Source organism: Trematomus bernacchii, unplaced genomic scaffold (genome assembly GCF_902827165.1).
Source record: "Trematomus bernacchii unplaced genomic scaffold, fTreBer1.1, whole genome shotgun sequence".
Classification (NCBI taxonomy): domain Eukaryota; kingdom Metazoa; phylum Chordata; class Actinopteri; order Perciformes; family Nototheniidae; genus Trematomus; species Trematomus bernacchii.
Window position 1 is genome coordinate 16896737 of NW_022987593.1, and position 72089 is coordinate 16968825.

Here is a 72089-nt window from a genome sequence, read left to right on the forward strand (position 1 = left end):
CTGAGGCTGTCTGGAAGACCTACTGACTTAGACCTAGAAATGCCAGGTGTAGATGCGTCACAACTTGATGTACATGGGCCAGACATTGACATGCCTTCAGGTAAAGTCAAAGTTCCATTTAAGAAACCAAAGATGAATCTGAGATCTTCAGATTTGGATGTGGATGCTCCCTCAGGCAAGGTTAAAAAGCCAAGATTTAAGGTATTTGGGACATTGCCAAAGAATAAAGATGTGGATCTGAATGCAGGGATGAAAACACCCGAACTAGCTCTGAGATCACCAAAGCTAAAAGGCATCGATGCACCTGATGTGAGTGTACCAAAAATGGATCTTAGAGCTCCAAATTTGGACCTCGACTCTCCAGATTTTGACATTGGTTCCCCCAAGGGGAAATTCTCAATGCCAAAGTTTAACATGCCCAGCTTAGACTTTTCAGGTCCAAAAGGAGGATTTGATGCATCTCTAGACAGACCAGACCTGCCATCAGGTAATCTTGATCTAAATGTGTCTAAGCCAGACATTGATGCACCTTCACTTGATCTGAAAGGTCCAAGGTCAAATCTGAAAATGCCTGATATTGGAAGTCCAAGTTTTAATATGCCAGATTTTGGATTGTCAGGACCAAAGCTAAAAGGGCCTGATGGTAAACTAAGGACTCCTGACTTTGATCTCACAGCCCCTACATTTAAGGGCGCTATTGGCTCTCCAGATTTGAATTTGCCCAAGATGGACCTTAATAAACCTAAACTAGATCTTTCTGGCCCAGACGTCGACTTTGATATGCCCTCGGGTAAATTCAAAGTACCAGCAATGAAGAAACCAAATATTAACTTGAATGCTCCTGACATGCATATTAATGCTCCCAAGTTTGATATGAACACTCCAGATGTCAACATCGGTTCACCCAAAGCAAATTTAAATATGCCAAAATTTAAGATGCCCAAATTTGGTCTTCCAAGCCTGAAAGGACCTGAGATCGATGGCAATTTTGATGGTCCAGACTTCGATATCAATGCACCTAATATCAATCTTAAAGGTCCAAAAGCTGAACTGAAAACACCTGATATGGATATATCTGGTCCTAACCTTCGTGGTGGCTTTAATGCACCAGACTTAAACATGCCAAAGGTTGACCTTAACACCCCGAAACTGAACTTTGACATGCCATCAGGTAAACTGAAAATGCCAGAGCTTCATGCTCCAGACTGGGATGTAAATGCTCCCTCAGGCAAAATGAAAATGCCTAAATTCAATCTTTCAGGTACACTACCAAAGGGACCAAATCTGGACATTGACACTGATCTGAATGCTCCAAAGATAAAGGGTGGATTTGATGCTCCTGACTTGAACTTACCAAAAATGAACCTTAAAGCTCCCAAGTTAGATGTAAATACACCAGATGTAAACATTGGTTCACCCAAAGCAAAATTTAAAATGCCCAAATTCAAAATGCCCAAATTTGGTAAACCAAGCCTCAAAGGACCTGAGATTGGCGGAAACTTTGATGGCCCAGATCTTGATGTTAATGTACCCAATGTCAACCTCAAAGGTCCTAGAGCTGACATGGAAATGCCAGATGTGGATATATCTGGTCCATCTGGAAAATTCAAAATGCCACATTTTAACATGCCAAATGTTGGGCTATCTGGTCCAAAAATAGATGGCCCTAACCTGGACCTGAAAACACCTGATCTAGACATATCTGGCCCTAACTTCAGTGGTGGTTTAAATGCACCAGACATTAACATGCCCAAGGTTGATCTTAAAACCCCCAAACTGGACTTCAACAGCCCAAAGTTGAACTTAGACATGCCATCAGGTAAACTGAAAATGCCAGAGCTTCATGCTCCGGACTGGGACATAAATGCCCCCTCCGGCAAAATGAAAATGCCTAAATTCAATCTTTCGGGAACCCTACCAAAGGGACCAAATATGGACATTGACACTGACTTGGGTTCACCAGATCTGAGTCTGAATGCACCAAAGATAAAGGGTGGATTTAGTGCTCCTGACTTGGACTTACCAGACATGAACCTTAAAGCTCCCAAGTTAAATGTAAAAACTCCAGATTTCAACATTGGTTCACCGAAAACTAAATTTAAAATGCCCAAATTGAAAATGCCTAAATTAAATTTTCCAGGCATAAAGGGACCTGAAATTGACGGAAACTTAGATGGCCCAGACATCGACTTGAATGCACCCAATGTCAACCTCAAAGGTCCTAAAGGTGATATGGAAATGCCAGATCTTGATATATCTGGGAAATTCAAAAAGGCCAATTTTAACATGCCTGATTTTGGTCTTTCTGGTCCAAAAATAGATGGCCCTAATCTGGACCTGAAAACACCTGATCTTGATATATCTGGTCCATCTGGGAAATTCAAAAAGCCAAATTTTAACATGCCTAATTTTGGTCTTTCTGGTCCAAAAATAGATGGCCCTAACCTGGACCTGAAGACACCTGATCTAGACATATCTGGTCCTAACTTCAGTGGTGGTTTAAATGCACCAGACATTAACATGCCCAAGGTTGATCTTAAAGCCCCCAAACTGGACTTCAACAGCCCAAAGTTGAACTTAGACATGCCATCAGGTAAACTGAAAATGCCGGAGCTTCATGCTCCAGACTGGGACATAAATGCCCCCTCCGGCAAATTCAAAATGCCTAAATTAAATTTTCCAGGCATAAAGGGACCTGAATTTGACGGAAACTTGGATGGCCCAGACATCGACTTGAATGCACCCAATGTCAACCTCAAAGGTCCTAAAGGTGATATGGAAATGCCAGATCTTGATATATCTGGGAAATTCAAAAAGCCCAATTTTAACATGCCTAATTTTGGTCTTTCTGGTCCAAAAATAGATGGCCCTAACCTGGACCTGAAAACACCTGATCTAGACATATCTGGCCCTAACTTCAGTGGTGGTTTAAATGCACCAGACATTAACATGCCCAAGGTTGATCTTAAAACCCCCAAACTGGACTTCAACAGCCCAAAGTTGAACTTAGACATGCCATCAGGTAAACTGAAAATGCCAGAGCTTCATGCTCCGGACTGGGACATAAATGCCCCCTCCGGCAAAATGAAAATGCCTAAATTCAATCTTTCGGGAACCCTACCAAAGGGACCAAATATGGACATTGACACTGACTTGGGTTCACCAGATCTGAGTCTGAATGCACCAAAGATAAAGGGTGGATTTAGTGCTCCTGACTTGGACTTACCAGACATGAACCTTAAAGCTCCCAAGTTAAATGTAAAAACTCCAGATTTCAACATTGGTTCACCGAAAACTAAATTTAAAATGCCTAAATTGAAAATGCCTAAATTAAATTTTCCAGGCGTAAAGGGACCTGAAATTGACGGAAACTTAGATGGCCCAGACATCGACTTGAATGCACCCAATGTCAACCTCAAAGGTCCTAAAGGTGATATGGAAATGCCAGATCTTGATATATCTGGGAAATTCAAAAAGGTCAATTTTAACATGCCTGATTTTGGTCTTTCTGGTCCAAAAATAGATGGCCCTAACCTGGACCTGAAAACACCTGATCTTGATATATCTGGTCCATCTGGGAAATTCAAAAAGCCCAATTTTAACATGCCTAATTTTGGTCTTTCTGGTCCAAAAATAGATGGCCCTAACCTGGACCTGAAGACACCTGATCTAGACATATCTGGCCCTAACTTCAGTGGTGGTTTAAATGCACCAGACATTAACATGCCCAAGGTTGATCTTAAAACCCCCAAACTGGACTTCAACAGCCCAAAGTTGAACTTAGACATGCCATCAGGTAAACTGAAAATGCCAGAGCTTCATGCTCCGGACTGGGACATAAATGCCCCCTCCGGCAAAATGAAAATGCCTAAATTCAATCTTTCGGGAACCCTACCAAAGGGACCAAATATGGACATTGACACTGACTTGGGTTCACCAGATCTGAGTCTGAATGCACCAAAGATAAAGGGTGGATTTAGTGCTCCTGACTTGGACTTACCAAACATGAACCTTAAGGCTCCCAAAGCTAAATTTAAAATGCCCAAATTCAAAATGCCTAAATTTGGTAAACCAAGCCTCAAAGGACCTGAGATTGGCGGAAACTTTGATGGCCCAGATCTTGATATTAATGTACCCAATGTCAACCTCAAAGGTCCTAAAGCTGACATGGAAATGCCAGATCTCGATATATCTGGTCCATCTGGGAAATTCAAAAAGCCACATTTTAACATGCCAAATGTTGGGCTTTCTGGTCCAAAGTTGGATGGCCCTAACCTGGGCCTGAAAACACCTGATCTTGATATATCTGGTCCTAACTTCAGTGGAGGTTTAAATGCACCAGACATGAACATGCCCAAGATTGACTTCAACACCCCAAAACTGAACATGCCATCAGGTAAACTGAAAATGCCAGAGCTAAATTCTCCAGACTGGGACATTAGTGCTCCCTCCGGCAAAATGAAAATGCCTAAATTCGATCTTTCAGGCAAATTACCAAAAGGACCAAATATGGACTTTAAAGCTCCCAAAATAGACATGAACACTCCAGATATCAACATTGGTTCACCTAAAGCAAAGCTGAAAATGCCCAAATTAAAAATGCCTAAAGTGAACCTACCAAGCCTACAAGGACCTGATATTGATGGAAACTTTGATGGTCCAGACATTGATATCAATGCACCAGATGTCAACCTAAAAGCGCCCAAAACTGACTTTGAAATGCCGGATGTTGGTTTTGGGAGCCCATCTGGACATTTCAAAAAGCCACATTTGAAAATGCCCGATGTGGGATTTTCCAGTCGAGAGTTCGATGGCCCAGACTTCGACTTTGAATCACCAGATCTTAATGCCAGATTACCAAAGGTTCCAAATTTGAACATAAATTCAGGCCTAAAAACACCAGATCTTAATCTCAAATCTCCAAAATTGAAAGGTGGAATCAATGTCCCCAAATTCGGATTGCCAAACATGGACCTTAAGGCTCCAAAGTTTGATATGGACACTCCAGATCTCAACATTGATGCAAAGTTCAAAACGCCCCAAATCAAGATGCCAAAGGGCCCCAATGTTGACATAAACGGAGGCATACCTGACCTGAATATCCCAAATGTCAGCGGTCCAAATGGAACATTTAAAATGCCAAGTTTAAACACACCAGACATGAATCTTTCAGGACCTAAACTGAAAGGCCCTGGTATTAATATGCCAGACTTAAATCTGCCTGATACCAGTTTCAATGCAATGCGTCCTGATCTAGGAATAGATGGTAACATAGGCCGACCTGACATGAACTTCAATGCCCCGAATTTCAAAGGAAGACTAAGTGGCCCAGACGTTGACATGAACATGCCCTCAGGAAACATCCAGGGTCCTCAGACTGATTTTGATATGGAAGGCAGAAAATTCAAACTTCCTTCTTTCAAGCTGCCTCAGTTTGGAGGTCCAGATCTTAATAGGGAAGGGTGCGATATTGACTTTGATGCATCTCTGAGATCCCCCCTGAATACAAAAATGAACATGAAACCACAACAGTTGATTGGGGATTTCACAGGCCCAAATGTTAGCTCCCCAAACATGCCGAAAGTGGCAATGCGGAATCCCCAAATGCATCTCAAATCTCCAGATTTTAACATGGATGATCCTTCGCTAAATTTTGGAGGACCTTCTAATATGAATCTCAGATCAGAAATCCCAGACATGAGAATGCCTGCACTGGATATAGATGGAGATGTCAGACTTCATCACAATGATAGACAGCTCCCGAGGACCCAAGTTAGGTCCAGCTTCCCTATGGTGGACGCTGGTTTTAACCCCCAGTTTGATTACAATCGTTCAGATCTCAACATTGATGATTTCACGGGAAAAGATCATGTACTTAGAGCCAGAGGTTCGAGATTGGACGGCCAGACACAAGGCAACCATGGACAGGCAATGTTCCCGTCAGGTATTAATCTTGACATGAGGGACCCCAGACAAACCAGAAGAGTTCCTTCTGGTGACATTCAAATACATACAAGGCCTAGATCAATGCAGCAGGTACCTAACACACATATGCCACAGTTCTCTCAGGATCCAAGGTCAATGCAACAGGTACCTAACGCACATATGCCACAGTTCTCTCAGGATCCAAGGTCAATGCAACAGGTAGCTAACGCACATATGCCACAGTTCTCTCAGGATCCAAGGTCAATGCAACAGTTACCTAACGCACGTATGCCACAGTTCTCTCAGGATCCAAGATCAATGCAACAGGTAGTTAATGCACGTATGCCACAGTTCTCTCAGGACCCAAGATCAATGCAACAGTTACCTAATGCACGTATGCCACAGTTCTCTCAGGACCCAAGATCAATGCAACAGGTAGCTAATGCACATTTGCAAAATGTCTCTCAAGATCCAAGATTAATGCAGCAGGTACCTAACGCACGTTTGTCACAGTTCACTCAAAATCCAAGATCAATGCAGCAGGTACCTAAAGCACGTTTGCAAAATGTCTCTCAGGATCAAAGATCAATGCAGCAGGTACCTTACGCACGTTTGCAAAATGTCTCACAGGATCAAAGATCAATGCAGCAGGTACCTAATGCACGTTTGCAAAATGTCTCTCAGGATCAAAGATCAATGCAGCAACTACATCACACACGTATGCCACAGTTCTCTCCAGATCAGAGAATAAGAGTACCTGACGGTTCAGACGGATACTACGTCACTAGTTTCCCGAACCAACCACAAAATCAAAGAATGCCAAATCGCAAATATAACACTCTCGGGGGGCCTAACTTTCGTCCACGAAACGTAGACCTAGAAGTTCTCGGACAAAATGACGTAAAAGGGGGGTCAACTTTCTTTTTTTCCAACCTCATATAGGTGTAAAAAAACAGGTGTTTTCATAAGCTGTTAAACATATTTCTATTGTGTGTTATTTTTGTATATTGGGGTTTATTTATTGTGAGTTCAGCTGTTGATTGTATGATTTATGCATATGTCAAAATGTATGTCTTTTTTTGCATATTTTACGTTTTTTATTTGTGTACAAAGCTTTGTGTAGGTGCTTTGTAATGATCCAGTTTACATTACTCTACAGCATCCTTGCACTTGTTTTATGTTGACGTTTTGTACACCTTTTCTTATTTGTACTATGTTTGTGCTTTTACTTGAAAAGCAGGTGGTCTTTCCATGTACATTGAGTTGAATGAGGCTCCTTAAATCCTAACAATTCCCACCTTTTTTTCATGTTAGATTTTGAAACTCAAGGAGCAATTTGTGGATTTCTGAGAACTATTTTAAGATAAAATGTTATAGGTTTTTTATATATTATATATTAACGAGATATTGAAATAACCAAATATGTGCATATGTTTATATTATACAGTAAACACCCACTTTATTTGTTATTGATTGGGGATGTATAGTTGAGTTTGTATGACCATTTTTTGTTCGACAGAGTTTTTGCTTTAAGGTTTCTGAGCATAAATATAATGAATGTCAATGACAATTATTCAAGATGCCTTTATATACTAAACTGTAAAAAACGGACATAAGCCATTTTATAAGTGACCATGAAGCTATTAAAAGTGTTCCAATGTATCCACCCTTTATCCTTTTGTTATAGCATTGCCCACAAATAATAAACAGAAAGAATGTGAACAGTATTTGTTTCCTAATTCATTTTGGCTTGCTTTGTTAAAAGGGAGCTAACATACTGTATGAGCTGTTTCATAATTAGTGCGACTGCTGTTCAACAGCATTCCACTTTTGTTCTTCAAATCCTTATTCTTCAATTTCTTCTTATTATTATTATTATTATTTCAGTTCTTCCGTACATTTTCAACTACTTCAGCATACTTTCAGATATTGAAACCATTCAAATATTAAAATGTTCAGCTCCTTCAGGACATGTGTAAATATTCAGCTTTAAAAACAAAGGAGGAACCTTCAAATCCTCTTTTACCTAGACCATGTGCACAATGCTACTCCTTCCACCTACTTTCAGCTATAGAGACTTCATTCCAACTTTAAAATGTGACACATCTTTCTGACATTATCCATATTACAAAACTTTCAAATCAGATTTATAGTTTTTGAAATATTTAACTTAGTTTGGAGCTTGGTAAAGAGGGCTTCTTCAGATTTTAACATTAGTGTGTATTGCGCCGCTCGTTAAGTCTTAAGTTGATCTCAAAACAGAGTGCAGGAGAGCCTGAAATTCGCCTACACATTTATTTAAACCTACCTTTTGTCCTTACGTTTAGTCCTTCTGCATCACCTTGTAGTCATTTTGCATACATTTGTAGTCATTTTGCATACATGTGTAGTCCTTTTGCATCACCTTGTGGTCATTTTGCATACATTTGTAGTCATTTTGCATCACCTTGGGGTCATTTTGCATACATTTGTAATCATTTTCCATCACCTTGGGGTCATTTTGCATTCATTTCTAGTCCTTTTGCATCACCTTGTGGTCATTTTGCATACATTTGTAATCATTTTCCATCACCTTGGGGTCATTTTGCATTCATTTCTAGTCCTTTTGCATCACCTTGTAGTCCTTTTGCATACATTATAGTCATTTTGAATCTCTCTGTAGTCATTTTGCATTCATTTGTAGTCCTTTTGCATCACATTGTAATCATTTTTCATCAATTATTAGTCTTAGATAAATGTTAATCTTCTAGAATGAAACATATTTCAGTGCCAAATTTAATTTCATAGACTTTCAAAAAGCTCCATCCCAAATACCTCGACATTGTATTTAAGTACAGAACCCGAGTAAATGTAGTATAAACACACACATACAACACAAGATCAGCAAAAATATATACTTTTTAATCCACTTAATGTTTTTTTCTGCAAATGTGTGAATTTGATCTCAGAGTTTTTAATAAACACTTTAATCTCAGAGAATGTTTTCCTTTTTGACGGTAAATGTAAAACTTTAATCTCGTAAAATCAAACCTGTGTCTGTGTGTGTGAGTTTGGTTTGTTGTTTCAGTATTTATTCAGATACAATTACACACAGATGATCCTTAAATAAAAAGCTCTTTCCAGAGTTAATGGGGAGTAGAGACATTTCCTCTGTGATCCCCGCTCCTCCCTTCCGGTTTTCTTCCAGAATCATCCTGGTTTCCTGTCGGTCTTAATCTGCACGTTACTAGATCTGACCTCAGTCCAACAACCGCATTACCGTATTATTTAGTCCCAACAGAGAGGTGCATGGAGGACGTATTTCTGTGTTGTACCCTGAAGGCAGCATATTATGCTTAACAGCGGTGTGTTATCGAGTATTAATAATCTCTGAACTGTCCGAAACGATCAATCAGAATCTAGTATTCAACTCACTCGTGTAATAAAGTTTATTAATATATAAATCCCTTACCCATCCCTAAGAACTCTTCATCCCTGGCCAGCAGATAACTCCCAGCACCATACTTTATTTGATGCAGTGCATACTTTTGAGAATTTCAAATGTATTCTTGTCTGTTCTATATAGTGTGCATTTAGATTTAGACATTTTACAGTGAATATGGATATTATTGCTTTAATCTTTATTTCTCTTCTATTTTACTCTATATTTTTTCTGATTTATTCTATTTAGTTTTTTTATTCCATTTTGTATTTTATTCTATTTTAAGATTATTTTGATTCTGTACAATGACTCCATGCTGCTGTGACAACCCAATTTCCCAATTTGGGATGAATAAAGCATCCATCCATCCATCCATCCATCCATCCATCCATCCATCCATCCATCCATCCATCCATCCATCCATAAATCCATCCATTTTGAAACTCTACATCAGATTGTCCTGATATTCTCTGAATGACTAGATGGGGTGTCCTGCTATCACCCTGGAGTGAAAATAGTCTTTGATTGACTTCGAATGACTCTTTGATTATGGACAGTTGCCATTAAATAATAATCAAAATATAGATGGACAATAGATCTAATTTGGGTTATAAGGAAAACACAGACCCTCATCACCGAGGTCACAATATCAATAGCCTATAGGCAAAACACAGAAGATCAACAAAAGATATGACATAAAATGAACTTACCAAAGCTGAAGTAGATGGTCAACTTCATTCATTTTCTTTCCGTTTTACTGATTTTAATCGCTATACGCTGCTCTCTCTCATCTCCTCTTCACTACAGGGTGAAAACTACACTTTTCGCGTCACACGTACTTACAGCCAATCAGCTCTCTGAATTATGAGATGACGTTTGGTAGGTATGTCAGCACAGTGCCCCTATGTTGATTATTTTTTTGCCGCACACATTGAATAGAAAAAGACTCTGAGCATGCGCAGTGTAGTTTTTACAGCACCCATTCACAGTGAGAGGGGCTAGATCGGGGCTAGATCGGGGCTAGATCGGGGCTAGATCGGGGCTTGACTCACATCGCGGCTCAATAGGTACACTGTAGACACTAATTAGAAGAACGCAGACTAAAACAGCAATGTACAGACGAATCAGATGATTAAACATGATCTTAAAATGTATTTTTTTTGCCTTTATTTGCATTTTTTTGGAATTCTTATTTGAACTACTTTCTGCTGACACTAGGTGGGGCTGTGCCCCACCTAGTGTCAGAGGCTGGCTTGACCGCAGTGGGGAACTGATGTTCAGGAAGGAGCTGTTCACTTTCAACGACTTTACTATCGTTGAAAGTGAAAGTTTTAAGTCAGACTGCCAGACACCATTTTACAGCTCGAAGGAGCAGGAGGAGGACAGCAACAGGGTGAGTGTTAACCAGTGGCGTCGCCTGGCCTGCCCCGAATGTTTTTTCTGTAGCCCCGGACAATTCTCCCTCAGGGGTGCACATAACTGGTACGCAGGTACGCAAGCGCGGCACAAATCTGAATTGCGTAATGTCACTTGTGTCACTACGCGCCTTTGTGTACCTCAACACATCAAAACAAAACACATATTTCGTCTATACGTGTTTCTTGTCAACACTCAATGTAAACTACTTGACATGTCAAAAAAACCAAAGACATTAAGCAGCTACGTTGCCGTTTCGTTCCCTGCTAAAAAAATCTTCGGACTTTCTATGACTGATTGAACTGGTGCTGGCCGAGCCGCGCAGGACATAACCGACGGACCTGTGAAGCTTTACACAAGAGGCAGAGAGGCTTAGATCACTGGACGACAGAGTTCACCGTGTGCACAGACAGGGTTAACGTCGGTATCAACAACAGAATTGTGCCAAAACTCCGCCAACTGGCTGCAGTGGGAGACTCCCCTGTGCACATTCTGTGCCCCGCCCACACACTGGAGAACTGCGCAAAATCAGCTGATCACAACGTTCACGCTCTGTGGTCAAGCTGCTGCAGTTTTATTTACAACAAAGTGGAGTAAAACACACAGTTGCAAACTTACTCAGGGTGTTAATGGAAGAGTTTGAAATTAGACAGAGGTGGAAGAAGTACTCAGATCTTGTGTAGGAATACTCTGTTACAGTAAAAGTCCTGCATTCAAAATGTTGCTCAAGTAAAATTAGAAAAGTATTATCAAAATATAGTTGAAGTACCAGAAGTAAAAGTAGTCATTGTACAGATTGGTCCATTTCAGAATAATATATATGATATGTACGGTGGCCCTGAAGTGCAAGACACCACAGCATTTCACAAAACACTACAGCATTTCAGAAAACACAACAGCTTTTCTCAGTGGTGTAGTGGGCGTTGGACGCGGGGGTACGCCGTACCCCCACTTATTTGGAGCATGATCTTTTTTTCAATTGTCTAATAAATATAAAATCATTGCCAGTGTTATCATTTGCAAGTGTGTATTTGTTGTAATAATGACAAAAACATAATACATTTCACAGTAATTATAATAAAAAATAAGAACGATTTCCTTAAAAAATTATGATATGTATATATTTAGCCTCACAATATAGACATTTTTAAACGCTAACTTTGTAAATAATGTTGCATGGCAAATGTAACGACACACATGGCCTGATTTGCATATTGGAACTTTATGTGTGCACAAGAACACATTTATATGTAAAATGAACACTTATCACAACATAATGTGGGCTCGCAGGCTGATAAACTAGGATATCAGAGGCCTGTACTACGAAGCTGGTTCAACCTAACCTGGATATGTTTGAGTTAGCCGGTTGGCCCAATCCAAAACATACGCGCTCTCGCTAAGCTGTACTACGACGCTGGTTATCAAGTGGATCGCTCAAGCCAGCCGTGTCCTATCTAGTTAGGTGCGCGTTCACATGAAAGGGGTGGTATTTGGAGCATTCGACCAATCACAAACATGGACAAGCGTACTGACAGCGCAGCGTCATACTTCCTGAATGAAAAGTGAACTTTAATATTAGTCAAATATGAAGAAGTTAAACTTTAAACATCCATGACTTAAACACTTTATCCAGGATAAAAGCCACATAGCTGCACCTGCAAGGTGAATACAGCTGGTAAAAGAAAAAGCGTTAGAATGCGTACATTAACTAAAATTAATTACATTTGACTCGAGTGTTTCGTCAACTTAATGTGTTGCTTAAAATAATACTTCTGCATACAGTATGTGACACTGTGAGTGTTGCATGGCCAGATACGGCTCAAGAAGCTGACTCAAACAAGGAAATATATGATACATTATGATGTGATATGATATGAATGATAATGGGACACATCGACGTCTGCACTCACAGTGCCACGGACTGTACTTAATGTTACTCTGATCCGGTTACTTATGTTGTGGCAGATATTTAAGTAAGCTTTCTTAACGCTAATGTTATAATAGTCAGATTGCTCTGAAGATGGGAGGGGATATTCTATTAATTTTCACGTTCACACAGTCAGTTGATTTTTGCCGGCCGTCTTTCCTGCAACGGCAGTTTTTCTGTATTTCCTCTATCCTGTAATATGACTTGATAGCTTTAAACTCCGCACACGGAGCTCTGATTGGTCAGCAGGCGGTGCTTTCACTGAGTTGATCTCTTAGCCTGCAACCTAACCTCCTCCCGAGGAGGTTAGCCGCTCAGCATAAGTTACCATGGAGATCTAGCCCGCTAAAAAGAGAACCAGCATCGTAGGACCGGAAAGCCCGAGTTTTCCCTGAAGTCAGCCGGCTAAGCGAAAATCCGGCTTCGTAGTACAGGCCTCTGATCTCGGTGGGTCTTAACTTAGCTTGATACAGACCTCAGTCAGTATATACTATTTCTAAGCAAATTCCTACTATAATATGTATATTATATATTATAAGTGTAGATACATTCGCTCACATTATAAATGATGGTCAGGTTGCATTTTTCTGGAACTTTTTAACAAGGTTAATATAAAATATTAAAGTGTGGTGGGCAAATACGTTGTGTTGATCCGTGGCGCGCTAGTAACGCGCAGGACCCGAGTGATATTTGCTGTTAGGACTCGGGTTTGAGTCCAGCATGAACTTTTTTGTTATTTTCATGTCGATGGACACTGAATATTACGTTTGAATAGAGGATTCCTAATATTGTTTGCCGAGACTAATATCCCATCAGCATTTTAAAGTCTAAATATCCCTGCACATGCAGCAATGACATTTCTGCTGCTATCTTTGCAAAACGAGTTAACAGTCACATCTTATCTGGATGAGTGCTGCAGAATACCGTTTTTATAAGAGATAAATGTGTGTGTAGTCTTTCATATTAAACATGATCGCTGGTAGATAGCCACAGAAGTAGGGATGTCCCGATCACCTTTTTTTGCTCCCGATCCGATTCCGATCATTTGATTTTGACAATCTGCCGATACCGATTTTTCCCGATCCGATCTTTATGCAATGCATTAAGAGAAAAAAAAGGTAACAGATAACGGCTGGTCATCCAACGCGATCAATTCAGCTATCTTGGCTGTTATTTTTTTGGCCTTTTCACTGTTCTGGGGCAGTTTCTCTTTCCTTTTAAAAGTCTCTGAAAGTGTCGGTTGTTTCAGTGCCGTTACCTGAGTGGCCGCTGTGTACTCGTTGTGTTGTTGTTGGTGTTTGTATTAGATTGGTCGTGTTGAACGTAGCTCTGTTCTTTCCACCACGCGGAACCTCCGCCTTGCAAACATTGCATCTGGCTGTTACACTGCCTTCGCTTTCAATTTTATAATACTTCCAAACTCCTGACATTTTCTCTGTCCCGACTCCCGAGGCACCAGCTGAACGTAGCCTCTTGTTAGCTTACTGCTACTATTAGACACTGCGCCCTGCCCACTCTGTAGCCAGATTTGAGAGAAATAAGCAACCAGGTCTATGAAAACAAGCCCAAAAGAAGCAACACATACATGATGTTGTGTAATTTTAAACCAAAACTAAGGCCTCAGGATGACTTTAAGACGTGAACATGGTCATTTTTGTTTTGTAACATTAAATAAAAAAAAAAAAATGTATAAAAAAAAAAAAAAACAAAAAAAAAAATCCCGATCCCCAATTTTTTTCTCCCGATTCCGATCTTTTGAAAATCACGTGATCGGCTCCGATCCCCGATCACGTGATCGGATCGGGACATCTCTACACAGAAGTGTTAACACAGTTTAACCTGGGTGGATCACAGTTTAACATGGGCGGGTCCCAGTTCCCTGGGCGGATCGCAGTTTACCTGAGCGGGTCACAGTTTAACACAGATGAAGACTTCTCCACGTCGCTTTCAAACTGTGAGTAAACACCGTGTGCTTCACTTGGAGGCTGTCTGAAGGTGTACACAGGTCTCAGGTGGACTTGGTATCACATTAAGAACGATATTCAGTAATAAGTCCGGCAACAATAGCTGGTTTAAATGATTTATTGGAGCTCGCAATGTTTTGAACAGACATCCCCAGTCAACTCGTTTTTCTTTTTGTAGTCCTCGCTGTTCGCGTCCGGATATCGCCATCGTAACCACAACCTCACACACTGGTATTGAATGTGCATCAAAGTCTTCCTACCGACCCAAATATACCAACAGATTTATGTAAACGACAGAAGAAGCCTTCGAAATGTGTATTTCAGTCGAAGGCCACGCCCCCCACATATGTGCCCCAGTTGATCGGGAAACCAGTTAATCCGGAACACCTGTTGAGATGTGGCGGAGGAAACAAGAGGTGTGTGTGTGAGAAGCAGCGCTGTCTGTTTATTTGCAATGTAGGCTAGGCCTAATCAGAATAATTTCAAGTCCAGATTCAATCTTGTTTGCAGTAGGCTATATTTTTCGTTTTGTTTGTTTAATAAGTTAATTTCAGGACAACTTTGGGAATTTTGTTTGTTTGTTATGAGTTTTAAATAGATTTTGAAAGTGGAGATAGAGAGAGAGAGAGAGAAGCAGCGCTGTCTGCTTAGTTGCAATACTGTAGTTTATGCAATTTAGGCCTATAAATTGTTTATGTAATTTATGTACCAGTGTGTCCATGGTTTTGTGTGTGTGTGTGTGTTGAGCACAGCGCCGTCTGCTTTTTGCAGTACAGTAACTAAAGTAGGACTAAGCCTGGTAGTTTCTGTGGACCTGTCTGCCCGTTTTGTGAGTGCACTGCGCGCGTCCCCCCAGTAAAAAAATCCCCACTACACCACTGGCTTTTCTGTAGTGTTCTCATGCAGTGAGTTGAAACTCTGATGTTAAACCGCAGCCGATGAAGACAGAGTCGTAGTAGGTTTGACCGTTTAACTCAGTGTTTACATCAGAGTTTCAACACACTGCATGAGAACACTACAGTGAAAAAGCATTGCCTCTAGGATGTTCCTTGTGGATGGAAGCAGATTACATTTGGAGAAATACGAGAAAACACTACAGCATTTCACAAAACGCCACAGCATTTGAGAAAACGCTACAGCATTTCAGAAAATGCCAAAGCATTTCAGAAAACACTACAGCATTTCAGAAAACTCTACAGCATTTCAGAAAACGCCACAGCATTTCAGAAAATGCTACAGCTATTCAGAAAACGCCACAGCATTTCAGAAAATGCCAAAGCATTTCAGAAAACACTACAGCATTTCAGAAAACGCCACAGCATTTCACAAACACTACAGCATTTCACAAAATGCCACAGCATTTCACAAACGCTACAGCATTTCAGAAAACACTACAGCATTTCAGAAAACGCCACAGTATTTCAGAAAACACTACAGCATTTCACAAAACACTACAGCATTTCACAAAACACTACAGCATTTCACAAAACACCACAGCATTTCACAAAACGCCGCAGCATTTCACAAAACGCTGCAGCATTTCAGAAAACACCACAGCATTTCACAAAACGCTACAGCATTTCAGAAAACGCTACAGCATTTCAGAAAACGCTACAGCATTTCAGAAAACACTACAGCATTTCACAAAACACTACAGCATTTCACAAAACGCTGCAGCATTTCAGAAAACACTATAGCATTTCACAAAACGCTGCAGCATTTCACAAAACGCTGCAGCATTTCACAAAACACTACAGCATTTCAGAAAACACTACAGCATTTCAGAAAACACTACAGCATTTCAGAAAACACTACAGCATTTCACAAAACGCCACAGTATTTCAGAAAACACTACAGCATTTCACAAAACACTACAGCATTTCAGAAAACGCTACAGCATTTCAGAAAACACCACAGCATTTCACATTGGACAGAAAGGGTATTCCTTTAGGGAGAACACTTCTTGTTTGTGATTGGACAGAGCCAGCCAGAGAAGCACTGCTGTGATTGTTTGTTTTTGCTGCCAGTCAAGAAATGACGCTTCGTGATTGGTCAGCACCCGACAGCGCAACACATCAGCCGTTAGCTGTTAGCACACACTCAGAGCTCACAGCTCCTCATGTACTGTGTATGTGCCTGTGCTGTATGTGCTGTGTATGTACCTGTGTATGTGCCTGTACTGTGTCTGTGGGTGTACTGTGTATGTGCGTGTGGGGAGTGTTGCAGTTACCCAGGGGGCAAAACCCCATTTTTTCGGAAATCAGACATGGAATGTTGTAAAAGGTTGTCCACCAGAAATGATATCTAGGACCTTCAAGGATCACAACCTGGGTGGACAACCCGGTCAACTAGCTACTGGAAAGCTACAGTGAGGGTCCAAACAATGCAACCCCTATATGAAAAAAAGTCAAAAATTCTGGCTGGATCAGATGCCATCATTCTCTTTCTGATTGAATATCTCTGTGACAGTTCATGGTAAAGACAAACTGAGCCAACCGATTGAAAGAGCAGAACATAAGCTTTCAGGTGATGCCTTGGTTAAGCATGTTCTCAATAAGGCCACTAGATGAAACTGTGCCTTTTTTGTCTCTCCAAAGCGAAATCCATTTCAAGCAATGCACTTGTGGTCCTCTGGATTATTTGCTGTGTTCAAAATGGGTGTTACGTCCCCACTAAGGTCTAGGGGACCTGGAGACATTAACACACAACAACCAATAATATGAGAGTCAGCGTAAAGGTTTGACAAAAGGTTTATTTTTGTCAACCTAGAAAACTGAACAGAAAATACTCTGTGTGTGAGGAGGAGGAGGAGGAGTCGAAGGATTGTGCCAAACAAAAGAAACAAGCATAACAAAACCAGGCCTATCTCTACGTCTATCCTTTGAAACCAAAACTCAAACAAAAACCCTCACTAACTAAACTACTCAGAATAGGACAAAACAGAATACATGGGTGGCAACAATCCGCTTACCTAGTGTGTCTTAACATTAGTTATCTACGTGATGAGAAGTGTACAGGGTACCCCAGACTTACCTAACTCCTCCACCTCTCAACACACACTTTCAACATAGGTCATACAAAACAAAGCGAAATATTGTCGTTGCAAGGCAGTAAATTGCAGGCTCCTCCATCAGCAATCAACCCAGAGTGAGAGAGCGAGAAGACTTCCTGGGTGCCTCCTTTATGGTCGGCCCTGGCTGCTGATAGGCCAGCTTAGGGTGAGAGGATCCAATCAGCCATCAGACTCTGGTGCACAGGCAGGTCCTGATCAGCTGCTGATTAGCTGTGCAGAAGACTGAGGCTGCGTTTCACTTCTCTTATTTTTCATTTCCTCGCTCCTCGGTCTCGGTCTCACCGGAAGTTGATTTGTCTGCGCCATCTTGAGTAGCGTCCCAATGGCCTTATTTTTGCCGGAGGACCGAGGAGCGAGGAGCGAGGAGCGAGGAGCGATAATGGAGGAGCTATAATCGAGGAACCACCAGACCATCCTTCGATGAAATCCTCAGAGACTCGCCCCGCCCCCTTACTGTGTATCGCTCACTTATTGGACGGTGCAGCGCATGCACTGATCTGATGCTTGAGAGCAGAGTTTCCCAGCGGAGTGAAGAAAACATGAAACTCACGGGACTCACTCCTCAGTTCATACTGTGTTTTGTTTCAATTCATGCATCATTCAGTTACAAATATGTGATATATCTGAACAACAAAGTGGACAAAAATCATTTCATTCATTTATTGGAAACATTTTCGTGATCGCTTTTTTCGTTTTACATTTTCATTTATTGTCATTTCCATTCAGTCAGTCATTAAGTGCTATTTAACATGTTAATTTGCTACATATCCACACAAACAAACTAAGTGTGCAATCCAATGAATGTTAATCTAACTGGGTTTTGATAGATAACATATCTCTTTTTCTTCTCTCAATTCTTTTATTTCTATTGTGCACTCTAATCAATATTAATCAAACTAATATTCGTTTATACATTTTAAGAATGGCGTTTATCTTTTTTGAGAATTAGTTCTTATTTGATTTTATTTATTTGGGTCTACAACAGATGATACAAATGTTTGTGTCAGTAAATGTGTACTAACAGAAGCGGGGGTGTTTGTGAAAATAACGGGGACAGAGCTGGCTGCTGTCAGACGATCAGCTGTGCAGCGTCATCACAAACGGACGTCGCTTCACGTGACGCTCCGGAGGAAAGGACGTCCCATTGCTCTTAAAACTAATTTCCCTGCTTCTCGTGGTTTCCTTGCATCTCTCCATGCTTCCCTGGTGGGAGGGACTAGTCGCAGGGAAACGACGCAAGTGAGGGACGCAAGGAATCCATTTAACCAAAGTGAAACGCAGCCAGGGAGAAGAGAGAAAAGCAGGAGGGAAGGAGAACCACACAAGTACAGCCTGCCTGGCACGTAACAATGGGTAATAATTATAATAATAATAATACATTTGATTTATATAGCGCTTTTCCTGGTGCTCAAAGCGCTTAACAAGCAAAGTAAAGAAGAAAAATAACAACAAAAGTAAAAGGTGCTAAACTAGGTGGAATAAGGGTGAGGGGTTAGTGGATTAGGAGTTGAAGGCAAGAGTGAAAAGGTGAGTTTTGAGGGATTGTTTGAATGATGTGAGAGTGTTGGCAGATTGGAGTAAATATACTTAAAAGATTATTTCTATATAACATATTGAAGGGTTTACGTTAATATACAGAAGGTTTACTGCCGATGCTAATTTGAATTGATTCAATGTTTACAGATTTTCCAGCAAGTGAGAGGATTTTAAGCTAGCTAGCTAGCCAGCACTGTTACTGTAAACTACAATTCTTTAATAATTTGTAAATCAGTTTTACAGTGTTAACATTTAACAACCTATTAATAATGCATACCCACTTAACGGGAAGAAACTCAGTTAACAGACCATAATAACAATTTTTACCTAAACGGAACACAATTCCAACACCAAGCGTCTAAATCGTCTACAATGAAAACGCTACATTAGTGGCAATTTTTTACTTCATGCTATGAACAAACGACATGTCATATGAAAGCTGAGATTCCACATATTCCATTGGTATAAGTCTCATCACTGTACGACCAAAACTCACTGAGCTAGCAACCAGGAAAGAGCAACAAACAACTTCACTTTAAGCTAGGTGGAATAAGGGTGAAATTTGAGGTTTCAAAGGTTGTGTTCAAGGGCATAACAACGCTGCTAAAGGTTAATGCAATGTCTCTGTGTCACTTTGAAATGAGGTGTATCATTGCTTTGATAACAAGATTATTCATATACCCCTTTTTGTTGTGAAAAATACTCATTCATTCTGGGCATGTCATTTTCGAGTCTGAGGCCTGAAAAATAGGCCCTGTGTTTAAGAGGTTAAGTAGCAAGAGGAAAGGATATAGTGAGTACTAAGTATTAAGACAGACTGTACTGCATATGCTTAAAATATTGTAATTTCTATAAACTTTCTATTGTAATCAGTCAATTGTATCCACTACTTAATTATTACAGTGGTATTGGCCTGTCAAAAATAGTAATCTAAGCCTGTAGCAAGATTACAAGCCAGCCGAAGAAACGTGTGGCAGACATTGCTATGGCACTGAAGCATTAACCATGTAAGAAGAGCTGTGAAGACAAAACCTCTGACTACAAAAAGTGTCTTATATGTCAAGAACACTCTACGATAGACCTGTACTGTATTAATCCATCAACAATTTCAAAGTTTATAAAAGCCATGAATGCTAGACAAGACGAGGTCTTTCACTATGCGTCTGCAGAAGAAAAATGGTTTGAAGACAGAACACCAAAGTTGCACCGGAAATGTCGAGGATTCCTTGTGAAATCATTGTGTGACCGGTACCGAGAAATTCTGAGGGAGCTTGGTATCAAAACGGCAGATCAGTACCGATCGACTACACTGAAATTGAAGCTGCAGCAACACTTTGCTGGACGTGTTTCAATCCTTGACCAGACCTGTGGTTCAGGCTTCATATGTGCATCAGCTGTACCCCTCGGTGATGCCCTTGAGAAGCTGAGGCGACTAGAAGCAGACCATAAGGAGGACGAGAAATACCATGCATTGCGGCAAGCTGCAAAGATTCTTCGAACAGACTGTGTGAATTGCAAGAGGCAAACTCATGAGAAGCATTCAACTGAGATATCCTTCAAATCTGCTAATGACATGGTTCCTGACTCACTCTTCAACTTCACAGCCATGCTGCTTAATGACAAGATAGTGGAACTCAATGATGATGGAAGAGTCATTGTTGATCAGCCAACAGCAGAGAAAGCCATCATTATGTCACAGCACGTCCTCCGGCATGTTTCTGGTGTATCAACACCTTTGGGCATAGCCACTACCTACCACTTATTCAACCAGACACGTAGTAAATCACTCACTATGATGAATAACAGATTGGGGCTTGGGATCAGTTATGAACGTATGCAGCGTCAGCTCACAGCACAAATTGAGAAGGTCATGCAGCAGGTTGAAACTGATGGTGTTTACGTCCCAGAGACCATGATGGAAAAACAGCGAGATCCCCCATGTGTCTGCCATGAACAATCTGGACTGGAAGATGAAGACACTGGGGGGTGGGAGTTTTAATGCCACCACTGCAATCATAATTGAAAACCAAAAGATTGTGCGGGTCCAGGATGGTGCCAGACTCCCCACTTCTACCTTGGACAGAAAGAAGACTCTCTCTGATGTTACTGACCTACCTGCTCCCATGTGTCACGTCTCCGCTAAAGACAGGCAGAGGTCCAGGTCATTGAGCATATTGAGAAGCTAGAGAGTCTGGATACTTCCTCAGATGGCACAGCTGAAGACCTGTTACTTATGTGGCGCCTAGCAAGAATGGTTACAACTTCAGAGTTGCTGGATGCTCCTCCAGATGCAGAAGCAGGACTGCCTGGCTGTTTGCAAGATCATCAGGGATGCAGGTGCAGAGGATATTCTTGTTGCAGCTGGTCTGTGTCAGGAAGGGACTGCCAAGAAGATGTTTGGTGAGAAGGCTGACTACTACCAAACCATGCATGTTCTCAGGATCCTCAGTGGGGCCATGTGGCGCTTGTACTGGCAAGCATTTGAGGCATGTGCAGCAGACAGAGAAACACAACACTGGCAGTCAGAAGTAGAACATGTTGTGAAGATGTTGTTTGAGAAAGATACCACTGCTACTGAGAAGTTAGAGATCATCCAGATGTCACGTCCACAGATATCAATCCTACAAGAACAGGTGTTACTTTTCCAGGAATCTCTGAATGAGCACCCAACTGCAGTTTTCTGGTCAATCTTTCTGGAGATGTCAGACATTCTCCACAGGTTCATCTACTACCAGCGAGAAGGTAACTGGGCAGGACATTTCTGTGAATCAGCACGAATGCTACCTTACCTCACTGCAGCAGGACACTACAAATATGGGCAGCAGTCTTTGCCTCTATTTGGCTGAGATGAAGAAACTGCCAGAGACAGCCACATAGGCACATGAAGCACTGATGGCAGATGCATTTGTTGGAAGGAGAGCAGATGGAAACCACAATGGTGTCTCTCCTGACATGCTTCTGGAGCAGACATATAATGCAGATGCCAAGGAGGCAAGTGGTCTGGATGGTATTACACTCAACCGTGCTGCCAGGATGAAGTGGGTCTACACAAAACCACTCACTGCAGCTATCTCTGCAGAGCTCAAGTCTATGCTGCACCTCCATTCCTCCAGCCCCCACCATGAATCTGGTTGGAGTCATGTCAACAGGGATGCAGAGATGGTAGTCAAGGTCATGGCAGCAGTAGAGACCAACCCATTCACGACAGCCACACCATCCCTGATTAATATATCAACTGGTGAGTGCGCAGATCCCACAGTCAAAGACAACCTGACAAGTGTGAAAGCAGTTGGTTTGAAGGCATTGTCAGAGTCACTGTCCAGTGACCAGAAGAAGACAAGTGTTGTAAAGCTAAACACCTTCCATACACAAAACAGGATGAAACCAAAGAAGTCTGGCGGGAAAACCTCTGCACCTGGCAAGAGCAATGAAGTCACTGCCCTTCTGCGCATGACCCAGATCATTGTCAGTGGTGGAGAACTCAACATTGTTGACTTCATAAGCCGCGTTCACACCGGAGTACTTTTCACCGTACTTTTCGCGTTTAGTTCCGTTAGTACCCCTTATGTCGCGTTCACACCAAAAAGAGCACTTAATCTCGGGAACTTTTACCCCCATTTTTAGTGCCCGCTGAGAGATGGTACTTTCCTGGGGGAAAAAAGTGCCCCAGTTCTGATTGGCTGGGCGAATTGCAAACCACGCCCCGTACAACTCTGAAATGTTTTGTAGAGCCGCCATTTTATTATCCTGGCATTAGCATTATTAGCATTAGCATTTGCCCAGTGCACAAACGCAGAGAGACTAACTTATGGCAACACAAAATAAAACATGGGAGCGGTGGAGATGAGGAGGTGTCTGCGTTCTGGCGATTTACTCGGAAGGCTTCAGTAGAAGCTGCTGGGAGTCCCAGCTGCTTCTACTGAAGCCAGTCCCCAACTCCGGGGACTTCCGGCCGGGGACTCCGGGTGGCAGTATACGCCGTGAAGTTGTTTGCGGCCTGCCAGTAAACCCAAAGCAGAAGAAGACGAAGTGACGTCAGCGGCTCATTTGCGTAATCTTCCCTCAGGGAAAAGTACTCCGGTGTGAACGCGATCTGTACTAAAAGCCCTGGGGTAATAAGTGCTGGGGCACTGAGTGCCGGCACTAAATACGGCAAAGTACTTGGTGTGAACGCGCCTATAGGCAACCACGAGTGCAGTGACCTTCCCCCATCCCTCTTCCAGGAAGATGGCAGTATGAGAATAGGGACCAAGGCAAGCCTTGTGAAGATCTTGAAAGAGAAGACCAAAGTAAGCAGCATCCCTGATCTGCCCCAAGACTGACTTTTTTTTCAAGACAGCAGTAGTCGTAGATGCCATGTCCACCATACGACACTGGTCTTTCCACACAGGGGAAGGATTTGGAGTGATCGCTGAGCGATACAGGCACCTGCTGCTGAATGATGTGCCTCCTGGCACTGACATCATACACTTCTGTTGTGACAGATACAGTACAACCAGCCTCAAGTCAGCTGAGCAGGAACAGAGATATGCCAGATCCAAACCAGCGAAAGTGTATGAAGTCAGTGAGCAGTACACAGCTCAGGATCCAAAGAAGTTTGTTGCAGTGTTTGCTAACAAAGCAAACCTGCTGAGCTTCATTTGTGTGAAGTGGTGTGAGGATGAACAACTTGAACCTGGTCTTGGCCCCACTCATCTCTACCTGGGTGGTGGATTCAAGGAAGAGATGATGAGTGTGGTGCTCACAGCAGGGTCTGTTATGGATGTTCCTGCTCTTGAATCAACACAGCAGGAGGCTGACACTAGGATCTTCCACCACACTCTCTACAGCAGTGGTTCCCAAACGGTGTGCCGCGGCACACTGGTGTGCCGTGAGGCAAGTCCGGGTGTGCCGTGGGATTTTGTGACAACCATACGTTATTATTGCAATATACAACTACACAAAAATTATTATTTTTTAATTTACTATATCAGTACTTTGTATGCACTCATTTCATAATACAGAGGCAAACTCTATACCTAAAAACAATTCTTTAAAAAAATCCTCACAGAACCCCATATTTCGCTGTTAACGCAGTTGCAGGTGGGAATTATAAGACCGTGACACATCGAAGGCTGAAGGACAACATTAAAACAGAGAAACACGCAAGAGGGAAAATGGAGCGCTTTCTTGTGCGGAGCAAACTACCAACCACCAGTGCAGAGACTGCCGACAAGCCACCACCGAAAGAAAAGAGGAAAAAAACTGTCAGCAGACAGTATCATGAAAGTTACCTGTCTTATGGCTTCAGTGGCGAGCGGCAGATTTTCCCTACAAATAGACGAACCTACTGACATAAGTGGGGCTGCCCAACTTCTGGCAAACGTCAGATATGTTGATGCTGACTAGGGATGCCAGAAACTGACCATGATCAAATTCGAAAATCGGACAGCCCTGGCGAATATTACTCGATTATTCGTCGCACCCCCCCCCCCCCGCGGGAGAGAAAAAAAAGTCTTCTCGCAGAGCTTGCATTTTACTTCATTTGCACTTGTCACTTCTCTTCTTTGAACGTGCCGCTTTGTTCATCTTTAGTTGTGTTGTTCTCACTGTTCTGTATATCGCCAATTGCACGTGTGGCGGAGAGAGGGGGGGGGGGGGGGGGGGGGGTCGGTGTGTAGCAGCAGTCTGCACTCTTCCTCCAAGTTTACAGTAAAACAAACTGGTGGTGTGACCAATGGCCATTTACAATTATTAATACTATTACTATTAGCATTAGTTTATATTTTGGTTGAAACTAAGCCAGAAAAAAAAAAGAAAAACATAAATAATAATAAAAATATATATAAATAAAATCGAATTTTAAAAATAATTTTCGATTATGGAGACTGTAACGAATATTCGAAAAATCGAATAATCGCTGGCATCCCTAATGCTGACTCTATCAAAGAGACGTTTTTCTTTTGCGAAGAAATGGAAAGCCATACTACGGGAGAAGAAATATTCAGGGTAACTAATAACTATTTAAAAGAGAACAGTCTGACCTGGAATATGTGCGTTAGTCTTTGCACAGATGGTGCGGCAAGCATGACGGGAAGAGTGAAAGGATTTATTGCTAAGGTGAGAGCACAAAACCCACATATCGTGACAAACCACTGCATTTTGCATAGCGAGGCATTAGTTGCCAAAACCATGCCCCCGGAGTTGACTGAGGTGCTGAATCAGGCTGTGCAGATGGTGAATTACATCAAATCAAGGCCCCTGAAATCTCGCCTCTTCTCCCAGCTGTGCGCCGAGATGGGAGCCGACCACCAAAGCCTGATCCTCCACAATTTTTAATTTTGTGACCTCACTGGTTTAAATGAGTGTGTTGCTGCTTTGATGAAGCCTAATTTGATAAAGTTTCAAATTAATTTCTGAAATATTTCATTAATAAATATTTCATGAGTAATATAGTTGTCTTTGTCACATTTTATTTGGCATTAGTAAATAATTATGCACATTTACAGATATTTTACATGATATGAGTGATAACACGTGTTTTAGGGCTATTTTGCACAATAGGTGTGCCTTGAGATTTTTACTTGTCCTTTGGTGTGCCTTGGGCACAAAAAGTTTGGGAACCACTGCTCTACAGTGTCCAGAATGAGGAAGTTGACAGAGTTGTCATAGATGCCAATGACACCGACATCATTACCACATGCCTGTACTATGGTGCAACGCACCTCAGCGATCTAACAGAGCTGTGGGTGAGAACAGGCCAGAATGCATACCTGCCTATACATAAAATGGTTGTGGCGCTGGGACCTTCACAGTGTTGTGCCATGCCCTTCATCCACAGTCTGAGTGGTAGAGATACCACTAGTTATCCATATTTCACTGGCAAGAAGGCATGGTTCAAGAGCAGCATGAGTCTGGACATACCTGCACTTGAAGATTGGTGAGAACCCTGCCGATGCCATAACAGATGACCTCCTCAATCAGGCACGAGACCTCACCATCACTGTGTATACATCCAAAGCTGATCACTTTGAGGGTTCTGATCTGGGCAAACTGAGAGCATACAAGTTCCTGAACAACAAATCAACGTTCCTAAAGCTACTAGGAGCTTGCATTTCTGCTGCACCTGAAAAGAGCTGCGGCAACCATCATTGACAAGAACGCACACATCGCCAAGCCAGAAATCCCCCCATGCACAGAATTTGGATGGTCTCTGGACAATGGACATGTAGTTCCGGTACCATCTACAAAGCCAGCTTGGCCTGTGTCAATGAACAAGACAATCTCATGTGGATGTCTCAAGGGCTGTCAGAAGAACTGTTCCTGTGCAAAGAATGCAGTTCCATGCTACATAGGGTGCCGTTGCCAAGGACTGGCAACCAAATGCAGAAGCATACACACTGCCACACTTGAGAGCAGTGACAGCAGCTGTGACTCAGAAAATGAATAGAAAGCAAAAAGCTTTCTGGGACACTACCATGAATACCACCATGTGTACATTGAAAACATTTGTACTGTATATTCAGTGTATATTACTTTATCCCCCTTTCTTCTTAAAACATTCACATTTTTCTATTTCTGGGCCATGTGAATGATTATTTTGTGTTCAACTTCTGATTATTGTGTCATATCTGTTGATTTGTAGTTAATAACTAAGAAAAGAGTATGTGAAAGTGAAATAAATGTTTTGCCACCAGGAATTTTGTTTATTTCATGATCAAAATAGGATATTTTTCACAAAAACAAAGACATTGATTTGTACAAATAATAAAAGGGTATTGATTTGACATTAAGTTGAACTTAATGTCAACTTCCAGATACGATTAACTCAGTTTGCCTTGTCCTATAACATAGAAAACCTTAAATTAAAGGGTTTTGCAAAGAAAGTGGCGGCCATTTTGAATTTCGCTGCCTGTAGCTTTCCAGTCTGTAAACTGAAAAATCTGTAAACATTGAATCAATTCAACTTAGCATCGGCAGCAAACCTTGTGTATATTAATGTAAACCCTTCAATATGTTATATATAAATAATCTTTTAAGTATATTTACCAATTTTGAACACAGCAAACAATCCAGAGGACCACAAATGCATTGCTTGAAATGGATTTTGCTTTGGAGAGACAAAAAAGGCACAGTTTCATCGAGTGGCCTTATTGAGAACAGGCTTAACCAAGGCATCACCTGAAAGCTTATTTTCTGCTCTTTCAATAGGTTGGCTCAGTTTGTCTTTACCATGAACTGTCACAGAGATATTCAATCAGAAAGAGAATGATGGCATCTGATCCAGCCAGAATTTTTGACTTTTTTTCATATATGGGTTGCATTGTTTGGACCCTCACTGTAGCTTTCCAGTAGCTAGTTGACCGGGTTGTCCACCCAGGTTGTGATCCTTGAAGGTCCTAGATATCATTTCTGGTGGACAACCTTTTACAACATTCCATGTCTGTAAAATGACTTTGCCCCCTGGGTAAGTAGAAAATTCTACTCTAGCGCCCGGTACCTTAATGGGAAACCCTAAATGTTTGAGCACCCTCTATCAAACGTCAAGCTACCCCACAGCACCCCCAAAAGAAAATCTCTGGCGCCGCCACTGTGGGCTAAGCCCCGAATGTTTCCAGGTCCAGGAAACGCCCCTAGTGTTAACACCAGGATCTGCTTTTTAACACATTCATTATTTAGTGGGAATGGTGATACAGCATTCCAACTATCTGTTATGCTACGCACAAAATTCTTTATTATTCCGCCGGGTTATTTTGCACCTCTTCTTCTCCCACATTCCACATCGCAGAAACTCCGTTCAAACATCAAAACGTTCAGCTCGGTCAGGAATTGATGGCTATTACTTTTATCATTCATAACTTTCATAATTCCAGAGATATATCCCATAATTCATCACATTTTAACATGGAAGTCAATGGAGAAACTCTTCAGACTTGAACAATCTTCATGCAACTTCAACTGCTAACTGCTCCTTCATACTTTCACTCAGAAACCTCATTCCAACTTTAAAATGTTAGACATCTTTCTGACATTATTCATGTAACACAACTTTTAAATCTGATTCTTACTTTTAGAGATATTAAACATTGTTCAGACCTTGGTAAAGAGGCCTTCTTCAGATATTAGAGTGCGTGATGTCACAGCTGGAGTAGAGGACAGATTTAATTTTGCCTTCATATTTTCTTTTAAACCTGCCATAATTCCCAAACCCTACATTCCTGAGACATCATTTTTCATGAGAAACGTAGGAAAACATCTCGTAGCTTGAACAATTAAAAAACATTAAGCAAAAATAATTAAACAAAATGCCTCTTGAGGGCATGAAGTGACACAAACTTTCAACATGTCTCCAGCCCGGGGCACTGCCGCAACATCTTGCAGGAAACAGTGTCTGAGGGCATGTTCATTTAATAAACTATGAATGTTTTATATCCATGTAACGGGAAGAAACTCATCTAACTGATCTTTTTTTTCAAAAGAAAACCCACAATGCTAACACTGAGCCTCTGAATTAGCAACGAGCGAAAAATGCTAATAGATTACTGCACCAAAAATCACTCACAAAACCTTATTATTTATCTTTTCTCTACATCCATGACATCGTTTCACATCGTGAGGTGACACAGAATCGATGGGTACCCTCATTATCACTGAATTATACGAAATGGCGACATTATAAGCAAAAACGGACATCAAAACAGGTGACGCTAGGTAGCTAAAAATGCTAACATTTTTACCTTGGCTCTGTAGTCTCTCCAAAGTGGTCTTCAATGGCATTAAAACGATAAAAACGCTGCTGAAGTTAATCCATAGGTTAATCCAATGTGTCTGTGTCCCTTTGAAATGATTTCTGATAATCCATAAGCATTAAAACTGCTTTTCCGTTTCCAGATGTCAAAGCTAGAGATAGGTTCGCTCTGATGCAAAACTGCATGTGCGAAGCCCCCACCTTTTCTTTTCACAATGAAAAGTGTGGGGGACTCCCCCTTTGATTCTATTGGCTCTAACGGTCAGAAAGAGGTGTCAACCATCAAAATTGAGCAAGGGGGGGCCAGAGATATGGAAAATCCACCCAAATGACCCCAGAAGTGGTTTCTTTTTGCTAAATCTCTCTAAAAAGGTCAAATGTCACTTGTTTTGCATCAATCTTGATACAGGGTACTTATTATATGTTGTACTTTGGATTCCTAAAGCTTTTAGTCTACCTTACCATCATCCAAGGGTAGTTTTCACTATAAGTAAAAAAGATTTTTTGGACGGACACTATAATTTACAGTTTTTTACTATGTAAAATCTGAATTTTCTTTAACCTGTTAAGCACCAAGCCTGTTTTTCATGTTTCAGGCTCGAAAATGACATGCCCAAAACAAATGACTACAACTTAACTTCTAAAAGGGTTATATGAATAATTTCTTTTATCAAAGCAAGGTTGCATCTGTGAGTTGGATGTAGAAGTGTCAGAATCAATATAGATGTTTTTTATTTTAAAGAAAATTCAGATTTTACATAGTAAAAAACTATAAATTATAGTGTCCGTCCAAAAATTCTTTTTTACTTATAGTGAAAACTACCCTTGGATGATGGGTTAGTAGACTAAAAGCTTCAGGAATCCAAAGTACAACATATATTAAGTACCCTGTATCAAGATTGATGCAAAACAAGTGACATTTGACCTTTTTAGAGAGGTTTATCCAAAACCACCCCACCTCTGAGGTGATTTGGGTGAAAATGTTTTTTTTTCTATATCTCTGGCCCCCCTTGGTCGATTTTGATGGTTGACACCTCTTTCTGACCGTTAGAGCCAATAGAATCGAAGGGGGAGTCCCCCACACACACACGTTGTGAAGAGAAGAGGTGGAGGCTTCGCGCATGTAATTTTGCAGCAGAGTGGACCGATCTCTCGCTCTGACATTTGGAAACGAAAAAGCAGTTTTATTGCTTATGGATTATCAGAAATCATTTCAAAGAGGACACAGACACATTGGATTAACTTATGGATTAACTGCAGCATCGTTTTTTTATCGTTTTAATGCCATTGAAGACCAGTTTTGACCAAGTTAAGCCATGTTAGCGTTTCTAGCTACCTAGCTCCACATGTTATGATGTACGCTTTCGTTTATAGCGTCGCAAATGTTTATCACTGAGTGTTGAGGTGGGCACCCCCAGATTCTGTGTCTCCAGGTGATGCTAATCGATGGGTTGGCTGTGCATCTAGGATAAGTAATAAGGGAGTTATGAGTGAGTTTAGGTGCAGAGATAGGTTACATTTTTTCGCTCGTGGCTAATTCAGAGGCTGAGTGTTAGCATTGTGTTTTTTTTTTTGGATTTAAAAAAAAAAAAGATCAGTTAGCTGAGTTTCTTCCCGTTACATGGATATAAAACATTCATAGTTTATTAAATATTAAGATTCCTTAGACGTTGTTTCCTGCAAATGACGTGTTTATCTGCCCGGTACCGGGGGGGCGGTGCGTAACAGGTTAAAATAAAAAACATCTATATTGATTCTGACTTTTCTACATCCAACTCACAGGTTTATCATTACTTTGAGAAAAAAGATTATTAATTTAACCCTTTTAGAAGGGAAGATATGGTCATTTGTTCTGGGAATGTCATTTTCGAGCCTGAGACCTGAAAAACAGGCTCAGAGCTTAACAGGTTAAACCCCATTGTAATTTCAGCCTCATCTTTCCCCACCACAGCAGCCACACACCTTTAGTTAATCTGCCAAAAAGGCCACATTATGAACCCGAAAGTACACAAAAAGTACGCATCCCTCGCCAAAAAACACGATGTTGTCGTAATTGATAGGAAAATGGTCAAAACACCACCAGACTTCAGATGACAGTTAATGGTCCAGCCCTCAACATGTCTCTTGCCCCTTTCACACCAACGCGTTTTCAGCGCCGGCTCGGAGCTAGAGCCTGAAAAGTACCGGTTTTTCGTGTTCACACCGCAGTGGCGCCGCCTCATAGCTCCAGAATGCGGTTCACTTCCAGCTCCAAAAAATTGTCGGTCTAGAAGCAAGAGCTTCGGAGCTAAGAGGCGGCGTCGCTTACGTCTCTCTTACGTCGAGGCGTGCAGGAAACTAAACCCACCTCCCCTGAACATGGGTCGACTGAAGAGTCTCGTCATGCCTGCCTACAAGCAGTAGCGCTGAGCAAAGTGACTAGAAGGCAATCACACACTTATAAAAAAAAACACACTTTATAAAGTCAGGCAACACTAACCAGGCTTCGTGTGATTCTGTTTATTTGTACCTTACTTTGACCATCCGTTCGCTGTTATTGATCATTGTGGAGAGCAGGCAGACGTTTTGTTTTTTATTATAGCAGCTATCGGATGGAATCAATACATGGGCTGCACAGGTTGTCATGTCCGACTATCACAAGTAGAATCATAATGAAAAATACGCCGGTAAAATGTGCCTGTAGAAAACGGCTTAGCAAGTAGTCAGTTTAGCTTCGGTTGCTATGCAAACATCACCCATGTTATACCAGAGAAACTTTCATAACAGCGTTGTGATGCCAAACAGCGTCAATTCAGACTGACACACATTCACTTAAGGGGAACTGGGGATATGTATCAGCTGCTTGTGTGACAGTCAGACAGTGAATACTTTAGAGCCGTGTGAGCTAACCCGGAGCTAACGGGAGAATAAACTCCCGTGGAAGAGCAGCCAGCACTGCAGCGGTCGGTAAATGCCGCTGAAACACATTAATAAACAATGAACCACGGCACTCTGGAGAAAAGTATAAGGTTGGAGAAGTCGTTATTTAATTTAATCTGTCTTCGTATGATTAAAAGCAACACGATCATCGACCCGACGCAGTCCCCCGTTGTTGTTGTGAGCTCCGTTGGGGAGAAAATCAGCGATGTAAACGGTGACGTCATGACGCAGCAGCTCTGGGCAGTGTGAACAGAGCGGGAGCAGAAAAGGGAAACCGGAGCTGAACCAGAAAAGCTCTAGCTCGGAGTTAGAAAGGGAAAAGCGCTGGTGTGAAAGCCGCATATGTGCCATTAGTGAGTTTTCCTCAAAAGCTGGTGCCATGGCATCCCTTGCAATAAAACACGATATTGCTATAACTCCTATGAAAATTGTCAAAAAGTGCTAAAACTTCACATGTGTGCTAACAGTCCAGCCGTGAAGACATCTACGGGACAGTTTTGAGATTTCTTCAAATGCCGTTGCCATGGCAACACAATGCTCGCCATGAAACACGGTTTTCTCTTAACTTCAGTGAAAATGCTCCAAACGGCCCAAACCTTCACAGGTTTGGTAACGATGCAGCCATCAACACATCTAAGCGTATTATGGGGTGTCATCAAATACCGTTGCCATGGCGACAGATAATTCGCCATCAAGTTAGTTCGATAGTTTGCAGTTCAAATATTCTGCTGCTTTTCCAAGCCTTTTTACTTTCTTTTCTTCTCTCATCATACATTCAAGCCCCCAGTGTTCATGTATCATTTCAATCTAAATTCTTCACTTTCTTCTTACACATTACATTTCAGCATAGCAGTTTAGCGTCAGCTTTTCAGCATAAAGCATTCCCACTAGCAATTTCTTCAGGAATTGCATTCTCTAGTTTACTCTGTTATACTGGATGTCAGAAAATAACTTCTTGGTCAAAAATCAGCGTCCTAGAGTCCAACGAGACTTCTGCAAGTGTTGTAAACTGTTTTTATTTCCTGTTTTCTGATTCATCAAAGCAACATAACATGTGACAGTCCAGCACAGTCAAAATGGAGAGCGGCCTGTCTGAAGTCTGACTGATTTGATGTATTTTAACCAAGTTTATTATTATGATGATTTTGATTGAAACAAGCGTGTTATTATAATGTGTATGTGTGTGTCTCCAGTGTTACTGGTTTATCTCTCAGACTGGAGAAGATGAGTGATTTCAAAGATGAGGAAGAGGACAAATCTCCAGTCTCCAGCTGTCTGTCTCTGAAGAGTGACTGGTCTAAAGAGGATCCTATAAACTTCAGTAATGAACCTGGACCCTCAGACACAAAGTAAGAGTCTGTTTCTACTGTAAACTGACCTGAACAGGATTCAGTTTTTATACAATCTAATATATTAAACTGTTCTTTAATGATATCATGTGAGCAGTTTGTAAAGGAAAAACGCATTAGAGTACAGTAAGCTAACATTATCTAATGATATTCAATATGAAATTATATTATCATTGTATCTGTGGCATAAAATGGTCTTAAATAGCAAACATGTTGATTTAATACTAACTAAAAACTAAATATATCGTCCAAAACATTATTTAACTACTTGGGTATGTTTATGATATGTATTTTTAAGATGTTTATTAATAATAGTAATAACACGGCAGCTGGTTGTGTTTAGCATTAGCAGATAAAACAGAGTTTTGTGTGATTACATGTAGAGTCAATGCAGAGACCCAGATCCGTGCCTGGCAACACAAATTAAGTGAAGATGTTAAATTCATGTCACCTGCGTATTCGTGCAGCGTGACACATTCCATCTTGAGTGTAAAGTTTGTGACGCTCTGTTACAAAAACCTGTCAGTGTTGAGATTCTGCTCCTGTTGTCTCTGACGGTCTGATGGAAAACGTAGATCTACGGTACCTCATAATAAATCAGGGTTATTAATGTACCAGAGACCGTCTGGTACTAATAATCAGAATCAGAACCAGAATCAGAATACCTTTATTAATCCCACAGAGGGGAAATGTACATTGTTACAGCAGAAAAAGAGCCAGACAGCTTAATGTTACATAATGTTACATGCATTAAAAAGTATTAAAGTTAAACAGAAAAAAAAGTTACACAATTTACAAAATACACATCCTGTAACAGTTCTTAGGATTTAGCAGCCAGGTATATATTGCACAGTTATTAACGGCATATATATATATATATATATTGCACATATTGCACACAGTTGGTTGATATTTAACAGCAAGGGGTGATATAGTCTGTGTTGTTGTGTGTGTGGGGGAGGGTCAACTAGGGGCTGTGCTGGTTGTATAGTCTGACCGCTGCAGGAAGGAAGGACCTGCGGTATCTCTCCGTGAGACAGCGGGGGTGCAGAAGCCTGTTGCTGAAGGAGCTGCACAATACAGTCACTGCTGTACTTATGACTACATGAAGTTATTCTGAGTGTTGATGGAGCAACTACAATGTTAGTCTAGTTTTAATCAAACCGATCTCATTCAGAAAACAAACATTTTAAGTGTTGCTCATTGTGTTGGAGATAGACCTCACAAAGCATTAACTCAGCCTTTTTACAAATCAGTATCATTACGTTGTTATTTAGGCATCCTTTCCATATGTTTATTGCAATTAAAAAGCAAATTCTACGTAAATTGGGTTTATAATAATACAGCTGTGTGTGTCTTAGAAGAAGAAGAAGAGTGTTCTTCTGGGTGATGTCATGAATCCAGACAAGATGCCCTGTGGTTTTATAATAATGTGAAGTGTAAACTATCTACCTGATCACAAAGATATATTATATAGAGATATAGACCTTTTTAAAATGTCAAACTAGAATTTGCCCCCTTGTTGTACAATTGGGGATAATCAGCTCCACTAATGTAAAGTGCTGTAAAGGATGTGTTCATCTCCACAGAAGGAAGAGGAAAAGTCGTGTTCCTGTGGAGGAGCAGCTCTCCAGCTGTGCTCTGTGTCAGGACGTCCTGAAGGATCCAGTCTCTACCAGCTGTGGACACTGGTTCTGCAGACAGTGCATCACCTCATACTGGGAGCAGCGACCTCCATCAGGAGACTCCTCCTGTCCCCAGTGTGGGAAAAGACCCAGATCCAGAGCTGGACTGCAGACAGCCAGTCAGACCAGCTCTGTACGAGGTAAGAGGCCGAACACATGCAGCGTCTTATTCCTCTTCCTGGTTAATTTGTTTTTTGATTAAGTAAACTGTTGTAGAGATAGACATTAAGGTGTTTTATAAAACATTTACACTCTTTTATTGTTAGATTCTCAAAAGCATTTTCCTAATTCTCTCACGTCTCCTTCTCTTTCAGCGGATGGTGGTCTGCAGGAGGTTTTAGATGAACATAGGGTCAGTCTGAGGAGGAGATGTGAACGTGTGACTGAAGGAACTGATCAAAGTGAAACCCTCCTCAACAGCATCTTCACTGAGCTCTACATCACACAAGGACAGAGTGAAGAGGTTAATACCCAACATGAGGTGAGGCAGCTGGAGACAGCTTCCAAGAAAGAGACCCTCCATGACACTCCAATAAAGTGCCAGGACATCTTTAAAGCCTTACCTGACCAACAGACTCTCATCAGAGCGGTCCTGACCAACGGAGTCGCTGGAGTTGGAAAAACCTTCTCAGTGCAGAAATTCACTCTGGACTGGGCCGAGGGTTTGGAAAACCAAGATGTCAGTCTGGTGATCCCGCTCTCCTTCAGGGAGCTGAACCTGATCAAAGGTGAGCAGTACAGTCTTCTCAGGCTGCTCCATGTTTTCCATCCAACCTTACAGAAGGTCACAGCAGAGCAGCTGGCTGGTTGTAAAGTGCTGCTCATCTTTGACGGCCTGGATGAAAGCAGACTTTCTCTGGACTTCAGAAACAATGAGGTTGTGTCTGATGTCTCACAGCAGTCCTCAGTCAACGTGCTGCTGACAAACCTCATCAGGGGGAAGCTGCTTCCCTCGGCTCTCGTCTGGATAACTTCCAGACCTGCAGCGGCCAATCAGATCCCTCCTGAGTGTGTGGACAGGGTAACAGAAGTACGAGGCTTCACTGACGCCCAGAAGGAGGAGTACTTCAGGAGGAGATCGAGTGATGAAGAACTGTCCAGCAGAATCATCTCTCACATCAAGAGCTCCAGGAGCATCCACATCATGTGTCTGATCCCAGTCTTCTGCTGGATCACTGCTGCAGTTCTGGACCACATGTTGACTACAGACCAGAGAGGACAGCTGCCACAGACCCTCACTGACATGTACTCATACTTCCTGCTAGTCCAGACCAAGAGGAAGAAGCAGAAGTATGATAAGGGACATGAGACGAGTCCACAGCAGCTGACGGAGGCTGACAGGGAGCTTCTTCTGAAGCTGGGGAGGCTGGCGTTTGAACATCTGGAGAAAGGAGACATCATGTTCTACCAAGAAGACCTGGAGCGCTGTGGTCTTGATGTCACAGAGGCCTTGGTGCACTCAGGAGTTTGTACAGAGATCTTCAAAAGAGAGAGTGTGATCTTCCAGAAAACAGTCTACTGCTTTGTTCATCTGAGCATTCAGGAGTTCCTGGCTGCAGTCTACATGTTCCACTGTTACACCAACAGGAACACAGCGGTACTGATGGACTTCCTGCAGGAAGACTATAACAACAGGTATAGCAGTGATCAGGATTACCCATCCCTGGATGTCTTCCTAATGGAAGCAATGACAAAATCCCTCCAAAGTAAAAATGGCCACCTTGAACTGTTTGTCCGCTTTCTCCACGGCCTCTCTCTGGAGTCCAACCAGGGTCTCTTAGGAGGCCTGCTGGGTCGCACAGACAACCGTCCAGAAATCATCCAGAGAGCCATCAGCAACCTGAAGGAGATAAACTGTTATGAAATCTCTCCTGACAGGAGCATCAACATCTTCCACTGTCTGACAGAGATGAACGACCACTCAGTCCATCAGGAGATCACAGAGTTCCTGAAGTCAGAGAACAGATCAGAGAGACTCTCTGAGATCCACTGCTCTGCTCTGGCCTACATGCTGCAGATGTCAGAGGAGGTTCTGGATGAGTTGAACCTGACGAACTACAAAACATCAGATGAGGGACGACATAGACTGATTCCAGCTGTGAGGAACTGCAAAAAGGCCAAGTAAGTCCAGATGTGATTACCTTTATAAACTAATGTGGATCAGAAGGTGTACCGTCTCCCTCTTCATACTCCTTTGAGTGACACAAACACATGTCAAACACATGAAGGACTTTAGAGGTTTATCACAGCAGCATGTGATCACACCACACAGCAGTATTTACAGTTATCAGTGAAAGCACTTATTATTACTTTCTAGTAGTTTCTTTATTCACATACATTTTTATCACCATGTGTTAGAGTTAAAAATAAGATCTATATAATTTCCCACCGATAACAGAGTTATGTCTTAATGCTGATATACTGGGACCATCTGATGGTATTCAGTTGAAAATATTGAAACTTTATTGGTTTGTTTATTGTATTTGTGTGCGCAATAAATGTTCAGATGCTCAGAGAAGCCAAAACATCCTTCATCCATCATTCACATCCAAATATTAATTAACATTTAAATATATACCTCTCTAATATTATCAAGTGATTTGTTTAATTTCTATTTCTTTTGGTAGCAGTCGCTGACAGCAGGAGCACAGACATGCGATCAGATCACACTGACATCACACACATTCAACTCTATTTTTTTGTGTAATATATTATTATATATAATATTATTATATAAAATGGACTGACAGCAAATCTCATCAGAACATAACTCAAATATGTTTTCATCAAATGCTTGAGGTCATTATAATGTCTCCTCTTTTTTTTAACACATGTTGAAATATATGTGTTATTATAGACTTTATGGCTGTACAATCTCAACGACTGAATGTGAAGTGGTGGCCTCGGCTCTGAAGTCTGACCCCTCACACCTGAGAGATCTGGACCTGAGTCACAACAACAAGATGGAGGATTCAGGAGTGGAGCTGCTGAGTTCTGGACTAAAGAGTCCAAACTGCAGACTGGAGGCTCTCGGGTCAGTTCATACTTGTATTTATGATTTTTCTGAATTTGAACAAATACATTTTAATTGTTATTTTCTCCATTTTTGCTAATGACTGAATATTCAGCAGAATAACAAAGAGAAGGTGAATGTGTGAGGCAGAGTGTTTGAGCTTCCACAGACTCACGTGGAGATGCTGTCAGTACTGATGAGCTGTGAGGGAGATGAAGGAGTTGTTAAAGATCTGATAAAAGTGAAAGTCCCAGATTATCAATGGATTGTTTCTGCATCATCTCTGACATTAAAACCCTGTTAAACATCATGTTTTCTTTATTCAGTCTGTGGAACTGCAAGTTGTCAGAGATCAGCTGCGCTGCTCTGATCTCAGCTCTGACGTCCAACCCCTCCCATCTGAGAGATCTGGACCTGAGTGGCAACGCTCTGAAGGATTCAGGAGTGAAGCTGCTGAGAGATCTTCTGAAGAGTCCACACTGCAGACTGAAGACTCTCAGGTCTGTTCACTGACTCTCTGTTACTGCGTGAGATCTCATATGTTCAGTTTGTAACTGAACCTGATTCTTGTACATAAATATATTACATCCATTAAGTTGTAAATGTTCTTTTATTCATATTTTCCTTTTTAGGTACTAAATGAAGAACTGCAGACAAATGTTGACTGATTCTTGAAGGAACTGTAATACATGTTAGTTGTAAAAAGCAAATCTGTTTATAATATTTAGTAAAAGATAATGTCTGAATAAAGGTCATCTGAAGTAATGTTAGTTTTACATGATAACGTTTACTTTTTTTTTTTTTTTTGGGATACACCGATACATCAGCCAGACATCGGCATCGGCCGACGTTCGCCCTATTTACTGCCATCAGCACATCGGCAAATGAGGTGACATTCACCGATGGCAGTCGCTGATGCTTTTGTTCTTTTTTCTCGCGTTCAGTCATAATATCTGCGGCACCCGTAGTTCGTTTATATAAAAAAAAACATTAACTAAAGAAAACAAAAATACAACATGTCGGCAGTGTGGGACTATTTCACTGTTTCACTGTTTCACTGTTTCACTGTTTCACCCAGAGATTTGCGGTTTGCAAAAAGTGTTCCGTTGACACGGGTATAATAAACGGAGTGCTCTCTTTTCCTCTCCCCCTCTTTCTCTCTCTCCCTCTCTCTCTCTTCTGACAGCTGGTCCATATCCGTCTCGTGCAGCTCGCTGATCCAGTAATGAGTTATCCTATGAAGAATACATATATTTATAACTAGTTTAGGTAGATTCAGAGGTAGATAAAATAGCTAAATGTGATAGGTCTAACTCTAAACATGTGTTTTGCTCCGCTCACCGGTCCCCTCACAGCGGGCAGAGCTGCAGGTGATCTGTGTGGTGGAAATTAATGTAATTCCTGGTGAGAAATGAACAGCATTCAGACTTCTCTCAATTCTTGAACATTTATTACAAAAGGAATAACAACAATGATTTAACACTAACAGAGCAGTGGTATACTGTTCAGCTGTACAGGGACAGAGTTCCTCCTGCTGCGTAGGCCTGGGGAAGTCTGACCAAATCCCCTTCTGTCGAGCTGGCTTTTATGCATCCGAGTTCCATAGGCAGTCACTGCTGTTGAAGTACATGTAGCCATAAGCTGGACCCCTACCCTTGGAGTCCCACGTTAGAACATACAAACCAAAGGTCGCTGTCCCTCTGTACATTACTGGAACACTACACTTACATAATCATGAGTGGTCACATGCATAGACCTAAAGAGAATTAAGATTAAGGCTCACCAAATTAATTTCCCTTTACACCGGGCAAGCTGCGTACTTTCTAAACAGCGTACTATGATGTTATAATAACGAACTTGCTCAGCCTTTGAAACTGAAACCATTTTGCGAGAAATATTATTAGTTTTTCCTGGCAGAAAGTGAAATAACAAAAATAAATTACATTAAAACATCGGCATCGGCCAAATTATTATTCTTAACATCGGCATCAGCCAAGAAATGTTGCATCGGTGCATCCCTAATTGTTTTTGTTTTCATTCATATTGAGTAACACATCTGATTGGATTATAAATTGATTTTTATCCTCCATCATGTTTTCTGTATTCAGACTGACGCGCTGCGGGTTATCAGAGAGTAGCTGTGCTTCTCTGGCCTCAGCTCTGAAGTCCAACATCCATCTGAGAGATCTGGACCTGAGTGGCAACGATCTGCAGGATTCAGGAGTGAAGCTGCTGAGAGATCTTCTGGAGAGTCCAGACTGCAGACTGGAGACTCTCAGGTCAGTAAGGGGTCGACTCAGTCTCTGCTGGTTCAGCAGTATTGTATTAAACACAGGGAGGTGTTTCTCTCACTGGGGAATCACAACAGATCAGTGATGTTTCCCACTGATTGCAGGCTCTCTCATTCTTCCATAAACAATAGAAGGCCAGCTGAAGATGCAAAGCCAAACTTTAATAAGGAATCAACTCTCTAACAGACATATTTTACAGAAGAGTGGAAAAGGTAGTCTGTTTTTTTATGTGTTGTTTTTAGTTTCTAGACTAATGACTGGTTACTTCCTGTAATGCAGCAGAAAGCTGTGGCAGTCAGGCGTAGTGTTTGCAGAGAAGATATCATGGGATGTAAAGCATTAGATCAGTCAGGACTCTGACTCAAAGAACAAACACTTATTTTAAACTGGATCTAAAACTTTTGGATTGTGTTCATCCCTACAGGATCAATAACGAGACGATCAGAGCCAAGATCCAGAAGACCTGTGAGTACTGAAACCATATCCTCCATTCATCAAGCTATTGTACATTAAATCTGATCTTAAATAGTCTTTGTAGTACAACAACAATATATTTTAATTTAATTTAAGCCACACACAGTATAGTATTCGACATACTTATCTCATCTTATTCTCCTTCTTTCGCCACAAATGTTGTCATGCTACTTGTCCGGCAGTTTTGAAACGAAACACATCAGAAACACATCAAAACGTCCGGAATGAGCTTTGATCTCTGAACACACCTGTCGGTTGTTAACTAAATCCAGTGGTAATCTAAAGATGTTCAGAAACGATGCAGGAATGTGGTACAATAATCCAAAAATGTAATAGATAAACAGTTAAAATAGTCAGCTAAAAGTAAGATAAAATGTATGGATATTCTTTGTTGTACTTAACAATTCAACTAATGCTATTAATACTTTCTCAGCGGGGGTAATGTTAGCATCGGGACGCGCACACAAGTCTCAGTCACACAGTCAAAATGTCTCTGAATTTTCTAGTTATTATTTTTCTCTGTCACCTCTTCTTTCCATCAGGTGACTCCAATGTGGAACAGGAAGTGAAGATGGACAGAAAGGTGAGAGAGGAGCAGTTGTAATGAGTGAAGTGTATTTATTCCACCACTGAATTAAAATATAATTGTTAGGGCTGTCAAGTTAAACGCTATAACGCTCTCAATTGATCGAAATGATTCAGGTATTTGATTATGAGTTATGAATATTTCTATTTAATTTGTTTCTTCTTTTTTTTAATGGGAGGTGTGCCCAAGAGGATTACATATCACCAAGTTGATTCAATAAATGTATATGACGATGTCATTTAAAATATCTGGATCCCCGACGAAATGGGAAATATTCCCACTGGCTGGTACTTCTGTTCTGTGATTGGCTGGTAATACTGTGCTGTGATTGGCTGGTAATACTGTGCTGTGATTGGCTGGTACTCGTGTTCTGTGATTGGCTGGTAATACTGCGATTGGCTGGTAATACTGTGTTTTGACTGTTTGAAATTGACAATGACCTCAGATGATCATGACTAATTAGCATTTTTCAAATACAAAATAAATAACTTTGTTTGTTCCAGGCTCCTGAATCCTTCTCACCTGAACACACAACTGGATCTTCATACAGGTAATGCTATAACATAACCGAACATTATTTTAAACACATTCAAAATATATATTTATTTTATTGTGTTTAATTTCATGTCTTTCACCATGAGGTATTGCATCCATCGCTTTCTAACAGACATAAATAAAATAATGTTTCTGTGTATAGGATTGTTTTGTTTTTGCACATATGCACACACATACTGATGCATGTGGACACATCTTCAGTGATGTTCCTGTAATCATCAGGTGTTTCAGATCTTTCAACAAACCCCCATCCAGGTCAGACTCCAGCTGGATTGAACACCTGTCAGTCAAAACACAGGCCCGTGAAGGCTTGTTGTAGTAACTTGTCCCCTGTGTGTCTACAGCTTCAGGTGTCCTGGTCCAGGTGAGTTCCAGTGTGCTTCGACTGGCCTGGTGTTCGTCATGGCTCAGGAGGCAGAGCTTCTGTACAGGACGGTCCCTTGGGATGAGAGCCTCCTCCAATCAGCTGGCAAGAAGGCAGCAGGGCCGCTGTTCGACGTGAAGAGTTCTGATGAAGCTGCCGTCTGCCAGCTCCACCTGCCACACAGTGAGACAGAGGATGGTAAATACATCTGCAGTGTTAACACATATACACTTGTATAATGTTTATGTGGCACCTTTTTATATCCAATATCGTTCAAAGGTTATGAAGCAGCTTTATTAAACTAGTATAATTCAGACACCAATTGTATTCTTTACATTCAAATAGTTTTGTCCCCAAAAGAAGAAAAATGTCATTATGAAAACGTCAATTTTATCGATGTGTTGCATGCAGTGGTGTTTTTATATGTACAAAAGTGGTGGGGCACAAAAAACTTAGATGTCTATATATAAGCTTCTGCAGTGACGTGCAGTGAGGTTCATGGCTGGTGAGGCACTGGCACTGACTCTTCAGGTTTACAAATATTATATTTTGACCTAAACCAAAATATAATATTATTTTCAAAAGCTTTTTTTGTCTGATGCTTCGATTAATTTTAAACAGACAGTTCAACAAAAGGATACCCAAAAAATGTAATTTTATCATTTAAATATTGAATTGTTCTCTCTTAGTAAGATCCCATTTTCAATAAAATTGCGGTCTTACCTTGACTTGAAGATGAAGTCCATTTGCCTATCCTTCTGGACAAAAATTTCTATAACTTTTTTGTAAAAGTCCTCCTTATCTTCTTGTAGTTTCAAAAGTCTATCATAAATCTAATCGATAGATTTATGATAAAAAAATTATAAAAGTAGGGTAGACATGTGGATGTTATCCGGCTGAACAAAACGTGCATTTATCTAACAGGTACGTTTCCCACAGATCTTATTTCGAGCTATTTTCTAAAATCCTATGGAGAAACCTCATTGCTTTTTTGTCGAGGGAAGCCATGCGCAGCTTACTTCCTGGTTTTAGGACGCGTCACTGCAGCTCTCTCGTCTCCTCTTCACACACCACACTTTTCGCGGCACACGTACTTACAGCCAATCAGCTCTGAATGATGTGAGATGACGTATGGTGGGGATGGCAGCTCAGTGCCCCTATGGTCATTATTTTTTTGCCACACACATTAAATAGGAAAATACTCTGAGCATGCGCAGTGTAGTTTTTACAGTCACCGTTCACTTCACAGCGAGAGGGAGGGGCATGATCAGGTTTTGTCCCACATGGCTCTAAACAGCTCAATAGGCACACACTGTGACTGTAGACACACTAATTAGAAGAACACAGACTAAAACGGCAATGTACAGACGAATCAGATGATTAAACATGATCTTAAAATATATTTTATATATTTGTTTATTTTTTTTTTGCATTTTTTGTAATCATTATTTGTAATACTTTCTGCTGACACTAGGTGGGGCTGTGCCCCACCTGCCCCTAATGACCAGTCGCCACTGGTTGCATGACATTATTGATCATTATTGAAGCAGACGATGCAATGCAGCTCTAAAGTTAGATTTTCTTTGGGCCCTCTGCAGTCTCTTCACTGTAATATTAAAGAGATTTAAACTGGGATTTGTCAGTCCACAGCACACTCAGCTGCTAACAGTGCTAACTCAACGCTAACTCTCTGTTACTGTTGGGATGCTAAGCTAGCAGTTTGATTAATTCTTGCTTTGTTATTCATATGTTGCTCTCTCTGCTCTTTACATTGTCAGTCTGGCTGAACCATGTACAAAACAAAACAACAGAACTTTGTTACGCCCTAAAAGCTTTAGAACACTCTTCACACATCTAGAGAATCACTCGGACATGAGACCGGACACAGTCAAGCTTTTCTGACAAACATTTCAGCGTTCTTATAAATACAAAAATAATTAATAACGTTTATGCATAACCATAAATTCTCCCATCCAGAAAGATCACAGGGGGACAGATCAATAATTAAACATTAAAATAAAAGGTGAAGGATATAAACTGGTACATCCTAGTGAGGCTCCAAAGTGAATGACATTAGATGAACATTAGCTCTGAGCTAAAGTGGTGTGACATTGAATACGATGAAGCTGTTTCAGCAGCAATGCAACAGGTGACCAGCTCTTTGCTCCACAGCGCTGCTCCTGGACGGCCTGTTGTCTGTCGTCCACATCACTGATGAAGGCCGGAGCATCTTGGAGCCGCTGGAGGTCACACGCACTCACGTGGTGGTGAAGGTGCCTCACCTCTCTCTCTTTGGCCTTATCATCGATACATTGAAAAGGCTTCTAAAGAGGCGGATAAAGGGCCAAATTCTGGTGTTTCTACGAACCCCGTCCGGAGAGGAGCAAATACTGGATGTACATCTGCTGCAGAACAACGTCCATGTGGAGGAGGTAAAGTCAGCCTCTTTACATGCTCACCATCAGACTAAACACTGGTTTAAAAGCTGTTTCCACACACACTGCTCTTCTTCTCAAACCTTCTCGTGCTAGGAGAAGAATAAGATCTATCTGAACTGTAAATCTTCAGATCGCTCTTTGTGGTTTTGTATGATTCTCTCTCAGCATGTCTTTCTGTCTGCGGAAACTGATGGCATAAATGTTGAACACATCACACAGAACTGAAAGACCTGCTGAGATGAATCACTGCCAATAGCTTTTTTAGAAATGCCCGTCCCTCAGAGCCTCTAGTAATGACAATTACAACAAAGTTAGCTGAAATCCTGGTGTGTCTCAAACAGACACTGAAGTGAGCCCTGTGCCAAAGGAATAGCTTCTTCAATAGCTTATATCCAACAATTAAAATAATATATTTAGAATATTGCTTTACAAAGGCAATATATACTTATAATTATGTTGTCATTGATTGTATATCTCATCAATCTTTGGAGCAGGTCTGTCAACGTTTGTTGTTGTTTAATGTGATCTTTAAATAAAGTATCCTTCACTATCTGAGAATAACTAAAGTCACCCTCTTACTGAAGGTTGCTGACAAACACAAACGTGCTGTGCACATCACAAACTCCTCCGACTGTGAGCTGGACATTCATCACAGTTACAGTGTGCACTGTGAACCTGAGGGCTTCTACATTCAGCCTGAGGTGAGTCACTGATACTCCTCTAAAGGAACACAATGGTCATTAACACACATTTATCTGCATGTGATATCACAATCAGGAAAGAAACAGATACACTTTTAACTTCTGCTTCTGGTTTTCAGAGTAAAACATTTGATTCCAGGTTTGGACCAAACTACCATCCAACATTTCAAGTTTCCCTGACGACGAGAACAGAGAGAGTGGTTTTGAAGGTCAAGGACCAAGGTGGAAATGAAGTCTGGTATTGTCGCGCGTCACTGGAAGGTAAAGACTCTGAGCTCAGACCCAGTGATAGACTGGATAACTCTAAAGCTCCATCTCATAGCAATCTCTATTAAGGCTCCATGGCAGCGCATCATTACGACATTAAACACACAACCTATTATATTCTAAAACCATAGTAAAAACTAGTGTGGTGTGGTGGTGAAACAGCGTGGCATCATGGGAGTTGTAGTCTTCAGCTTCTCATGGTTAAGTGGATACGCCCCCATTACAGGAGACCGTGATGAGACGTACTGTTACCTTGATTAAAATTACACATCTCTCTGAACCATTTGGGATAATGTACGTACACAACCCAACAAAACATGAATAACATAGGCGTAGTCGTTTTCAGACATTTTAATGAGGAAATGTTACATATTATAACTTTAAGTGAACAGAAATCCACCCCTGGGAATGCCGAGTTACTTTAATTTTTAACAGATCGGTTTAATGTGATTGTTGGTTATTCAACAAAAGTATTTTCCCTGTTTATCTACCAGATCCAAGGCATGAATTGTCCCAGAGAAATGTCCCAGCAGAGAGCAGAGTCCCAGCAAGGAGCAGAGTCCCAGCAGAGAGCAGAGTCCCAGCAGAGAGCAGAGTCCCAGCAGAGAGCAGAGTCCCAGCAGAGAGCAGAGTCCCAGCATGGAGCAGAGTCCCAGCAGAGAGCAGAGACCCAGCATGGAGCAGAGTCCCAGCAGAGAGCAGAGTCCCAGCAGAGAGCAGAGTCCCAGCCAGAGTCCCAGCAGACCAGTGGCTGCACTCAGTTCGGACTCAGTTTATTAGAAGAGTGACTCCACCACTCCTGAAGGACCTTCTGGATAAACTCTTTGAGTCTGGAGTGATCAGTGATTCTGAAATGACGTCGGCCAGAACCAAACCCCATAATGACGGAGCACGAGAGGTGGTGGACGCGGTGCAAAATAAAGGAGCTGCAGCCAGCAGGGTTCTGATCAATGCTCTCCGAGAGCTGGACCCGTATCTTTACGAAGAGCTCGGCTCGAGCTGAAGCAAAACCTTGTGGAGTGTGTGTGTCAGTTGAGGTCTAGTCCTGTGTTTTGTTACCTTAAACTATTTCCCCTTGTCCTTGAAGGTAACACAGATTCTGAGCGAAGGCTACTTTCCTTCTCTCGTTTCTCCTGGACTCCCTCCTGAGAGCAGCTACCCGGGCTTGTTCTTATTTTACCGATATTTTTTATTTTACCGAAATATTTTATATTTCTACTTTTTCTCGTTCTGTTCTGTATTGGTTTGAGTTAATAAATAAAAGTTGAAATTGCCATAACTCTTGTCCACACTAATGCTAATGATAGCATTAGTGTCACTAATCTGTCATTTCAAAATAGAATAATTGCATCTGTCAATAATACAACAATATAAAACAAAACTAGCTGCAGTGATAAAAGTGCTGTTTGTGAGGATACATCAGAAGGTATAAAGAACACAGTGAAGGCAGACTGTCACACTGAGAGAGAGAAGTGTGTGAGTGAGTGAGAGAAGTGTGTGAGTGAGAGAAGTGTGTGAGTGAGTGAAGTGTGTGAGTGAGTGAGAGAAGTGTGTGAGCAACAGTCCTGCTCTTCACAGACAGACATACTGATAGCTAACCTTCAGTTTGTGCTGCATGTTGTAGTTTGGTTTAAGTTTGGCTTGAATGAATATTATAAAATGTAAAACCCAAGCTATACCTCAATGACAAAATGTTGTGATGTGACTTTCTGTACACATTATTAATGCATGCATTCTTCAAGTCATGGAGTCCAGGCAGTTTCATTATAATATCAAGTGATGTTAATTTGCATTAGTAGTTTGTGTAATTTGCATTGTTGATATTCATTCACTGAACATGGTTTTAGATCTTGCATTTTGGCTGCTTTTATAATAAAGGAAGACATTAGGATGTGTCTTCTCTTGTCAGTGAGGAGAGGTGGTCTGTTTACCACAAACTGGTCTCTCTCTGCGAAGCATCAAACCATGTAAAGCAATAATGTGAAGAGGAAGGAAGTGGTGTTTTAAACCCCCTGCTTTCTGTCTCCTTTCTACCTTCAAGCCCCCAGAGGGACGTTAAGGTTCGTGAGAACTCCCTTTCTTTTAATATAGAAGGGTTTTCTTGTGTACATCAATTTTCTTTATTGAAGAAGCCACACAGAAGCAGCTATGACTTTATCAGCTAGTGGATTTGTTGTCTTCCTTCTCTTTTTGCCAGGTAATGTAAATCCACATTTTCAATGTAATAATTGTAGCTTTTCTAAACACTCGGACACTCTACAAAAACATCCCATACAAGCGTACAGCAAACACACATAGGCCTAGATTAGTGAAGTAACAAGATGTTGTTGTTTTTATACATTTCTTACATGAAGCCTTTTTCTAGTGCTTACATCCTGATCGACGAGTCAACAATAAAGCAGTTTGGTGTTTATGGTCACTTGGCATGTGTATTTGTTGATTGGTTCATGTGTGAAGCATTTTTAATGGCAGTGTTTTGAAAAAGGCAAACAAGTGAATATGTCAGATGTCTTTGGCTTACTTAGAGAACTGTGTGCAGTGTTTTGCAAAAGTGACACGTGAATTGCAAATTGGGTGCAGAGCTGAACATGTGTTTAGAGTTTTGGAGATTTGAGCTCAGGTTTTGCTCTTTGAGTGTGAGTTTAAATAATTACGCTTAACGTGAGATTTTTGTGTGTTAGCAACTGAAAAAATGTATTTTCCTCAAAGTTTTCCTTTCCATTTACTGTATTTGGCAGAGACATACTTTTTGTTTACACAACTGTAACTATGTGTTGGGCATGAATGTTGCACCAATTTGTTTTGGAGAAAAATAAAAGTATAACAACTGTATATTTGTGTTTCTGCACATATGTTGTGGACTTGAACAATCTTTACATGCAGAATTCTCTACATACAAAACGCCATAAAAGATGAGTATGCTTTGGCCCAGACACACCAGGCCGATATCGGCCGTCTTCGGTTGTCTGGCGATGAAGCGTGCCCTGTCGCCCAAAGTCAATTTGGTGTGTCCCGAACCCTCGGCCGTGACACGCCTTATTTGGCCTTTCACGGTCGACATGTTGAATCGGCCGTGTGTCGGACACAAGCTATCGGGCCAAGAAACCACTCTGATCAGCTGTTCAGATAGCAAATGAGAAGCGAAACGGAAGTGAGGGATGTCAACAAACGATTTAAAAAGGCACAGGACAGCAGCTAAACCCCAGCAGGTGATACTTAAAAGACATCAAACATAGCCCTAAATGTCCTCTCTTACCTCCCACACATAGCAGGGACATCTCTGATATCGGCGGTGTTAAGGAATAATTCTTCTAGATATCTAACCTTTTGCTCTGTGACGTGTTATCTCCTTTAAGGAAAGGCCTTGGTGCCATATGTGTTGTTGTCACCAGTGTGTGACCGGTCAACTTGACTGGCACGAAGGGTAATTGTTGTGGGAACACTGAAGCACTTCTTTATCGGTGTTTGTGGGCTCTAGGATGTGAAATCCTTGAGGCCATGAGCGTCGGACGCAGGTGACTCAGTGTTTAGTCTACTCCTTCAGAGATGTTGATTTCTCTCTGTGAACCTGTTAAAAGGTCTAGCATAGAGAGAGGTTCTTCAGAATTGACGTGGCAACTCTACCGTGTGGTCAGAACCTCTGACTCTTTGATTTGTGATGTGAATCCTCCGGCCGAATACTCTGAATAAACCCATCAGTGTTTGACATCAAAGCTCCAACTCTCACCGTGTCTCCTTCCTGAGTCGGTGACTCCATGCATTACTACACAGAAGTTTCCTCCACAGGCGGGAGCGTCCCCGGCTGTCCTCTGCTGAGAGCTCCGTGATTTGTTTGGTCAAATCCGGTTTTTCATCTCATCGGTTTATTTGTCAGTATAAAGTTGCAGGATTAGTCTCAAGTACCTCAACATTGTCCTTAAGTACAGTGTCTAAGTAAATGAGATACTGTCTACTGCTGTTCATTTACCTATTGTGAGTCGCCTCGGATAAAAGCATCACATGGAAATGTAAATTTAGCAAGAAGTGGCCATTATTACATTACATACATTACTACATTGCTGACTCAATAAACTACACACCCGCCAGAACACTGCGATCATCAGATGCAGGTCTATTAACTGTGATTTTATAGTATGTCTGCACTTTATGTGCTCATTTCATCATTCATGTATTTTTATATTCTAAAACATGTTTTCGATGGACGAGAGTGAAAATGGAACGCACACGCTATTTGTTGTTTGTTTATATCACAGTCTGTTCTTCTTCTCTGTCTTCCGGTTGTTGCCTATTTTGAATGACGAATACACACTACCGCCGCCGGCTGGTAAGGAGAGTTATTGCCACTCACGCATGCGCAGTTCGTACGTGCTCTAGGCCCAGACACACCAGGCCGTCACCAGAGAACTCGCCGACACCGACAGTTGCATCGGCGAGTTCTCCTGCGTCTTGGCCATGTGTCGCACTGGAACACACCGCAAAGACTTCAGCCGAGCACGTACGAACTGCGCATGCGTGAGTGGCAATAGCTCTCTATTAAAGCACTTAAAGGTAGGGTAAGTTTGAGAAACCGGCTCGAGATACACTTTTTGTTATATTCCATGGAATGCTCTTAACATCCAGATAGCAATGAATATCTGAAGTGCTTTGACAAAAAATCCATAAAAAAATGTCATCTGTGGAAGCCGTAGTACTGTAAAAAGCACGACCAATCATCTGAGCCGGCCCGGCTAAAATAACTGGATGGCCTACCTGCCTGTCAGCCTTCCATCTGTGCACAAACTTATCTCGTGCCCTCATTGGTCATGTGCGCGTTCGTGTGTGTTGGAGGAGGGGCTCTATAAGGAAGTGGCAGATTTTCTCCGGTTGTGTATTTTCAAATTCTAGCGATCTCGAGCCGGTTCTCAAATTTGCCTACCCTACCTTAATGGTTAAAAATCCGGAATAAACTTATTAATTCTTGATTTGAAGCACCAGGAATTCAACATGTCATTACCCTGAAGCAAACTCGGTGCAAGTCGGATAAATAAGTGAGTGTCACCTGAATAACTGCTGTGGGTTGAACATGATTCAGTAAACATGCTACTGTAACTGTAATGCACTGTTAGACCAACATGTGATCCAAAAACGCTCTTATTTTTGTAAAATCCATCCATTTTCTATGCACTTTTTTTATTTTTGCAAGAAGAAATGCTTACCTAGATTTAACTGTAGTTTGAGTAACGTTAGCCACCACTAGCCTGTGTGGAAAAAAAAGTATTATTTTCTATAAACAAGAACAGATTGCACAACAGCAATTTTGCACAATTGTAATATTAATAATAATACACTTTATTTATATGGCACCTTTCATGGACGATGCAGCCCAAAGTGCTTTACAGAGCAAGACAATATACATTACAAAGGGTAAAAATACAAAGTAAGGAACATAATTAAATACAAGTTATAAAAAAACAACCAGTAAGACTTAGATCACAAAACCATGAAACCGTAAAACATGAAAAGTGTTACCACAATTAAAAAGGTCTTTCATTTACTTTTTAAAAATCAAAGGGAGTTTACAGTAGCTGTTCTAAGATCCAATAGCAGATTGTTTATTATTATTACCCAATGTCTAAATGTGTCTGAAGTATATTTCTTTATATTCCTGGTGCTTATTGAAGTTGTATATTGAAGAGTATTTTTCAGTATGTATTTAGTGTGTATCATTTAGCCAGTCTAGTGATAAATGTGTTTTCTACTGTGAATATGTATACATTTGCTGTAAATGTGGAATTTTACGGGACGTGGTTTGCAATCCACCCAGCCAATCAGAAATGGGAACGTTTTTCTCCCACGAAAGTCCCTGCTCTCTAGCAGGGACGGAAAAGGGGGTGAAAAGGTTCTCATGAACTAAGTTCTAGTTCCGGATTTTTTTGGTGTGAACCATAGACTGTATATATAAATGGACGTAGGGTCCGTGACGTCACCCATAGGATTCTGCAGAGTTGCCGAGAAGCCCTTAGTAGGCGGAGTCGGCCACTAACGGCTCGACAGTGACGTCAGAGTCTAACTCCCGCCTGCTCCAAATAAGGGCAAAGAGGCGGAGCCGAGGCGGGACCTGCTGCCTCCGAGCTGGAAGTAACAGAGCTAGCTCAAGCTAAGAAGCTAAGCTAACATGCTCCCCATCTGCACACCGCCGTCACATTTTACGCTTCCAAGGTAAGCGGACATGAAACTATTCAGCAAATCTATAAATAATAATCTAAGTTGAGTTTTTAGCATAATACTTCAGAATCTTAAAATCCCTTAACATTTGTATGCAATGTGCTAAATGCAACACTGGAATCAAGAACATATTAATGTTTGCATGACATTAGTTATTTATATTTTGCTATCACTTAATTATACGTTTAATACATTTAAGTTAAACTAAGGTACATGTGATGGTAGCTAGTTAGTGCTCTTACCTGTGATCAGTGGCGACTGGTCATTAGGGGCAGGTGGGGCACAGCCCCACCTAGTGTCAGCAGAAAGTATTACACATAATGATTACAAAAAATGCAAAGAGATGCAAAAAAAGAAATAAAAAAAGATATAAAATATATTTTAAGGTCATGTTTAATCATCTGATTCGTCTGTACATTGCTGTTTTAGTCTGTGTTCTTCTAATTAGTGTCTACAGTGCCGTTTTGAGCCATGTGGGACAAAACCTGACCATGCCCCACCCTCTCACTGTCAAAGTGAACGGTGACTGTAAAAACTACACTGCGCATGCTCAGAGTATTTTTCAATGTAATGTGTGTGGCAAAAAAAAAAAAGTCCTGAGGGGCACAGAGCTGCCATCCCCACCATACGTCATCTCACATCATTCAGAGCTGATTGGCTGTAAGTACGTGTACCGCGAAAAGTGTGCTGTGTGAAGAGGAGACGAGAGAGCTGCAGTGACGCGTCCTAAAACCAGGAAGTAAGCTGCAAAAAAGCAATGAGGTTTCTCCATACTGTAGGATTTTAGAAAATAGCTTGAAATAAGATCTGTGGGAAACGTACCTGTTAGATAAATGCACGTTTTGTTCAGCCGGATAACATCCACATGTCTACCCTACTTTTATAATTTTTTTATCATAAATCTATCGATTAGATTTATGATAGACTTTTGAAACTACAAGAAGATAAGGAGGACTTTACAAAAAAGTAATAGAAATGTTTGTCCAGAAGGATAGGCAAATGGACTTCATCTTCAAGTCAAGGTAAGACCGCCATTTTATTGAAAATGGGATCTTACTAAGAGAGAACAATTCAATATTTAAATGATAAAATTACATTTTTTGGGTATCCTTTTGTTGAACTGTCTGTTTAAAATTAATCGAAGCATCAGACAAAAAAAAGCTTTTGAAAATAATATTATATTTTGGTTTAGGTCAAAATATAATATTTGTAAACCTGAAGAGTCAGTGCCAGTGCCTCAGCAGCCATGAACCTCACTGCACGTCACTGCAGAAGCTTATATATAGACATCTAAGTTTTTTGTGCCCCACCACTTTTGTACATATAAAAACGCCACTGCCTGTGATGCCTCCTCCAAACAGCATTATAACCAGACTGTATCATTAAAACTACAAGTACCAGTTCTAGATCCTTGACTTTAGACAAACAATTCTAAAGACAAAATGTATTTAAAGACCAATCTTTATTTGAAGGTGCCTCTTAACCTGGGATATTAGTTATACAGTAATAGTATTGACAATCTAAAAAAGCTGAGCAACTCAACAGTCAACTTTATATTTCTTATTGTCTAAAGCATTTATTATTTTCATTTTCCCCCTCTCATATTCAGTGTGGATGGATTGAGACAGCGTGGTGTCCAGAGAGCTGCAGAGACTTCAGGGAGAAACCTCCGTGTGATGGACGTCCTGTCTGTTGGTTTGGAGAGGACTGAGGGTCTTTCCTCAGCGAGGAGGACCTGCACAGGCCTTGTCTGTCACTTTATTTGACTAAATGTGTTTACTTATACCTTTAATAGGTTTACACCTTCTGTCCATATGTGCTTTTTTATTTAAAACATGTTTGATTCACATTTCAATAAATTGAATTTGTATTTGCGCTCCTTTTGTCCATTATTCTTACTGAAAATGTTAGATTACACATTCACATCCGACTGAAGATTGGCCCCATTTATTTGTGACGTTGCAAACTCTGCGGTACAAGGTACATGTTGTGAAGCTCATAAAGTGAGGCAAATAGAAATAATCAGCTGATGGAGTGTAGATGTAGAAATAGGTGCATTCGATCAGCTGACTGTGTTTTCACAATAAAAGTAGTTTCTTAGTGAATGTCCTGTACTGGTCTTAAAATCTCATAACATCAGCTTTTAATTTTCCTCTTGGATGTTCTTCTTGACCCTCAGAGAAGGAGAAAATGTTGAGTCGTGTCTTTCAGGCATGTCCTTTCCTAACAAAAATTACAGGAAACATAAAACATATTATTGCAGAACAAGTGTGTTTTTTATGAAAGAGGTGTGCTTGTGTTTAGGGGCTGTAGATATAATTATTTTGTAATGGTAATGTTTTATTTTATTTCAACAGTGAGCTACAAAGACAATCAGATTATGAATGAACAGTATGAAATTCACCAACATTGACATTTTATTATCAAAATAATATTTAACTGTTATCAAAACTTAGTGCAACTGTAGAAGCTTGCTCTGTTGTCTCACTGAAAGAATCACTTTTACCACGTTTTTTACAGACAATATTGAGAGATAAATAGCAGTTCTCACTATGTGTTAAATAGCTTTGCCTTCAATACCTTAAATTAGAAAGCTGACAAGTAATATTGCTTGTTAACATCTAAATGTAACCTTTGCATGGAAAAAACCCTCAACTTCACTGATGTGTAGGTGATCTAGTATTTAGTATTGTTTAATGGAATATATATCAGTGTATTAAAGTCAATACTTCATTTATTTAAACCAATATCTTTCTTGATTCTTTGTACAGTATGAAAAAAGAGTATTTGTACCTGTGCTGAAGTTCACTGCTGTGAGGAGTCCAGTTCTGTCTCTCACTCTCTGGTCCAGCCTGTCTGCATCACCTGGACACTTTAAACAAACAGATATATATATGTAAAGTACCATGTGTACAAACAATATAACTTATTCTCTTCTGTTGAACATGTTGGATTGTGTATTTTCCGAGTCAGGGTCCTTTTTATTTTACTGTAACTTTGGAAGTTGTGTTACCAATGCTGTTGTGTTACTGTTTATTTGATACCAATTTGGTAATGCAATTAATAAAAACAACAAGGTTTGGGTTCGTTCTTCAGATGACTGTGACGTTAACGTGTAAGCTCAATAATGAACTCCAGCTCAACCATCCATATTGTAATATCTAAGTAATCATCTTGAAATATGACATTAATAATTGTAATATACACACATCTTATTGTGAGGTTGATTTCACATACACTACTTCGACGTTAGCTTGTCTACATACTCGAGCATAGCCAATTTAAATTAACCTTAGCGATGCATACAGTTCCTACCTACATAATAAAATATCTCTCTAAGTTACAAGGATGACCTTATTTTATCAACCTCAAACAGAAGCCGTTTGTTCTACAGTATTATCCCACTTAACGCTTAACACTTGTCTATTTCGTTTTAACCTTTATATATACGGTCTATGGTTTTAACTTGGAGGCTACGAATAGCATCGTTAGCACCGATGTAGCTACCACTCGCTTACACGCTAACCCAAGCCTTAACATTCATTACGTAGCTGATTGAAATCATAAACACATAAATAAAGTACTCGAATTTCACTTACCGCAAAACGGCATTCATGCACCGTCTGTTTTAACTGCAGAGCGAGTCACAATAGTCCGATATATAAGCATGAAGAACAAACAAACACGGCCGGGGTCAAGTTGTGTTCCCTGGATGAACTGAGCAGGCAGAGTCCCTGTAGCTTCACGGAGCAGCTAGCAGAGAGACAAGAAGCTAACAGCAGCAGTGACTTGACAGAGCTGTCACTCAATGTGACCACGCCCTAATTTATGCAAAAACTTTAAGACCTAATATAAATAAAAGGGTCGCGTTAGAAAACAATTCACTCACAGATTCATAATCATGAAGGTGGAATCTAACTATATCTACAATAATATTTATTGGATCCATGGGTAGAAACATGTTTTTTTAGGCTGTAAAATTGGGCATTTTAACATGGGGGTCTATGGAAATTGCTCCTTTCTGCAGTCAGCGCCTATCGGCCAATATATGACCTGCAGTTTGTGGCACTTCCGTATTGGCGTCCCGGCTCTTCCCCAGAGTTTGCCGCTTGGTTTGATTGATTGATTGAAAAGTTTATTAACAGCTTGTATATTGGGTACAGTACAGTACAGCTCAAAACATACAATTGTTAAGGGGATGCAGACCAGAGAAAGACTTTCGTCTTGTTTACATCAGGGTCCCCCATTTCCAATTCATCATATCATTTAAGACATATAAGACATATTTGACATACAGATGGCTTATTTACAATTTTCATTTTAGATTTCGTTCTAATACATCCTAACCGGACATTTAAGACATACCAAGTCTACAGATATACAGTTAATAACAGAGTCTAAAATGTGAGTATATACATAGATGGGGGGGGGAAGCTGTCCATTGTACGACAGGTTGAGATTTGTACCATTACCGGGGCCAGTTTTGCAATGCTCTCCCCCGAAGGTGCTCTTTAAGAGAGGTTTTGAAGGTAAGTATAGTTTTACTTTCCTTTACAGTTGTGGGAAGAGCGTTCCACCTTTATGTGGCATAATTGCGAAACGTGTATTCCCCCTTTTTTGTGCCAAATCTGAGTTTTACATGATTTGTGGAGCTCCCTCTGGTGTTATGATCATGGTATTCCTTGACCTTTGGGAATAATTTTAACATGTACATGGGTACCATAGAGGTGTAGTGGATCTTGTAGACCAGGCCCATTGCAAGTAGCTGTACTCTGTCATCTACTCTAAGCCATCCTAGGTTGTCAAAGTGGGCAGAGGTGAGGTGGGTTCTAGATGAAAGGTCAAGCAGTAGTCTGACCAGTTTATTTTGCGATGTTTGAAGTTTTATTTTTAGCGCCTTGGAGGTGCTATGGTACCATGATGTGCAAGCATAGTCATAGTACCCTTGAATGAGTGCTCCTGCCAGAGTTTTCAGGGTGTTTTTGTTTACCAGAGAGGAGATCCGGTATAGGAATCTAGTTCTTTGATTGACTTTTTTTATTACATTGGATGCCATTTTGTCACAGGAGAGGTTTGCCTCAAGAATAGATCCTAGGTATGTAATTTCCTTCTTACTTGTGACAATAATGTCACCCACTGCAACTGAGAAGTCGTCGGATTTGCTGAGATTATGTTTCGAACCGAAGAAAATGGACTCTGTTTTACCCAGGTGTAATGACAATTTATTATCGGCGAGCCAGGTGCAGATTCTGCCGAGCTCGGAGCTGAGGGTTTTTTCAACCTGCAATCTGCTCCTGTCAGAGACCAGCAGGGCTGAGTCGTCCGCGAACAGGAACAAGTTGCAGTCACATGCTGATGACATGTCATTTGCATAAATTAGGAACAGTAACGGACCTAATATGCTTCCTTGTGGAACACCACAGCTCACTGGGAGGGGGGGGGACAGAGTACCGTTTACCTCCACTATCTGTTCTCTCCCCTCCAGGTAGGATTGCATCCAGCTCACCAATAGTTTATCAAAACCAATTGCTTTTAGCTTGTCAATCAGAATGGGGTGATTGACAGTGTCGAAAGCCTTTTGTAGGTCCAGCATCACCATGCCGCAGTATTTACCCTCGTCCACCTCTTGTTTGATGTGGTCATTCAAATAAAGAAGGCATGTGTCAGTGGAGTGGGATGTTCTAAAGCCAGATTGAAATTCATAGATTAGTTTCTTTTCCGCGAGGTACTTTTCGACCTGTTCATATACTATTTTTTCCATGACTTTCGAGATGGAGGTAAGTATAGAAACAGGGCGGTAGTTGCCTGGGTCCAATTTGCTGCCCTTTTTGTGCAGGGGGGGTTACTCTTGCAATTTTGAAGTCTTTGGGTACTTTTCCCTGTTTTATGGAGAGGTTAATTATGTGAGCTATGACTGGTGAGATGGCGGTTGCTGTGTCTCTGAGGAATTTGGAGGGGATATTGTCGTGGCCAGTGGCCTTGTTAGGTTTGAGGGCGCTCAGTTTAATGAGTACCTCTGCTGTTGTTACCCTTGCTAGACTGAAATCATCTTTGCGTACCCCTAGGTTTTTGTAGTAGGTCATGATGTGATCTACTCCAAAAAGCCCTGAGTGGGAGGGTAATTTATTTACAAGAGTTGTGGCTATGTTTGTGAAAAAAATGTTCAAGTACTTGGCCACATCCAGTTTGTCTGTGATGAGCCTGTTATCTGTCTTTATGTTTAAGTTTGAAAATCTCGTTTTGAGTTTTTTACTGCAGCCAAGCTGGTTATTGAGTAATTTCCAAAGTTCACGGGGTTTATTTTTGTTTTCCTCAGTTTTGACATTGATGAAATTCTTTTTGGCAGTTTTGATCATGGAGCTTACGTCATTTCTTAGTCTGTTTCTTTCCATTTTTAGTTCAGTCACGTGGGCCTGGAGTTCACTGCTCGTGCTTTTGGAAAGCGTTGACTGACTTTTATGAAACTCAGAGCATTTTTTGTTTCTGGTTTTCATGGCGGTCAGTATGCCGGAGTGCATCCACGGCTCAGCGCGATTTTTTACCCTGGTTGTTCTTAGGGGGGCCAAATCATTGAGTATTGCAGAGAATTTGTTTTTGAAACCAAGCCATGTTTCTTCAACTTGTGTACCACTGAGCTCATCTGACCAGTCCAGGCTCTCCAGTTCTAGGTTAAAGGCCTCGCTAGAGTAGTTTTTGAGGTCTCTAGATATGACTGTTTTGTGACAGCCGGCCTTTTGTTTTAGCTTTTTGCGGGTACAGAATATCATATAATGATCACTTAAACCGCATGCTATAACCCCTTTACTGGAGATCCTGGATCTGTCAGAGGTCAGAATGAGATCAATGGTAGTTTGTGTTGTTTCACATACCCGGGTGGGTTGGGTGATTAGCTGGCTGAAGCCGTGCAGATCACAAATCCTACTGAAGGACTTGAAGACGGACGTGTCTTTACGTTGCATATCCGTGTTCCAGTCTCCAATAATAATTGTCTGTACATCCCCCACACCAGCCAAACACCCATCTAATGTATCATAAAAGTCACTCTGTTCCGGTGGTCTATAGATTGTAATTGGTGTGAACGCAACATTTCGGAACTATATCCGAACTATACTGGGAAAAGTACTCCGGTGTGAAAGCGCCTATTGGTGCTCTAGGAGGAGATTCAGGTGATAAGGGGGGCTCATTTTCAGACAGGTTTTTATATAAATGGATCAGGACAAAAACTGAGAGAATCTTTTTTCCTCAACTTTTCAGAATCTCTTTACACAGAGGGGACACATATTTATGTTGAAAAGACATGAAGAAGTGGATTTTGCACAATAGGTGACCTTTAAAGAGTAACAAAGACATTTACAAATTAAATTGCTGATAATGGAACTTTTACATAACAAATATGGATAAATAAGAATGTGTGAACATTAAGGCCGTACACACACCAAAGAGACATTTACTTTACAGACTCTTGGTAATGGTTTTCCACCAGTGAAATACGGCTCTTTACTGAAACCTAGTGGCAGCAGAATGAAACTGCAACTACATCAGCAAACACATGTTCCTCTCCAATATCCCAATGTGCTTTTCAAAAACAACATTTATTTTGGAATTTGGAATGAATCCAACAAGTAGTTGTTGACATTTCAGTCTAGACAAGAAGTAGAACATTGTAAAGAAATATTATTTGAATAAAGTTAATAAATGTACTTACAAAATAATGGAAATTGGTTTGTTACATTACATTACATGTTACTTGTTAGATACTTTTATCCAAAGCGACTTACATACTCAATACTGTGGACAATCCCCACAGGAGCAATTTGGGGTGAAGTGTCTTGCCCAGGGACACAAGGACAGGCTGAATGGGGTTTGAACCTGTGCTCCCCCTGATCCGAACACCAACGCACTAGTCCACTGCGCCACAGCCTCCCTGTTATCAGTAAATTATAACTCTTTAGTAATATCTACATTTTCCAACAAGCCAGCAGTTAGGGATCAGATCCCTTGTTGCAACATCTCTACATTTTGTAATTTTTGTGGGGCAAAAATCATGTTCCACTAGAAATATTTACAATTCAGTACATTAAGCTGTGAAATACTTAACAAAATCTTTACATTTGAGCCATTCAGATTAATAAAAACTAGGCTGAAAACTCATCGCCTCATTCATGGAGAGGTCCACCCTGAGACATGTATTTAAAAAATCCACATTACCCTGTGCAAATAGAAATGTGATTGTCAAAAAACAGAAGTATCATCCTTCAAAAGCAACGCCTGCTGTGTTTATCTGGATTTGTTGACCGTGCTGTACAATGCAGCTGGATCCTCTTCAGAGTCCTGACCTCTGGTCCTGAGAGATAAATGATGTATTTCTTAGTGGTAATAATAATACAAAAGGAATTCAATTATATGTGAACAATGTTCCTGTGTGAGGATCTGCTCACCTCGGGGCAGCACTGCTGAACTTGACGGCAGCGTACTCCGGGACTTCCTGTTGCTCCGTGTGTCTGAGGGGCTCAGCTGCTCTCATGTTGGAGTAAAGAGGGTCTGCCCGGTTGTTGGAGAAGTGAACGCTGGCATACTGAAGGTCATCCTGCTGCTCCGGCTGATCAGGTACACACTGCAGGGAGGAAAACACTTTCAGCTACACATTTTTACATTAATAGATATTTCATTTACAGAGGAATGGACCCAGGACAGAAAAGGCCAAAGCAACAGCAGCTGTGGTAATGATGGAAAAATATCCCTGCTTTATCAACATGATGCTTTATGACAGAAAGATTAAAGGATAAAAGATAGGAAAACTTCTGGATGTACTTGGAATGTATTCATGTCTAAGAGGAGAATCAAAGAGATTGTGATAGAAATAAACTTTTTATAGAAGGATGTAAAAAGAGCAGCAAGAGGTCCTTCTATGTCAGATACATTTTCTATAAGCACTTAAAGACCACCATCATTATAAATTGAGTGTAATATGTTTTCTTTTGTACTAGATTAATTACGTAAGCATCTATTCTCACCTCTTCCCTATTGTCCGCTCTCTCTTCAGGCTCAGACGAGTCTCTAGAAGCCCTCTTTCTTCTGGTTAGGAGAGTTTATGAAGAAAAAGAAGATCAAATGTTGACACCAGACAAACAGACTTTTAATGATTTAACAAACAATGATTAAGATGATCAGATCTGCTCACCTGATCCACAGGAAGACAGAGAGAGAAATGACAGCCAGGAGAACAACAGGGATTGTTACAAAAGGTAGTAGCTTCCATGATCCTCCTGAGAAACAGTGATCAACAGAGAACAGATGGTTAATACAGCTGTGTTTCTCATATATGGATACAAGGACCCCTAGAGGCACTTTGGAGTATTACAGGGGGGGTGTAATATAATAGATACTAATAGAATAGAATTGGAGGGATGAAACCCTCTTTAATGGTCACACTTGCAGAGCACACAGCACACACAGTGACATCTGTTCTCTGCTTTTAACCCATCCTAGTACTAGGAGCAGTGTAAGACTATATTTTCAACCTTCCTATTCCTAAAAAAAACAAAAACAAAAAAACTATAATTTGTTGTAAAAGTAATGTTAATAAAAAAACACTTGTCCAATGTTCAAGAACCTGAAACAAATGCAAATACCTTCATGATATTGTTAGTTTTGTGATGAACGGGTGATTATACTCCATTCATTATTTCCTTCTCAATACCGATGGAATATCTCTCAGCCTGTGGGCACTTGCACTTGGCATCAGCTTCACAAAACAGACACAACTCTCACTCTTGAGTGCACAGGGAATGACTGCACCCCATACTGAATCTGGACCCTCAGGATAATTATTCCCTTAAGTAAAAGAAAGAAAACAACCCCTATCCCGAACCGGAAAGTACATTTGAACACACACTCCTTTTTCAGCCTCCTACCAAGACAATGTGACTGAAAACAAACAAGCTGATAAGTGTGTGGTTTTAGATGAATGCATACAACTTACCTGTCACAACAGCCAGATGAAAGGTGGAGTTACTACGTCCTAACTTGTTCAGGGCTTCACAGGAATAATTCCCACTGTGTTTAGCTCTGAAGTCAGTGATGTTGAAGATCTGTCCTGAAGCTTTTGGAGAGTCTTCATCCTCCTTGTACCAGGTGTAGTTAGCTGCTGGGTTAGCATCACTGCTACAGGTCAGAGTCACTGAACTGCCCTCCTCTATCTCAGCAGAGGGACTCACTAACACAGAGGGGAGCTTTGGAGCATCTGGAGGAAATACAATAAATCAACAAAAGATTACAAATACATCATGTTGAATTGAGTATTGAAATGAGACGTAGTTATTTGTGTGGGTGCATCTGAAATATGGAAGTGTTTTTTGACTGGTATAGAGCTGAAGAAAACAATTATGTAGTGTATATACAGTATATCGTTTTCTGTATTACTGCTGGCTTGAATACCCTGAACATACGTGCAGATTTGGGAGCCAATTGTAGATAAAACTTCATTTTCATCCTCTACTGTAGCTGCTCTCCATCTCATTGACCTACTGCAGCAGACTGTGAACAAAGTTGTCATTGGTTGCATGATGCTTTTTAAATCATCTGGGGTTTACTCACATTTCACATCAATAAAGATGGATTCAGATCTTGTACTCCACAGCTCGTTCTCAGCTCTGCAGTAATACTGTCCAGAGTCAGAGGACAGGATGGAGGTGAGGACGAGACGTGGTCCTTCATTGACATAAGAAAGGTGTGCACTTCCATTCCTCTTGTACCAGGTATATTTATCTGCTGGGTTAGCATCACTGCTACAGGTCAGAGTCACTGAACTGCCCTCCTCTATCTCAGCAGAGGGACTCACTGACACAGAGGGGAGCTTTGGAGCATCTGGAGGAGAAGTGTTTAAAGTTATTAACATTAAAGGGTAGATATAATGGCAACTTGCAAATATCCAGAGACACAAAGTAGAAAACGTTTTTCACAAACACAAACCAAAACATTTTAAAGCTTGGAGCATCTGGAGGAGATAACATGAACACATTTCACATTTAATTCCACGGTGGAAGATATTTTAATGAATAATAGTTTAATAAAACACAGAGTGGATGGTTAACTTAATTCCATCCTTTATCAGAAATCTAAACACTTTGAGGGAAAGTGTTAATCTTTATGTCATGGAAGAAGTTTCCTTCATAATTCTCCTTTATTCTTCTTTCTAGTAGCATCCCTCGTAGCAAGATTATATTTTACCTATTTTAAAATCAAACAGAAAACCTAGAGCCCTGGTTCAGTGTCTTTGGACACTGCCATGTCTGCTGGCGACCTCTGGTGGGTAAATAGATACATGAGTGCAATGATGATATATGTTATACTGTATGTTAATGTTATTATGTTAGTGGAAGACTTTGAGTAAACTCACACACTGAAGGAGAGGGGAAGTCCTCATATCCCTTCAAAGCACAGGAATAACTGTCTGCTGAACCATAACTGAAGTCTGCATAAGGAGATGTGTCTTCCTTCACTTCCTGTCTGTTCTTAAACCAGATGTAGGAAGTTTGACCAGGTGAACAACTGCTGAGACACTGAAGGCGAGTAGACGATCCTGATCTGCTCACCTGCACCCGGAGATCTGAATAAAGGTACAAACATTAAAAAAAGAGATAATAGTGTTCATGTATCAAAATAAAAATAAAATGTTAAATGTTTTAAGAGTACAATTTCAGATACCTGTGACGGACAAAGTGACTGGATCAGCCCAGTATGTAGCTTGGTTTGTTTTGAACCAGAACCAGTACTCAGCTGAGTCGCTCTCTGTCAGGTTTTTGATTCTCAGAGTGCAGGTGTTGTTTCCACAGAGATCCTCTACACGACCTGCATACTCTGAGATTGTTTTCAGATCTACACGTTCACCATCTTTCTGTTTAGTGAACCAGAATGTTTTCTCTACTGTGTTAACACCACCATTCCATGTAGATGGGTATGTGAAGCTGCATCTTATCTCCACTGTTGATCCTTTCACTGCACAGATCTCAGTAGGAGAGCAAGTCACTCCCCAGCCATCCTGACCCTGAACCACTGAAACACAGAGCACATCAGAAACTATAATCAAAGTTTATCTATAAATCGTTGAGAAATTTCCTGAACAATACTTTCAACAAAGAATGTAAAAATAAACATTTTACAAACGTTACTGGGATAGAGCAGAAAAACACATGTGAATTCCTTCTTAGGCACTTTAAAACCAATGATACTCTTTGACTTTGTTGTTTCTTAATCAAACCAGGTAGAACAGAAGTCTACGCAAAAAGGGTACGTTCAGTTTGACACAAGATTGGAAAATGCCTTCATATAAATGAACAGTGAATGATTAGCGATCATATTAATTAGAATAGTGTGAGATTGTCTGAACAGTTCCCTCTCTGTTCGCTCTGTGGTCAGGTTGCTGCTGAGGTAAGAGTGAACAATAACAATAAATGCAGAGCACTGAGGTGTGAGCAGCTTCTGTCTGATATACAGATAAGAAAAAGAAGAAGACTGCTTTTAACTCAGAGTGTGAATATAACACTGAGGTCAGAGAGGAGAGAAGGAACTAGAAGGGTTTGGTGCAGAGGTATGATCCATAAGAGTTGAGTCAATATGTTATGACTTAGAATAAGAATATCTCTCTAAATCACTTAAACTTAATAAAAACAGAGCTGGAGATTCTTTAAGTCGTCTTAAGAAAAAACAAAGCAAAATGTTTTCACAGAGAGAGAGGATGGAACAGTTATGCATACACTATATTCTCATTTTAACGCCTGTAAAAGTGATAAGCAAACTGATATTGTATGCAGATGATTGGAGCAAAGGACAGTGGCAACGCACGACAAGATCTTCAGAATATCCATCAAAAAAACTAGTAACGTCTTTGAGTTTCTACAATTCTACACACAAATACATTTAAAATGTTTCTGCTAGGTTTGCCTTTTACACAAATCCATCCCACTTATTCCCACATGTGACCTGATTTTACAAGTCCCACATTTTCCCAGAATCCCCTCTGTTCATGTGATGAATGTAAGTGTAGATGTACAGTACCTGACACAGAGAGCAGGAAGACAACTAATCCACTCGCTGCTGCAGTTAAACTCATAGCTGCTCCTCTCATCTCTGTGAGACTATAAAACATGTCAGATTAAATAATGTTCACAGGAGGTATACAGAATCATTACATCAAGAAACTGTTTCTACTTACAGTGAAAGAGGAACGATGTGTTTAAAAATGCCTTTCCTCTGTAGCAATGAGCAGAAGACGGATATCAGGCTGTTAAGAGACTAGATTTACTTCCTCTTTAGATTATTAATATGCATGATGAACCAAACACCAGTAACACCCGTCACACAGTTATGTTTTGAAAATGAACTTTTCTTAAACAAAATAAACTATGGCTTTAACTTGTTTGGCTGCCGATATTCCACTGACACCAGAAAAGAAAATTCAGATTTAGAGAATAACAGTTCATCTCTCTGAGCACTGAGGACGTCACACAGTCTGCAGGTGCAGTGAAGGAACAGGAAGGCATTAACCTGTGAAACCATAAGGCAGTTTTTTACTGAACAGGATGAAGAGCACAAAATTCCTTATCAGAGAGAATGGAAAATGCCATATTATTTCTCTTGGTTTGTTTCTTCTCTGCTCTCTCTGCAGTCAGGTTGCTTCTGTTTCAGAGAAATGCAGAACTCTGAGACGAGAGAAACTCACATGCCTGTTAGTGGCAACCCAACATGAACACACACATCACACTCATAATCAAGTGGACTGGAAGGAATCAGACACACAATGGTCCGGTAATTATTGTTGGAGCTATTGATTGATTTAACATGTTGATGTTGATCTATGTCATGGAAGAAGTTTCCTTCATAATTCTCCTTTATTCTTCTTTCTAGTAGCATCCCTCGTAGCAAGAGTATATTTATCCTATTTTAAAATCAAACAGAAAACCTAGAGCCCTGGTTCAGTCCCTTTGGACACTGCCATGTCTGCTGGCGACCTCTGGTGGGTAAATAAATAAATGAGTGCAATGATGATATTTACATTTGCTTTCATTTTGGTTTCATTTGTTTATTCATTTGTGTTTACATTAATTAAGATTTGGTGTATTTTATTGTTTTTCCTTTGTTTATCTTTCTGCACCAAACGTGGCAGAACCCTAACCTTTTGTCTTGTGCCGGACAGGTGCTGTGGGCCTGAGGCCGCAGACTCCCTGGTGGGAGCAGTGGTGTTCTTCACGTGTCCGTTGTGTGTGGTGTGCAGTGTCACGGGTGATTTAGTTTGTACCCCTTGCTCCCCTTTTTGTTAACTGCCGCTGTGGTAAGTCCCAGCCCTGTCCTTTTCCCCAAAGTGTGGATTTTATTGAAATGTATTGTGTCTGGTGTTTTTAGATATTCTGTATTTTATAAATAAAGTAGCCTTTGATATTAACCCTTAAACTGTCTCTGGGTGAAACTCTCCCAGGTGGCGTTGTCAGCAACCGACCTCTTACACCTAGCCGCACCACCCCGCCACAACGCAGAGAAAACCGACACAGTTTCACACAGTAACACAGAAAGCACACACACAGGTACACACAGTAACACAGAAAGCACACAGACAGGTACACACAGTAACACAGAAAGCACACAGACAGGTACACACAGTAACACAGAAAGCACACAGACAGGTACACACAGTAACACAGAAAGCACACACACAGGTACACACAGTAACACAGAAAGCACACAGACAGGTACACACAGTAACACAGAAAGCACACACACAGGTACACACAGCATCACACATACTGTACAGACACTCAGGTCACACAAAGCAGACAGTGAGGTAAATACATTTGTTGAAACTCATCACAGGAAGTGACAGTCCAATTATTTACATCTGTTCAGAAAAACACAACCAGAGTCCTTTAGAAACGATGGAATTAAGATAAGATAAGATAAGACTTAAATTGTTATGCTCAGGGCCGGCCCTAGACCTTTGGGGCCCTACGCGACCTTTGACTTGGGGGCCCCCCTCACTCTAGTGCATTCTCACTACACACAACACGGAACCAACTTTGGTCTTATGATGTTAGCATAAGCACACATATTGTATAAATAAGCATGTAAACACCGTGGACCTATCATCCTCTAGGGGGGTACTCACCTCCTCTAGGGGGTCCGGGGGCATGCTCGCCCGGGAAGATTTTTTTTTAAATATTGAAGTTAAAAGCATCAATCTGGTGCACTTTGAGAGCAAAATTAAGAGATCTATGGATATATCTCTCAACACCCATATGAAACAGAACTGTAAGCAGATTTTCTTTATGGATATTTTACAAATCACTCCCCTTTTAAACTGTATTCTTGTTTTGTCATATAGTATTTCATAACTGTTTTTCATTTATTCTCTCTGGCTGTCCATCTCATAATGTTCACATAGAAACTAGCTGTCAATAGGAATATCATTCAGAAGAATTATAATTTCATGCAAAAATCTGTCACAAAAAGAGGTTGCACATTTAAATTCAGGTGTTGTTCTGGCAACGTCAGTGGTCAAACAGCCACATTTACTGCTGCAAATACGTTCAAACATGCTGTCGACACGTAAAGCAGTGCAACTATGCCACCATTTCAGCTGACTTTTTCTCAGAAATACTGTCACATAGCATCCATATATTTCAGTGCTAGGTTGATGCTTAGCTAAGCTAACTATGAAACACTTTAACTGACAGGACTCAGGATCAACTGTGTACTGTAAGGTAGCTTCTAGCTTCATGTCGAACAGTAAGTCAACATTTCTCAGAGAGCTTTCTTTGAAATCACCAGGTAACACTAAAAAACATTACATTTAGATTGTATGACAAAGTGTTTATTTCATATATCTGGCTAGCTATAGCTACTTGCTAACGGTTTAGCTTACCCCCGCGATTCAAAGTAACGTCAACGTAGCTGTAATTTATGCTTTGCTTACATATTCGCATAACTTGGAAGTTTACTGACATTTACATACCTTGTTCTCCTGGCTCAAGTGCTGGCTCTGGGGTTGTTGTGTGAGCCACCACTTGAGAATTGTCGTCTTTTTTAAGAACAAATGTTCTTATGTCCATCTTCAAAAACTCTGAGTCCGACTGACAGTTTATTTTAAACATTGTCACAGCTCACAGGATAGGTACCTGTCAGCCATTAAGACAGATGTTTATTTCCATTCAACTCTCTGGTTGGTCTGGTGCCTTGCCTCTGTTGCATTCACTGAACACGGGAAATTACAATCCTGCCGTCCTCTCATGATGAGGTTCAGGTAAAGCACGGTTAATGTATTATATGATTGACTCAATAATATAATACATGACTTTGAGAGTAAGCAATCTAGGCATATTAACAAAATTAATTAAACATACTTATCACGGCGAGGGTGTACTTTTTTTTCTTCTTTTTTTTCATTTTTTGATAGGGGGCCCTAAGCGGCCGCTTATGTCGCTTAATGGGTCGGGCCGGCTCTGGTTATGCCAGAGTTACAAAAATACAATAAACACAGCAGCATAATAGTAAAACTGTACACTAACAGTGCAGTAAAAACAGCAATTGAATATCTACAGGAAACAGAGACGGTCACATAATTAATGTAAATATTAACAGTAAGCCATGGTATCTTTCCAACTTTACCAAACCTCCATTCTTACAGAAAAACGGTTACCTCGATCTGGACATACCGGCTATAACTTGATCATCATTTCTGAACTACAGCCCATCATTCGGATGTGGCTGAGAGGAAGAGCTGTTGTCTTTGAGTCAGAAGAAGCCAAGTTATCATGTTGATTTAACCTAGTGTGTATTGTGCTGCTTGTTAAATGTGTGCGTTATCTCACTGCTACAGTGGAGAAGAGCTTCAAAATCAAAAATCTCAAACCTGTTAGAAATCCCATCCATTCCACTCCTGTTACTGAGTTTTAGGTAGAAGCAAAACCTTTAATAGCAACACCTTTTTTGACGCTAATAAACATTTATATCTGGATCTTGAGGGCTCTGAAGAGAAGTGTACTTCTTGCGCCAAATCCATCAATAAAAGTCAATCAAAGTTTATTTATTCAGCCCAATATGACAAATTGTAGTTTTGTCTCAGGGAGCTTTAAGGTTAATACAGAACATGAATATGCTGGAAATTCCCGGTGCTGTAAGCTTTTAAAATAAACCAAAGTTACACCCTTGACTATATATATATATAGTCAAGGGTGTAACTTTGGTTTGAGAAGTGGGGGGGTTTGTGTTAACAAATACAAGAAAAATGTGTAGTGTATATAATGAGTGTGCACACTTATCTAGTATCCTATCCATGTGAACCTGTTTTTTTTGTGATGACCTCGCATCCTCTAGGGGGGTCCGGGGGCATGCACCCCGGGAAGATTTTTTTCTTTAAATTGAAGTTGAATGCATCAATCTGGTGCACTTTGAGGGCAACATTAAGAGATTTATGGATACAGTTCTCAACAATCAAATGAAACAGAACTGTATATATTTCAATAATCAAAAACCATTAGAATATGCTCACAACCAATAACAAATCATTGATCAACTCCTCTCTCCTATCTTTATCTTACCTGGTCTGCATTCTTTCTTTTTATTTATGCATATCTGACTAATCACTCCCCTTTCAAACTGTGTTTTTATTTTGTACTGACCTATAGTACACATTGGAAGGATTTCTTAACTTATTTTATATACAACTAATATTACATAGATGGAAATATTTGTTTACATAGATGACCAAACCGTTTGAGAACCACTGAGATAACTAGACTAAAGTTTACAACCTAATCACTCAGAGTCCTTTACCTCCCTGAGCTGACGTTATCTCTCTCAGTCCCCCAGGAGAGAGTTCTCCCTCTCCTTACTGTTGAAACAGCTTCTAATCTCCGTTAGCTCCGAGCTAGCACCAGATGCTAACAACAACCCCCGTAAGGAACAATCTTAACAGAGGACTAACAAAGGCAGCTATCTAAGATAATAGATATAAGTATAGCTAGCTCGATATATAGATAATAGTACTATATAGATCATATATCTGTATCTCTGATATTCTCTATCTCAGTTCTATATCTATCGATAGAGCTAGTTGTTGCTGTCTCTATATCGTTCTCTATCTCTCTCTCTCTCTCTCTCTCTGCTCTCTCTCTCTATCTCTCTCTCTTCTTCTCTCTCTCTCTCTCTCTCTCTCTCTCTCTCTCTCTCTTCTTATCAGGCTCCTCAAAATCCGACAGGAAGAGTTCCCCCTCGCCTTATAGTTTGGAAACAGCGCTACTAATATACTGTTAGCTCCGAGATAGCAACCAAATTTGCTAAACAACAACCCCCATAAAGTAAAAACTCTCTATGTATCTCTATTCTTTTTATTCTCTCTCACAAAAGATGGCGCTCGTGCCACACACCACCAGACGCTCCTCCGTGACGATGACCGCTTGCGTAAAAAAATAAACACATTTAAAAAGTGGGGGGGGGGGACACAAATGGGATTTTGAAAAGTGGGGGGGACATGTCCCCCCTGTCCCCAGTGGAAATTACGCCCATGTATATAGTATAAATAGAGTATAAAACTACACCACTGCAATGATGATGAATACAGTGTGGGAAAAATGATTGGGTTATTTTGTTACATTTTACATCCACTAATAATCAATATGTTTAATCTCTTTCATTATAATAAACATTTATATTTACCATATTTTTCAATGCACCTTTTCCTTCTGCTCTATATTTCTGTGTTTGACTCTTGCAGTATTTTGCCTGTATGTGTATTTCGTCATAATAAGTAATATGTTCATTGTATGCTTCAACACCTTCCAATTAAATAGCCTACTTGGTTATATTCTGATTCTGATTGTGTATTTTCTTTATGTTTCCTCCCAGGTAACGTGATGTCGTTCCCGGAGCCCAGACCTCAGGCTCCTCCGCTTCCTCAACACCTTCTGAGGAGCATCGACTGCCAAGAATTACACCAAACAAATACTGTATGTTTTGTGAAGTCAGTAGAATATGATTTGCAGGTAGGGATATCTCTGCAGCTCCACCATTCCTTGTTCAAATGTTGTATTTATTAACTCAAACCAATACAGAACAGAAAGAGAAAAAAGTAAACACATGAAGTACAGAACAAAAGAGAAGGGTCAGAATAACAGGTGCAAACAACAAAGCAAAATAGATAATTGCAATGAGTTGTGATGGTTATAAACTTAAAGAGTAACAAAGACATTTACAAATTCAATTGGTGATAATGGAACTTTTACATAACAAATATGAATAAATAAATAAGAATGTGTGAACATTAAGGCCGTACACACACCAAAGAGACATTTACTTTACAGGCTCTTGGTAATGGTTTTCCCTCAGTGAAATACGGCTCTTTACTGAAACCTAGTGGCAGCAGAATGAAACTGCAACTACATCAGCAAACACATGTTCCTCTCCAATATCCCAATGTGCTTTTCAACAACAACATTCATTTTGGAATTTGGAATGAATCAAACAAGTAGTTGTTGATATTTCAGTCTAGACAAGAAGAAGAACATTGTAAAGGATTATTATTTGAATAAAGTTGATAAATGTACAAAACAATGGAAATGGGTTTGTTATTAGTAAATTATAACTCTGTAGTAATATCTACATTTTCCATCAAGCCAGCGGTTAGGGATCAGATCCCTTGTTGCAACATCTCTACATTTAGTAATTGTTTGGGGCAAAAATCATGTTACACAAGAAATATTTACAATTCAGTACATTAAGCTGTGAAATACTTAACAAAATCTTTACATTTGAGCCATTCAGATTAATAAAAACTAGGCTGAAAACTCATCGCCTCATTCATGGAGAGGTCCACCCTGAGACATGTATTTAAAAAATCCACATTACCCTGTGTAAATAGAAATGTGATTGTAAAATAACTGAAGTATCATCCTTCAAATGCAACGCCTGCTGTGTTTATCTGGATTTGTTGACCGTGCTGTACAATGCAGCTGGATCCTCTTCAGAGTCCTGACCTCTGGTCCTGAGAGATAAAACATGTATTTCTTAGTGGTAATAATAATGCAAAAGGAATTAACCTGTTCCACTCTGAGCCTGTTTTTCAGGTCTCAGGCTCGAAAATGACATTCCCAGAACAAATGACCATATCTTCCCTTCTAAAAGGGTTAAATTAATAATCTTTTCTCAAAGTAATGATAAACCTGTGAGTTGGATGTAGAAGTGTCAGAATCAATATAAATGTTTTTTA

General features: G+C 40.6%; 1 protein-coding gene and 1 pseudogene across 5 annotated transcripts in view; both read left to right on the top strand.

Annotated features, from left to right (window-relative positions):
* The window catches only part of si:ch211-69b7.6 (neuroblast differentiation-associated protein AHNAK), a 14524-nt gene extending 6872 nt beyond the window's left edge, over window positions 1–7652 (top strand). Inside the window, exons 5-6 of one of the 5 annotated variants that reach the window (XM_034129743.1) lie at window positions 1–2842; window positions 3617–7652. The exon at window positions 1–2842 is cut by the window's left edge and continues 726 nt beyond it. In XM_034129743.1, coding sequence (XP_033985634.1) covers window positions 1–2842; window positions 3617–6867 — 6093 coding nt within the window. In that variant the 3' untranslated portion in view covers window positions 6868–7652. The other 4 variants (XM_034129740.1, XM_034129742.1, XM_034129741.1 and 1 more) reach the window with 4 other exon arrangements.
* Window positions 7653–10622: 2970 nt separating this feature from the next.
* Window positions 10623–48448, top strand: LOC117481986 (annotated as a pseudogene).
* The last annotated feature ends 23641 nt before the right edge of the window (window positions 48449–72089 follow it).